Consider the following 72,089-nt stretch of genomic DNA (forward strand, 5'->3'; position numbering starts at 1 on the left):
GTGTAGTATTGGAGGAGCTAAGTTTAGTTCTTGGTACAATATTATCATATTTAGGCTGGAAGGTATAATCCCGATCCTGCCTATTATCTTTGTCATCCCTGAAAAATGTTCACATTTTCTCATTTTGATTTCATCCTGCTAGTCACGTAAAATCTCATGCATTTTCTCATAATTCTTTTCTTTAGTCGCTTCTGCGTTTGGCATGCCTCTAATCTCTTCCTTAATTACATTAATTTGTGTAATAACCCCTTTGTTCTCCCGTGTGGCATGTGTGATAAGTAATTCTAACATAATCTTGAGCTCTGATTGAGATTCTTTTCCCAATCCTCTGCCAAGTCAGAATCCTCGTTATTTTCAAAATTTGGGAACATTAATATCTGTAGACCCATGTATTGAGAGAAAGTGTTGGCGGTCAACAGATTGAGAATATTGGTGATACTTCTGACAGGTTGGTAGGTTATAGCAATTCTATATTCATTTGAATTTTCTGTAATTTAAGGAGTCTAAAAGTTTGAATTTGGTCTTTCTTATAGATGAATAAGACAAAGATTGATGAATCATAACACATTGATTGGGAAGCTCATTTGGGACATCTGTCAATCACTTTTCCAGAACGGGAAGAGTAACAAACAAGTGTGCGGGTAAGCCCAGTCAAAATAATCTCACATGTGCATTGCAGCACTTTCAACTTAATTGTGCACATTATATTCATTTAGGTGATTATTTCACAATGAGTACTAACAAACAGGAAATACCTAGTCACTAAATTGGGAAAGGCTAACTACAAAATTGGGATTATATCTCATAATCATTTGATTTGACCCTTAGACGATGGCTTCACACGCTACAGTCGCAATGGGTGAATAGAAAAATATTTTAGAGAAATTGAAAGATTTGAGTTTAGAATTATCTGAAGTATGAATAGAGAGAATATGCTAATATGTGGTTTTCTTTACATTTTTTGCAAATATTCTCTCCACTACCCTGGACCTACCACTCCGTCCTGACCTGATGTTTGACATAATATGGTATGGTCTTTTATTTGAATTTACTTGTGACAATCATACTCTTTGAAATTCTGTTGGAATGTACATATTATTTACATATATATTTTCTTTTACCTTTTGTGACTAATATATGTGATTAGTGTTAATGGTATTGATGGGTGAATATATAAACAGCCTTGAAAACGACCTATGGTCGAAACACGTGTCGGCTGTCTACGACATAAGAAATTAAAGAGACACTATTTCAATTTACATTTGGGGTCTGTAGCTAATGTTGTTGCGCTCACCGCAATGACATTAACATATGTAAATGCCCACACAGTGCTACTGAGTGGGCATTTACAGATTTTGAGTGGGCATTGCCTGCTCAGGCCCAATCCTGTCTACGCCTCTGCAGAGGTAGAGACTGCAGCAGGGTTGGCCAGCTCCGCAGAGATGCAGGCTTGGATGTGGGCTCTGTTCTTGGTGAGGACAGAGAGTCTGTACTGCCTTTGGAGCAGGCGGCAGGCCAGTGTCCCTTGCGTTTCAGGGAGACGAGGTCTGAGTCATACCAAGAGTTGCACTTGTATTTAGGCTTCAAGCAGATTCTCATGACAGGGGCAAGTACATCAAGAGTGTTAGAGATAGAAAAATGGAGGTTAGAGAGGGCTGTGTCAGGATGTGAGTCAGCCAAAGGTGCATAAGGAGGAGAGACAGTAACAGCGAAAGCCTCAACTGACACATGCTTCATGGGTCGAATGACCTTCAAGGTAGGTGACAGTGATGGGATCAGCTTGGACTGTGGGGTAGAGAGAGATGGGAGGAAAAGGGAAAGTGGTCACTCCAGGAGAGAGGAGTGGTGAGAGGGTTGGGGAGGGTTAGGTCTGAGGAGATGAGAACATCCAGAGAGTGCCCTGCAGAGTGAGTTGGGCCAGAGGGAAGAATAGAGAGACAGAGGGAGTCACAGAGGTTGCAAAAGAGTCCTGCAGAAGGATTCAAAGCATCCAGGTGGATGCTAAGGTCTTAGAGGAGGTGAAGCTGAGAGGTAGAGGCGAGGAGGAGAGATCCGCCCACTCAGATAGGAAGGTGGCTACCTGGCCGGGCGGCCGATGGATAGTGGGCAAAGTGAGGAAAAAGGCAAGGAGAGAGAGAGCCTGCGGACCAGGCATTCAAAGGAGGAGTAGTCCTGCATATGACTGATAGAAGCAGGGATCCACTCCGGAAAGATCAAGGATACACCCCCACCAGGAAGGTTCGTTCTGGGTGCAGAGAGGATCTCGTAGCCATCTGGAAGGAGAGTATCAAAGCTTGTGACAGCACTAGCTGTGAACTATGTCTTGTCAGACTGAGGACATACTGATCGAGCACTTCAGGAGACCGCAAATGTCAGAGGAGTGTTTGACAGCTGAACGAGAGTTGAGAGTGGCAATGTGGAGCAGATTGCCATCTTTGAAGGACTTCCATGGAGGGGTACATGTCAGAGGTACACCCTGAGGAAGTGTTGGAGGCGCCCGAGGGTGGGCAGAGGAGGACGCAGGAGAGAGCAAGGTAGCCAAGAGAGAGGAGGTGAGTGCCAGAGGGAAGAGGCAACAGGGTGGCCAGAGAAGTAGCAGGGGCAGCCGTAGAGGTCGCCAAGGAGGAGGGAGGCAGAGGAGCCAAGGAGGGGAGAGAAGGGGCAGTAGGAGAAGAAATGAAGTTGATATTGCGCGGGAAGCATCCATCGAAAAGGAGAAGGTTGGCCTGAGGGCCTTGGACCAAGACCGTACCATTTAGGTAAACATTAATGATGGTCTTGGTAGAGTGGAAGGGGGCCATGAATGCCTCCCATCAGGTGCCACCATTAATGGGTGAAGAAGAAAAAGGAGAAAGAACAGAGACCATATGAAGGGACCATAGGCACGGAGAGGGAACGACAAAGAGGATGTCGGTAAGGGTCTGTCTGGAGGAAGCGCGGGTGTAGGTATCAGCGATGGGGAGACCTGGGTTGGCGACCAGGATATCCCTCTTGAACTTCTTCCTACCAACACTTAGAGAAGATAGGAGAGACAGAGAGCACCATAGAGGGTGCAGAGTACAGAGTGGGGGAAAAAGGAGAGTGGAGAGAGGGGGGTGGGAGGTGGGCGCTGGATTAGGCGCCAGGTAGGAGAGGAGAGAAAAACTAGGATGGGGTAGAAACAATAGGTTGAGGGTAGGAAACAGAAGGTAGAAGGGGGGGCACAAGCAGACAGAACGATGACTGAGCTCAGATACAAATACAGACAAGCACATGAGAGTTAAACACCGCTAGAAAACAGAACAATCAAACAGGGAACCTGAAGGAAGGAAAGAAGAGCAAGATGTTGGCAATAAAATTACGCAACCACCGCAAACAACCAGGAGCTAAAGATGCACAAAGACAGCGCAATCAACCGGGGAGCCTAGAAAAAGAATGAGCAGCAGCGAAAGGGAGACACAAACAACCAGGAGCTACAGAATGCACAGAAAGAGCAGACGTAAAGCAGTGGAGCTGCCAGGGAAGAATGCTGAGGATCGGTGAGTACAGGGGAATGTCTCTCAAGACCGGTGCGCTCCTAGGGGCTATGTATAAATGCCGTAAGCACCAACTTGAATACCAAACTAAATGGAAACATTGAAAGCAAAGCTATGAAACTTCATGATATTGAATACCGAACTGAATGAAAATGTTGAAAGCAACACAACCAGGTAATGAAAGTTAAATGGGAATGTTCCCATTTAAAAGCAACATATGAAATACGAGTGCAAGTGTGAAAGAGCATGACAAAAAAGTGGGGAGTAAATAAGACCGCAGCGAAGTAAACTTTGTGAACAAATACAGTGCGGCAAGGCCTAAAACTGGCATAGGATGTGTGACACATCGTGGCAAAGCCAAGAGGCTAATCAGGGGAAGCCAGTAGAGTGTGAAACTGCACATAAATAAGTGAATGCAAAGTTTTATACAGGGGCAAATGCAGAAGAACCTATGTGGGCTGAAGAGCCCATGGCTCCTGGTTGCATGACCTGTGATAGGTGGGCCGTGTGGTCTGACAACTGCGCGCAGATGAGGGAACCCACCAGTGTGAAAACCAAAGATATTGTAAAACAAGCCAAGAAGGAGCACTGTGAGTGAACTGTTAATGCGATCTAGAAGAAGTGTCAAGTTGACCTGGAAGTATGTTGAATATTGAAATACTGAAATAAGTATAAGTTGCTGTGTTGAAGTCTTGGGGAAGTTAAGCTGGGCTTGCTGAACTGAAATATGATATGATATTATATGGCATTTATAACGTGCCTATACACAAGTGTTTTAAGGTACGACGTGGCAAGGGAGGGGGAACAGAGGGAAGACAGAGACAACGATTTTACTAGGCCAGGTGACATTGAGATTGCTCAAGTGAGGGGAGCGGGAGGGGAAAAGTGTGAGGGGAGGGGGCAGTGCAGTACATGGGATCAACAATAAACATAAATAAAAAACAATAAATAAAAAGTGCGACCAGCTGGTGACAAGTGCGAGGGTCAGTGCAGACATCAAGTGTCAAGTGCTGGTAGGGGACTGTAGGGATACAGAACAGCGACGAGTGCAAGGATTGCAAGGGGGGCAGTGCAGGTGTGCAACTGGTGGGGAGGGGACCTGGGCCCGAGATCAGAGGGTAGCCAGGTAACCAGTGCAGTTTCGGTTACAGCCAGGAGTTCAGCAGGGGAGACGAAGCGAGAAAGTAGAAGCAAAGAGGAAGGTTTTGAGGTGCCTCCGGAACCGGAGATGGTTCTCTTCAAGTTACAAAGAGGCAGGGAGGCTGTACCAGAGGGAGGCCCCAGCCGAAGAAAGAGATCTACCACCAACTTGTTGCTTGGAGAAGCGACTGACCCTGAGGGAGTTGAAGGTGGATGAGCGAAGAGCTCGAGAAGGAAAATATTCATGAATAGAGAGTTGAAGGTATTGAGGCCCCAGAAGGTCTTGTGGGCAATGCAGAGGGTTTTGAACTTAATCCTCGCAGCCACTGGGAGCCAGTCCAGGGATTTCAGTCCTGGAGAGATACGATCCCTGGGCTTGAGGCCAAGGACAAGTCTCACAGTCCTGTTGTGGATGAGTTACAGAGGGCGGAGAGTAGAGGCAGGCAGATTTAGAAAGAGGCTGTTGTAGTAGTCCAGCCTAGAGAGAACCAGAGCTCTGGAGACAGTGAGCTTCTGGGGCAAGGAGAGGAAAGCAAGAATACCTCTGAGGAGATGCAGCTGGTAGTATGACTTCTTAGAGACGTCAGAACTGTGAGGAGAGGAGAATGTGGAGTCGAAGATGACCCCAAGGTTTTTAGCCTCACAGGTCGGAGCAGGAAGAGGGCAAAGGAGATCTCAGTCTTACTGGCGGCACACCAATCCTGGATAGCAGACAGACAGTCAGAAATGAGAGAAGAAGAAGAGGTGGCAGAAGGGAGCCTGAACATTAGATGAGTGTCATCTGCATAGTACTGTATAGTGCCGGGTATTAGTTGAACAGCCAGGGAGAGAGGTTAGACCCCTGGGGAACACCACAGGTAGAGAGAGAGATAGAGGAGAGGAAGGACTCAGGTTGGACCTGGGAGGGTCGATCGGAGAGCAAAGAGCTCAGCCAAGCCAATGCCTGATCGGTGATACCCAGGTTATTTCGGAGACGGTTGAGCAGGATGGCATGGTTGACCATTGTTAGGCAGAATCATATGCAGTACCCTTTGGGAACACCACATACAATTAAGACTACAAGTGACAGTACAAATTCACCTTTGGTACAAGCCTGTACTATACAGTAAATTGGTAGCGATGGCTGAGCAGCCAGACTTATCTCAAGAGTAAAGTGAGCAGTATCAATATTTACACAAAGGACAGCAGTTGCTATGATTCAAATAAACACTGACTCAAGGTTTCTGAGTAAAATAATATACATTTATTTACACATCAGTTGGTAATGTTAATGTTAAAGGATATTTGTACCGCACACTATCACCACCGGAGTGGTCCCATGGCGCTCTGGCGGCTCTGAAAGAGGGAGAGGGGGTGAGTTAGTGGTAATAAGCTGAAAAAGTGCAAGAGAGCAGTGATTTGCTGTTGGCTGCCTCAGCCCGGTGGGTCCGTTGGCTGGGCTTGAGGTGTTTTACGGTCCATAGTCGTTGTGTGCTGTTGTGCAAGTCTATGTGCGGTTTGTTTTGTTGTTGCAGTGTAGTGAAGTTTGTGCGGATTGCTGCGTATTAGGGTTGTGGTTGTGTTTGGTTAGAGTTTGAGCGGTGTATGCAGAGAGATGAGATTGTTAGTGAATTGGTTAATTGGCCTTTCTGTCCTTGCAATTGTGTCTAGGTGTGATGCTTGCTATCATTCATTATTCCTTCTGTGTGTGTGGCGCTTGCTAATTTCAAAATTCTGTCTAGATGTGAGGAAGGCAAGTGATCATGATTCCATTCGGGTGTTGCACATGTCATCATTCACTGTTTCCTCTAAGTGTGGTGCATGCTAACATTCACTGTTTCATCTAAGTGTGGCGCATGCTAACATTCACATTTCTATCTAGTTGTAAAACAATTCCCTAAAGTAAAGCAGTAGAAAAATCACACCCTTAATATACTATACACCACCCAATAGATTCTGGACAAATTAAGCTCAAAATGAAGTGTGAGCAAAATGGCACTCCAGCAATTTCAAAGGGAGGGAAATACAAGGTTAGACAACAGTGGAGCAGCACCAACAAGTAAGTAAGCAGGGCAATCTAGAAAAGGCAACTACGGTGAGAAAATCAAATCAAGGGGCCTGGGCCAAAGTCAATGGACCAAAGTCTTTGCAGAGGATCACACAGTTCAGAGTAGTTCCCGGTTAAGTCTTTGCCAAGAGTTCAGAACGAAGTTGATCGGACAAAAAGTTACTTTTAAGAATAGAAAAGGACAAGCCCTCGGGTTGGCGAAAGATTTCAAACACTTTCACTGCGGTCGGACGGAACGAACAACCAGGTTTGAACTGTACCTTAAATGGAGAAGAAGGCTGTAGCTAAGGCAGACGTTCCTGGCAGGTCCTGCAGGCTCACGGTTCCTGAAGCGACTGTCGGACTGACACGAAGTAGGAAGACTGGAGGGTCCTGCACTGCGCAGAGAAGAAACCAGCAGCAGAGCAAAACAACGAATAAAAGGTGCACTCCTTAAAACCCAAGCAGGGTCCAGTCCTCCTGGCTATCCGGTTCACTGTAGCTGTTTACAGCAAATTCAATCAGAGGAGGGAGGCCTGGCTTGCAGTTTGGCGAACTGGTTGGTCCCACCAGCTCAAGGGGAGAAAATTCCTTGCAGATCTTCCCTGTCGTCGAAGTTTGGAGATTCGGACCCGCAGCAGAGCTTCACCGGGAGGTTCAGTCGTGGTAGAGGTCCTCTTCTGTCAGCTTCTCTTCGGTTCTCTCGATCCAGTGGCGACTCTGCCTTCTCAGTCCCAGAGACCTGCTTCTTATGCAGTTTTCCCCCATTCACCCAGCCTGGCTGTCGATCACACAGCAGGGTGACTGTCCCACCGGGACAGTCACCACAGCCAATCATACAGAGTGCGACATGGGTCTCCAAGGAGACCCTGTGCAAGGAGTCTCAAACCCCTCCAACACATCTTGTCCCCCTCAGACATTCAGGCGTCTAAGGAGGACGAACAAAGGAACCAAACCTGGTTTGGCACGCAAAGTAAAACACGAAAAAGACCTTTACAAAAAGAAATGGTGAAAAAACCCAGCCGGAACCAAATAAAAGTAAATGGGGTCCAGCGGATTTAAGTTTGAGGCTACTAACTTAGCCTAAAACAGTACCAAGGCTATTTAAATAGACCGCTGTAAGAAAAATAGGTTAGATACCACTGCCACCAGCCAAATCTTAAAATAATGTTCCATGAGAAACAGACAAAAAGGGATAACTATTAGCCCTTTCCAGAACTCTATGTAAGATAGTTTGTACTGGGTCTGTGAAATTAAAAAGACTAATAAAGTCAATGGCAACTTTACATGTTCTGGGAGACAGTAGTCAGTCCCAGAAAATGGAGTTTGATATGATATGATATCATATGATATGGCATTTATAATGCGCCTATACACAAATGTTTCAAAGGCGCGACGAGGCAAGGGAGGGGGAACAAAGGGAAGACGGACAACGATCCTACTAGACCAGGTGTCATTCAGATCACGCAAGTGCTGGGAAAGGGAAAAGTGCGTGGGGGAAGGGAGAGGGGAAAGTGCAGTACATGGGATAGTAGAATAAATAAGATAAATAAAAACGGCCAGCTGGTGGCAAGTGCAAGGTAAGTGCAGACATAAGTGCTTGTAGGGGGACTGTAGGGATACAGAAAACAGTCCCCAGGTGCAGGGGTTGCCAGGGAGGCAGTGCCAGTGGGCAACTTGCAGGGCCTGGGCCCGAGATCAGAAAGGGTGGCCAGGTAACCAGTGCAGTTTCTGCCAGGAATTCAGCAGGGGGGAGGGGGAGAGAAAGCAGAAGCAAAGAGGAAGGTTTTGAGGTGCTTCCGGAACCAGAGATGGTTCTCCTCAAGTATCAGGGAGGCAGGAAGGCTGTTCCAGAGGGAGTTTAAAGTGGGAAGTCTGAAAAAGATAACCCTGTGTCACTGCACAAAAGGTGCTGTGTAACACACAGTAAAAAGATGATGCCCATGGAGTAGGTGAGGCTCCACAGTCTATGAACACAAAAATGTTTAAACACCCACAGTAAAACACATGTAAGAGTGGGGAAAAAAGGCTCACACGCTTACCAGGTAACAAAAATTAATCCTAGAAATCCAGCAAAGCTGCTGAGGGACTCAGTAGGTAAGGGAAATTAGCTATTCTGGAAAATTCTCCCTAACAACCATGTCAAAGCAGAAGAGAGATCAAGTAAGATGAGGACACAGCGGGTATTGGAATCGAGGTTGGAGAGCAGGTCTTCTTTTCATTTTTATTTTTTATTTTTTTTTAAATTTTATTGGTTTGTTACAAACCTTTAAAAATGAGAAGAAAAAGGAGTTTGTACCACAACATGTTCCATTTCAAGTAAAGGAAAATAGAATAACACATACTAAAGTGAAAAGAAGTGAAGAAAGAAAAAATAAAAAATATATAAAATATAAGCAAGTGAGAAAGAAGAGAAAACGCATAAGACAAAACCAACATAACAGTCCTTGAACATCAGTCGCTAATTTCCTTATTTGCTCCATGTCTGGTACCAAGAGTCTTGGGACTTAAGTTTTAAGCTCTGCTTCTACATTTGACAATTTTTCCACCATTTTTTCTAGAAAGAGAGTTAATTCAATGGTTAGTTTTCGATCTGTATCTTGAAAGGACTCGCTCCACCAGTCGTCAACAGTCAATGATGGTTTTGCTAGAATAAACCTTCCCAGGTGATTAGTGCGTTCCTGTCTCAATTCTGGGCATTATAAGTTAAGTGTTTCAGAGTTTCATTGTTTTCCCTACACAGCTGACATGTTACTGGTGCAGATCCATCTTTTATCTGGATGCTCAAATTTTCTCTTGTGTGGAATTGATTTAAGCAGAGCTTCATAAAGAGGGACCTGCGCTCATTTCCTGGAACCTTTTCTAAATATGGCTGGATCTTGTTCTGTTCCCTGGCTTCAGGAGGGACTGTCTACATGATTCTGTGTTTGGCACGTGTGTCACTAGTGTCTATCTAGTCTTGTGACCATAACATGGATTTGACTTTGTTTGGATTGTTTTGCAGAAGGCTTCTGCTAGCACCCATGTCAATCAAAGTTTTTTTCGCAACGGTGGGCCTACTGTGTTAACACACTGTCATTGTTGCCACTGGATAGATCTTTGAAAATTGCGTATTGCGGCTCTACCTTCTCTGCAGTCTTTTTACGATACTCATTTAGGGCCTCATTACACGGTAGGCGGTAGGGATTTAACGTTACCGGTAATGGAATACCAGTAACGCTAAATCCCCATCCAAATTATGACCTTGCTCACCGCTATTTGCGGCACCGCTAAGTATGGTGCCACTAATAACTGCCAGTCCAAGGGCGCGCAACCCTTGAGACCGTAATTTACGCCATGCCGCTATTAGCACATCATCACAAGCCAGGCAGACGTGCCAATAGCGGCATGGAAAAGCACCCAAAACCCCTTACCGGCATGGCGCTAATACCGCCATCGTGAACCACCCGTTAAAAGAACTGTGCAGTGTTACCACCTGCCACAGGTGGCCACAATCAGCACAGGTGGAGGCTATGGAGACTGTGGCTGCTCAAAAGGAGCACACCACACCCCTTCCCACATTCCTACCCACACCAAGATGGTTCCAATACTAGCAGCATTACATGGCCTGGAGGACCTGATTGCAGCACAGCTGCAACAACAACAGGCAGCACAGAGGAGACGCAGGAGGAGGAGGAGGGCAAGACAGGCACAGCAAGTACCACCACGGCACCTAATCATACCACAGAGGCACCCACCAATTCCCAGGACCAGAGCCAGTCCATTTAACCTAACACCTGAGCAGATACACACCCTGTACCGTCTGGACCGGGATACCATCACCAGCATCGTGGACGTGATACACCACGACATTGTGAGCCGCATAGACATCCGAAGTGCCATCCCTTCTCTACTGAAGGTGGTGACTGTGCTCCACTTCCTGGCCACAGGCACCTACCAGCATACAGTGGGGCAGATGCATGGCATCTCCCAGGTATTCTCACGCACACTGAACCAGGTATTCAATGCCCTCCTGAAGCATGCACCCGAACACATATACATGCCACGGACTGCCCAGGAGATTGCAAACACCAAAGTCGGTTTCTATTCACTGGCAGGCATCCCAAGTTGCACCGGGCCATGGACTGTACACATGTGGAATTGGTCGTCCCACATCACAATGAAGTAGTGTACCGAAACAGGAAGCAATTCCACTCCATCAATGTCCAAATGGTATGTGACGCCAACAAGATAATCACACATTGCTGTGCCAGATTTCCCGGATCAACCCATGATTCCATGGTTCTGCGGAACTCAACTATCCCCCGCTACATGGAGCGACAAACGGGACAACGTTCGTGGCTACTTGGTGAGTAGCAGGCCAAGCACATGGCAGTGTGATTGGGGGGGGAGAGATAGATACTCCAACTGGGTGTGCTTGGGGGGGGGGGAGAGATAGATACTCCAACTGGGTGTAGCCTGTAGTCCTTCGGACAAATGCACATATAGATGTAAACCAATGTGCATCTGTGAGGGCCGCAACATACTTCAGATGAACGGACATGCAAGTATATGCTACACAACACAGATGACAATCCAAGCCTAGAAACATCAAACATCAAACCACATCCACACTGCACAACATTCCACGGCACAAAATACACAAATGTCATCCATGCCGTCAACATAGTCATGTTGAATTCGTACAGCACGACATCAATAATGCAATGTGCGTTTCAATGCATGCCAAGGGATACCCCCTAGCCATAGCAATGCACCACGAACCCATAGCACCACTGAAGTGATGCCTCTCAGCATGGCAACGTCAATTTTGGAAGGGCAGTACACCACCAGTGTGGTACCAAATCTGCCTGGGCACATGGACACCTAAGACCTGGCCTCACACAGGACATGTCATTTACTGTTGGAGACATTAATGGGGCATGTCTACTTTCAGGGTTGAGCCCACCTTTGCACATTGCAGTTACACAGACCATTTGCACGTATGCTGTTAATCGTGTACTTGAATCTCAATGCCAAGTCAATGTTTGTGAAATGAACAGACCACACTTGAGGTGAACAGTAACAGGACCCCATACCTTCCCCCATATAGGTGATGCCGGCAATCCCCTGAAGAGGTGGCTCCTCACACCTGTACGGAACCCACAGAACAGGCACGAAGAGGAATACAATCATGCACACACCCGTACCCGCATCGTGATCGAGCAGACTTTTGGACTTTTGAAGTCACGGTTTAGGTGCATTAGCAGGTCTGGTGGCGCTCTCCTGTATGGCCATGACAAGATGGCCAAGATCACCATGGCATGTGTCATGCTGCACAATATGTGTATCAGATGGAATGTGCCACTGCCCCCTGACGTTGAAATAGAAGCACCTGATGAGGATGATGATGGTGATGGAGGTGAAGGGGATGCAGGTCATGCAAGAGGGGATGGCCAGGAGGGACGTGCTGTGAGACTGCATCTGATCGACCAAATATTCTGAGTAACATGTTCTCGTACTGTCACCTGGATTTGACTAGTAATGCACTGGTGTCTGTTTGTGAGCTCACAATGGACCCTGGCGTCAATAAAGTACACATACACAATGAAGGAGTCCAGGCCTGTGTTTTGCTCAAACACCAGTGTATTTGTGAACTTAAACAGGAAAATGTGTATGTCCCCAAACATTGCACCACCCTTCCCACCCACCCCCCACAACAGTCCCATCACACCCTTCCCCCCACCCCCACAACAGTCCCATCACACCCTTCCCCCACCCCCCACAACAGTCCCATCACACCCTTCCCCCCAACCCCCACAACAGTCCCTCATGTGTCTTCCACAATCTATGCGTCCAGGCATGCACGCAGAAGCATGAACATTAACTCCCTATTGGTCATTGCCAAAACCAGCATTCGGAGGCTGCCTAGAGGTGCGCCTGGTGGTGCATGCGGATCGTCGGGGTGAGCTTGACTGCCGCGAACTGGCGGACGAAGAAGGGGCAGACTGTCCAGGTGGTGGTGATGGTGGGAATTAGCGGTCCATAGCATCCGAAATACGTGTGAGGACCTTGCGAACTCGGATGATCTCCCCACACAGCCTGTCTGTGCATGCCTCCATCCCCTCCCTGGACTGCCTGGATGTCTCCGCTATCTCCTCCCTGAGACGGGCAGCCTCCTCCACGTGCTGCCCAACCAGCACAGTGAGACCCTGTTGCCGCTGGCTGATGCTGGCCAGGTCAAGGGCAGTGTCGGGCTCTGGTGGTGTGGCTGGTGTGCATTGTGATGCCATCAGGTGACCAGATGGAGGCACCGGGGGGCTACTGAAAGCTCTGATGGTCTCATCACCAGTGACGTTGGAGCCAGGTGTGTGTGGTGGTGATGGCTGGGGGATTGCAGGGGGGCTTGGAGTGTGCGTGCCCAGGTCAAATTCTGTTGGGTCCTCCACATCAGATAATGGAGCAGTGGCTGCCGCGTCTCTTGCCGAACTGGCTGCAGCTGATGGTGGTCCCTCGGTGGCTGTGATCGGTGGTGGTGAGTGGACCTCCGGAAGTGGGGCAGTTGGCTTTGGTGTGGCCTTGGCAGTGGCGCTCGACCGATGTTTGAGACTCTGCAAATGGAGCCTTGTGCCTTTTCCCCTGTATGTTGTGGGGGTGTCCTCTGTGGGCTGTGGCCTTCTTTTCTTCTGCGCAGGGGGTGCCTGGGATGCATTCCCACCATCGCCACTGTCTGTATGTGACCCTGTCGGGGACAAGAAGGGGGATGGCATTGGTTACGGTTCGATGTACTTAATGCAGGATACATCATCAATGCAGTTGTGGGCATTTGGACTTCATTGTGAAGGATGCAGGTGATGTGCCAGTTCAGTGGCTCATCCATGCAGTGTTGTGTGTGGCACTTGGCTCTGTTGATGTGTGCATGTGTGTGTTTGAGTCTGGCACTGACATGGGCAGGGTGGGATGCATGTGTGGCTGTTTGGCCATCCATGAGGTGATTCTGGGCTGACATTTGCGGGGACCAGTAGATTCACATTGCATGCTTTCATTGGTACACTTACCTCCATCCGAAGTGCCTGCCACGCCATGCTCCATCCTCCCGACTCCCTCGATGCATTCAACTCCTATGAGGTTGGCACATGTCTCCTCCCATTCTTTTAGTTTAATTGGCGACCCCGAACCACCTGCTGTGGCAATGTTGTGATTTTCTGCCAAGATCATTCTGACCCCGAATCTAAGGTGATCCCATCTTTTCCGGCACTCCCGTACATTGCGGGTGCTGGTGCCCACAGCACTTACTTTCAGTGCCACCTCCTCCAAGATTGCTTTTTTTGGAGGAGTGTCTCCCGCCGCATGTCGTTTGCGAAGACCACTGCAGCATTTTCAGATAGGGTCTGTGTCAGCATTAGTAGCTCCTCAGTCGAAAACTTTTCTTTCTGCTCGCGGTCAGTTGTTTTTTTGAGAGCCTTGGGCATGGTAAGGGTGTTCCAGATATTTTCCAACAGCAAAGTACTACAAACAGGTCCAGGGGGCAGAGGATGGCAATGGATTGTGTTTTTAAAGATGGCCGCCGTGCTCTTTCCCGTTACTGTGAGATGACGCTATTTAACGGTCACCGCTATTAGCGGTGACCTCTATTTGCATGCTGCGTCAAGGCGGAGGTGCTATCTGCACTGTCGATGAAGCCGGTAAGGGACTATTGGGGGAGTTTAGCGGCATGGCAGTTGGGGCATTACCGGCATGGCGCGATGCTCGTGTCCGCGTACTCGTAATGGTACGCTATTAGCGCCCTCATGCGAGGGCGGACACGTTAAGGGCGCCATGCCGGTAATTTGCGATTTTTAGCGCGACGTGTAATGAGGCCCTTAGTGTGTTCCACATTATCCTTACATTAATGGATAGGAGGCTGAGCTCATATCTGATGCACGCAGTAGGAATGCCCAACGGGAGCCACAATGACCAAAATGAGTGTTCAAGTGAAGCCCAAAAATCTGCTGGACATCCAAGAGCACCGTCTGCTCCATGTATTACTGCTGGTGCAACCTTCAATTTATAGAAGTTGAGGACGGGCTTCAGTGAGTATTTGCCGTATTTTCTGTTCCTGATGCAAGCTTGGGCTCTCAGTTGCTTGCATTTGTCCTTTGTTTTTTGTACCCAAGGGGCATTGTTGAGGCTGGAACTGATGCACATGCCTAAGTACATTGTTTGTTTTACCAGTTCAATTGTTTCCTTGCCCATTTTCCAAACAAACTTTTGTTTCCCAATGATTTCTTTATTCTTTTGCAAGTTTTGTAGAATCAGGATCTTGGATTTTCTTGCGTTGACACATAGGCCATTTTGTTGGATGTATTGTTCGAGGATATTTAACTTGCACTGGAGACCTATTGGTGTCAGGTCCAAGAGGACCAGATCATCCGCATACAGTAGCCAATTAACTTCTCTTCCGTTGATCTTTGGAGGGAATACATTTGCCTCTGCAAATGCTTCACCCAGATACGAGATAAAGAGTTTGAAAATTATCGAGGCAAGAGGGCAGCCCTGTTCTACTCGCAGACAAGTTTTTATTGGTTCAGATAGTGAGCCCTTTTGGTCCAACCTTACCCTTATTTCAGTGTCAGTGTGCAATGCATTGATGGCCATAAGAAGGTTATTTGGCCAATTCCATGCAAGCATTTTCTTACATAGTAGCTCTCTGTCGATGCTGTTGAATGCTTGTGATAAGTCCACAAACACAAGATAGATCTTTTTATCCATTCTAATTGCATCCATTTTAAGCATGTTGAGGATCATTAAGTTTAATCCACACCCCACGCCTTTTACGAAGACAGTTTGCCGGCAGTCTAAGTGATTAGTTGTTTTGATCCACGTCAACAATTGTTTTTGTAATTGGGATGCAAAGATTTTACCAAGGACATCTGATAAAGCAATAGGTCTGTAATTCTTGGGCTCTGCTCTATTGCTCTTTTTAAAAATCTAAATTACTATTGCTATTTTCCAACTTATCGGAATTGCTCCTTCATTTGCTATCATAAAATCTGAATTACTATTGCTATTTTCCAACTTGTCGGAATTGCTCTTTCATTTGCTATCATTGCAAACAACTTCATTAAGAAAGTGGCCCAGTCATCTAGATTTTGTTTGATGATGAAGTTTGTTATACCATCAGATCCAGAGGCCCGTGATAGGGAATTCCATTGAATGCTCTGTAGGATGTCCTCTATCTCAAAATGCAGTTCCCATTTCGCCATTTGCGGTAGCTTTGGATCAGGAGTTTTACCTTTCTTCTCGTACACTGATTCAAAGTGTTTGACCCACTGGGTCTTCCATGGATGTTCAGGAGAGCATTTTCCATGCTTGTGGCAGCTCTGAAGCTGGACTGATGGTCATGGAGACAACCAACAGATTCAGTGTGAAGATTAAGCTGGGAGATGGCCAGTTTTTCCAAGTTTGCCCAGGAAAGGAGTGATGGAAATCGGGCGATAGTTAGCCGTGCAGGAGGGGTCGGCTGAGGGTTTCTTAAGAAGAGGGTGCACAAGGGAGTGCTTCAGGGGCGGAGGGAAGACTCCACTTGGCTTTGGGCTTCAAGCGGATCCTCATAACAGGGGCAAGTACATAAAGAGTATCAGATATAGCAGAGTGCAGCACAGAAAGGGCTGTGTCATGGTGTGAGTCCGCCGAAGGGGGAGGGGGCAGGTGAGAAAGTGGCGGCGAAAGTCTCAATTTACACATGCTTCATTGGTCGGATAAACGAGAAGGTAGGTGGCAGTGCTGGAGGTGGCTTGGCCTGAGGAGTAAAGAGGGTGAGATGGGAGGAAAGGAGAAAGTGATCACTCCAGGATAGAGGAGTGGTGAGAGGGATAGAAAGGGGGAGGTCTGAAGAGATCAGAACATCCAGAGTGTACCCTGCAGAGTGAGTTGGGCCAGACGGGAGGATAGAGAGTGCATGCGATGCTCGGTGTGTAGAAGTAGAAATGGCTTCTAACACACCAGGCCGACTGATTAGCCTCTCCGTTCGGAAACAGCATACTGTGCGGATATTAATGATAACAATCAGCTGATTCCGTCTGGTAATTTAAACCAGTCTAGGCCAGCTCTTCCCTCTTTTGGAAAAACCATACCAGCAGATACTGACCCTATTATTGAAAAGGAAGCTATTGTTATTGTAGCTAATCCAAGATTGTCACCAATTCCCACCACCAATATTAGATTTCCTTGGTTAAACACTAGATCGCTTGTGAAGCATGCCATAGAGGTTGCCACGCATATAAAAGATAATAACATAGATGTGTGGGCCATCTCCAAACCTGGGCACATGTGGCCGTTGGGCCCTCACTCAATCTGGCGATTCCTTCAGGATATGGGATGATTAGATGCGATAGGAAGGAGGGCAGGGGTGGTAGGGTTGCCCTTATCCATAGTCTGTGACTTACCATCTGGGAAACCAAGGGACATATCATGGAAGGGGTTAAATCTCTTTGCATCAAAATTTGGCTGAACACAGAAACCACATTGAATGTTCTATTCATATATAAACCCCCTACTGTTACTGAAGACTTTCTGGTAAATATCTCCAGCTTTCTTCTTTCTTCCTTGAAAACTAACTCGAGTTACTTGATTATGGGAGATATCAACCTATGGATAAACCATAAGGAAGATATTGTTGCGGCAGAGCTACAAACTGCTTTGGAGGAACTGGGCTTTGAGCAACTCATTCTTGAACCTACCCATACCCTGGGTCATACCTTGGACTGGGTAGCCTGTCATAAATTTAGGACCGGGGATGTATCTGTCCTACCTTGCCCTTGGTCTGACCATTTCTTTGTAGAATTCACTATACTAGCCGATTTCCCCAAGAAAATAAAACAGAATTGGTACAGAAATCTTATCATGAAACTTGAAAAACATCACTGTTGATAAAACTGAACCATTACGCTTCTCACTTATAAATCTCTCCAATGTGGACTGTTCTGAGGAGCTATCAAGGGCCATATAATCGAACCTTGAAAAAACTGCTAACACATTAGCCCCTATAAAGAAAAAAACGCCTAAGGCGGAGACTTAAGTGTAATGCATGGGTCACTCCTGAACTACAACGCCTGAAATCACTAACTCTCAAGCTTTTTTTATGCTTGGAAAACTCATAAAACGCAGGATTCTCTTGGAATTCATAAGAACGCTGCAAACAATTACAGACAAGCCATTATAGAGGCCAAGAAAAACTTCTTTAATAATAGAATAAAAAATTCTCAAATAGATACTAAGGAGCATTTTAACATTCTAAAGGAGCAGGAATCCACAAACCACACCATTCCTGAAAGGTCTATTAAAGACAATGATGTCTGGTGTGATTTCATTCAAAAGGCCATGAAAGACAAGCTGCATCAAATCACAGAAAATATCACTGAGAAAAATAACAATCTAGTGAGCAAGGAGACTGAGAAAACAGATTGGCCTTTTGAGAGATCTCCATCTATTCCCGTCTTTAATTTTACCGTGATCTCAGTAAATGAATTGGCCACAATAATTAAACAACTTAAAACCACCAAATGCAAAAATGATGTTCATACAGCAATGATTATTACAACTTGCTCCCCCACATTACTAATAGAAATTTGCAAGTTCATAAATGCCTCATTGAAAACTGGAATTGTGCCACAGGATCTAAAGAATGCTTGGGTTATGCCCATTTAAAAAAAAAACTGGTCTGTCAGTTGATTTGCCTAATAATTACAGGCCCATTATGAACACTGCCTTCTTATTGAAAATCTTAGACCGTGTGGCCTTCAAACAAATATCTGAATACTTAAAAAGCTCACGCTGTGTTAAATTACCATCAATCGGGATTTCGTGTGGGATTTGGAATCGAGACAGCTCTCTTGGAGCTTAAGTCCAAGTTACTGGCCTGCATGGATAGGAATGAAGCCTCCTTATTGATGTTGCTTGATCTTTCAGCTGCGTTCGGCCTGTTGGACCATTCCATCATGTCCACCAGGTTGAACAAGGTTGCTAACTTCTCTCCACTAGCTACCCAATGGGTTACCTCGTTCCTTTGCAATCGAAAAAGTAAGGTCTTCTTTAGAGAGGCCGAATCCGCACCTACTACTGTTAGGTGGGGTGCACCACAAGGGGCTTGCACGTCACCTTGTTTATACAATATTTTCACTGTCCCGTTATTTGCTATGTTAGTTCATGAGGGTGTGATATGTGCCAATTATGCAGATGACACGCAATGTGTCATCCCGTTGTCCGGCTCTCATGACCAGGATGAAGCAGTAATCAATAAAACCTTTGCCCTTATCGAAGCCTGGATGATTCGTAATAAGTTAGCTCTTAATAAAGATAAAACCGAGCTGCTGATAATAGGCTCGCCCCATATGTTACAGAAACCGGACCCCAGTTATGAAAGCTTTCACCTAGGGGTTGAAAAAATCATCCCTTTGAAGAAAGTTAAAACTTTGGGAGTAATATTGGACCAGTGTCTCACCATGAAACCTCACGTAAGCAGTATAGTATCATCTTGTGCTTATTATATAAAGTTGTTGGCGCACCTAAGACGTCTTATCTCAAAAGACAATGCAGAAACCATTGCTAGAGCGATCATAGAGGCTAAGATCAACTATTGGTCCATCCTACTAATTGGTGTTGATAAATCTACTTGCAATAAACTATAGGTTTGCCAAAATGTAGCTGTAAGAGTGGTAATGAGGCTCAAGTGCAGAGACCATATCACAGTAGCAAGACGTACTCTTCATTGGCTACCAGTTGAGTCCAGAAATCTCTTTAGAATTCTGACTATCATACAGAAGTGCAGACATGGTAAAATGTCCGGTTATTTACAGCATCTTCTGGCCACAAGAACTTGTGGCAGATCACTGAGATCGAATTACCGGAACGTTTTGTCTATCCCTGAATGACTTACCTATTTACTGAATCTACAACCTGATTATGATACTGGCTCTTAAATGCTAATTGTTGTTCACATCTTGTTGCGCCCTCAAGCCCCAGAGTCCATGGCTGCGCATAATAAATCTTTTAAAGTAAATGTAAAGTAAGGTAAAGAGAGTCGCAGAGGTCGCGAAAGAGTCCAGAGGAAGGACACGAAGCATCCAGGTGCATGGTAAAGTCTCCAAGAAGGAGAAGTTGAGTGGTCGAGACCAGGAGGGAGGAGGAGAGGTCCACCCACTCAGAGAGGAAGCAGGAGATCTGACCAGGTGGCTGATAGATGGTAGCCACAGTAAGGGAATGGCTAGGAGAGAGAGAGTCTGCAGACAAAGCATTCAAAAGAGGAGTAGGCCTGTGTGGGAATGACAGAAGCAGGAATCCATAACGGGAAGGTCAGGGCTATTACACCCTCCGGAACGGTTGTCTCTGGGTGCTGACAGGATCTTGTAGCCATCAGGGAGGAAAGTGTCAAAGCTTATGACAGAGGTGGCCGTGAACCATGTCTCAGTGAGACCGAGGGCATCGAGGTCAAGTTCTACCAGGAGGCGTCAGATGTCAGAGGAGTGTTTTGACAGCTGAGCGAGAGGACCCCTTTCCTTTGTACTGTGTTGTCTTAAACTTGGGGAAGAGAACCCTTTGGATTGTGGGGAACTGTGTTGCCTTGAACCTGGGGACGGGTACCTTGTGTATTGTGCAGAACTGCATTGCTTTGAACTAGGGGAAGGGAACCGAAAGGATTTGTAGAACTTTCTTGAACTTGGGAAAGGGGAGCTGAAGAGGAATCTAGGAGCTGAAAGAAGCTCAGAACTTTGTGTTGATCACCATTTCTTTTATTAGTGACATCCTAACACATTGTTTACCTTTAGTTGTGAGGGCAAGGATAGGTTTAGGACACAGACAAACCTTTAAGTTGACCTTTCCGACTCAGACATTCCTTAGTTTCGTTCAGTTTGTCACGAAACTCGCCCAAAACCCCCTCTGGCAAACCCATTGGCCAGGTGGAGTCAGGACTCGGGCCTCTAGAGCCTGGCATCCTCTTCAAAAGCCCTCCTGGGGCCAGTCCTGGCGCCTATGGCGCCAGGCTCATACGCCATGAAAATCAATGTGCTTGGGAACTACTTTATTGTATTGACAGCCAAAATGGAGGCATCCACACAGCTTGGTCCTAAGAACCAAGCTATGCGGTCTAGTGTTTTGGGTGTGGCAGCCTAGGGACTACTTTACCTGGACTATTTTGTTGGGGCTATTTAAAGCACACCTGAGCAAGACAACACACTTCGCGTTACTTTGCAGCTTGCAACGTGACACTCACTGTGTCCAGTTATTCCCTCGAACCTTGGAGAAGCAGAACCTGCAAGGAGACAAAAGGAACATCATTAGCAGCAGCATCTTACCTGCAGTCTTCATCTTTAAACACTCGCAGCTACTGAGAACAGCTTCCTCGAATCTGCCCGCCTCCTGGACAGAACGACCTGAAATAGGAAAATAGAGGCAACATTAAAGAAAGCAGTCGACACATTTACAAATAACGAACTGCTGAAAAGGCTTACCTGGCTGGTCGCCTCTCGGCTGGCACCACTCCAGACATTCCACTCGCGATGATGAACACCGCAACCTACAAGGGAGGAAAACACAGGTTAGCAAAGGCAAGACTTTGCAGCGCTGCGTATAGCGCTTACTGACCGCATCATAGCGCTCTTAATGCGCCATCATTTACCAGCGGGGCTCAACCAAGCCAGTTCGCCGCGCTGAAGCTTTGCATACCTAAGGGGAAAAAAAGAGACATTTTAAACAAAGAAAGGCATGCAGGATAGCAACAAAACTAAAGAACAGCAATAAGACCTACCTGAACAATATCAAACGGGCCGTCGTCAGTGAAGTAACTGGACCGCACTCGCCCATGAAAGACAACGCACCCCTGCAAAGAAGGCAGGACGGATAGCACGCCTAATTCTACCACAAGGGGAGGAGAGGGCGCCAGAGGGACTGAAATCATACGGAGGGGAGGGAGGATACTTACCCCAGTCGGTCAGTCTTGAACACAGTCCTCCTGTATTTTCAGGCAGAACCTTCCCCGCAGACCACATCAGGGCAAAGCTGAGAAGCATACCAGCGAGTAACCCGGCTGGGTGGTGTCCCTGTGGATACCAGGTGAGCGTAATAAGTTAAGGAAATCCCACCTTAGCATAGAGCAAGTTAGGCCTTCAAACATCAACTCTGTCTGTTGTCTGTGTCTTGCTTCATGATGCCATCACACAGTACTTTAAAAGTTATCCAAATTCACTCTTCCTTCACTCTTCCTAGTCATAGTGTTATTTGCCTGATAAACACAATTACTATGTATAAGGAAATGAGTGGAAACAAGGAAAAACAGACAATGGGGGTATCTGAGCCCTACATGTAGGGCTGAATGCCTCATGTTTAACAGCATGTAGGGCTGCATACCTCATGTTTAACAGCATGATGGTGTATATACTGCGTTCTCCCTCGCCAGCCCTCACTTCTCCCAGAGGGGGCGTCTCCACCCATGGGATCCTCCCACTGAATACCACACGCGGGGGGGCTTTTGCATAGTGGCCTCACCACCCTGGACCCATGGGAAGGGTCCCCCTCCCGGGGAGAAGTGATGAAATTGAGGGATTCGTCACATATTGCACTCTCTTTCTTGCACCCTATTAATTCAAAATGCATAGAACAGCAGTAAATGCAAACACTATTGGCTTAGTCAATGCTTGTTTAATAATGGGTTAAAATGGCATATACAGCACCCTTCCTGTGAAAAATTGGATAAGAAGCCAGTTTTCAATCGGTAATGTAGGGTCATTGATGACAAAACCAAATAGATGCAAGTCACCAATAGTGGGCAGGACTATATGTAATATTCAGTGAGAAAACTTTGTTAAAGGGACGTTATGGTTACAAGTAAAACCGAAACCCCCCAGAAATTCACCAGATATGGTGATCTAAGCAACCAGAAATCACGCCACAACCGTGCACTGCTAACACTAACACCCAGAACATCAAAGTTGACATCACATATTAAATTCATTGTGATAAAAATGTCCCATGCGCCAAGTCAGTCAGAAGCTGGGGTAAGTGCTGAGGTATGCAACTCTCATGGGTCATTGACCAAGTGCAGTGACAATGAGGCAAGTGCAAGGCCTGTAGGCAAGTGCGAGAGGACTGGCGAGGGTGCCGGGGACCTGTGAGACTCTGAGGTACAGCAGGTGGCCAGTCAGCAGGCTGCGCAGAAAAGGAGGGAGAGAGGGATAGAGCGGAGAGAAAGGTTAGCAGGAGAGAGGGAGAGAGAAGGAAGAGGAGAAGAGGAATGTCTTAAGGAGTTTCCGGAACTTAAGGAGATCAGGCTCGAGATGGAGTGCGGCAGGGAGGCTACTCCAGAGGGGAGGCTCCCTGCAGAGGATAAAGATCTCCCTTCGAATCTCTACCTGGAAAATCGGCTCACTCGCAGAAAGTTGGAGGTAGATGAGCGGAGGGCTCGGGAAGGACAGTATTTAAGTAGGCAACATTACAGATAGGTAGGTCCAAGGCCCCAGAAAGACCCTGAAAGTCTTGTGGACAATGCAGAGGGTGTTGAACTTGATCCTTGCAACTAAGGGGAGCCAGTGGATTTCAGAGCTGGAGAGATGCAGTCCCTGGGCTTGAGACCAAGGATGCGTCACCCGTTCTGTCCTGGATGAGTTGCAGAGGGTGCAGAGCAGAGGCAAGGAGGCTGAGAAAGAGGCTGTTGCAGTAGTCCAGCCTTGAGAGAACAAGGGCTCAGGAGACAGTAAGCCGCTGGGGGAAGGTGAGAAAAGTAAGATTATGTCTGAGGAGGTGTAGCTGGCAGTTGGACTTTTTAGAGATGTCCGTAATGTGAGTGGAGAAGGAGAGAGTGGAGTTGAAGATGACCCCAAGGTTTTTTGCCTCGCAAGTGGGTGCAGACGCAGGGCCAAGGGAGGCCGTCCAGAGTGAGAGTGGGAAAGCGGGAGCAGGAGTCCTAATGTGAATGATCTCAGTCTTACTGGCGTTGACCTGTCATTCCCAGGGTGTTATACAGACGTACGATCAGGATGTTGTGGTTTACCGTGTCAAAGAAAGCATCCAAAGTGTGGCCCGCTGTGTGCGTGGAGCCAGAGGGTAAGATAGAGAGGGAGAGAGAATCGCATAGGTTGCAGAAGGGTCCTGAGGAGTCAGGAGAGTCCAGTTGGATGTTGAGATAACCCAGCAGGAGGAGGAAAGTAGAGAGGAGGCCAGGTCAGCACATAGAAGCAGAGAGAAACAAGGTGGTGGAACCTTCATACAGCTGTAAAGCGCTAACTCTGTCCACACTAACACTGTCCCCTTTCCTTCTGAATAGAAAAAAGGCCCTTTAGTATGCAGCACCCTGGTTTGAGGCTACACCCTTTGTGAATGGGTATGCCCTTTGATTCCTGTTCCAAGGACAGCATCATGTGGAGTGGCTATTTCTCTGGGGAGGGTGCTACCGGCCCTCAAAAAGGAATACAAAGATGTGACTCCCAAGGGTACAGTCTTGCTAGCAGCAGCAAGGATAGCCTGTCTGGGGAGAAGACACATAACCCTTCCGCAGCTGGACTGGGTTCACAGGACTGACACATGTGTGATATCAAATTGATGTGGCTGGGATAAATAACTGTGAGAGATGCTTGCCACCATACCCCAAACTCAGGTATGATTTATATTTACAGATGAGTGTGCCACCAGGACAGCAGTCTCATAGTTATGTATTTTTATGGGTGTGAATATCTTAAATGCAGCCCCTGCACTGCAGAGACTTGGCTGTTACTGCAGCTGTGACCTCTGAACATGCTCTGTAGCACTGATGAACAGGCACTGCATTATCAGGCTACTATTATCAGGGTACTGATGCAGCATGGCACAGGCTTACACTAAGCTTTTGGCATGGAGTTTATGAAAGGGTAATCTGATTATCAGATTACCGCTTCAGATACGGAATTCACTGCATCATTTAATTAAATCATACAAATCAAAAAACCAAAGCTTCTACAACCTTGCCAGATGGTAATTTCTTACAGTGATCTTCACCCCACAGGTACACTCAGTGCTATCAACTATAGAAGTGCAAGCTTCCTCCAACACTGCCCCTGTGAGGGCAACAGAGAACCAGTAGTTAAAGCCCCCTCCACAAGTACCCTGGGATTTCCATATGATTGTAGAAATGCCTTGCTAGTCATGCATGGGCTCAGTAGGGGGAGGTTCCCCCAACATCCTGTCAGTGAAATAGGACCACAGCAGCAAGAGCCTCAATGACAAGTATATCTTGTGCAGCACCGCCAGTAACTAGAACCCTCCTGGGCTCTATCTCAAAACTCGGGCACATCTGGCCCTGCATTACCCGGCTCTCTCTCACACACACAAGCACTAACACATTTGGTTGTTCTCCTGCTCCCAAAATAAGTATTCGTCCAAGCCTCAAGCCTATGCACATTAGTGTTTCATGACAATACCCACATTACCTTTTTATTATAAGGTTTTTCCTTTCCCACCTTTCAACGACCACATTTTTTAAATTTTGACAACAGGTCTTTCACGAGTGGTATCTAGTGTAATTAGACAAATGGATATTGTCTCAGCAGTATTATGGTGTATTCACTTCTAAAAGTACAACATTGTCACAAAGTGATACTCGAGCAGCAAGGGCTCTCATTGTGGGCATCTGGGGCTTGCAATACATTGTCCTATCCGACCTTGAACCACATGTGTGCCTATTTTCTACTTTACATTCCCTACTTTACATGATTCCCTCTGGAAAGTATTGGGACTTCCCTATTGGATTGCACCTTTTCATAATTTGGAAAACCTGGCTATTAGTGTGAAAGAGCTTGAGAACTACAATCGCCAGTGGTCCAATGGTGATTCTTTGCTTTCACTTTCCAATGGGAGAGAAGAGAGCTTGGAGGCAAATTACTTTGAGGTGTGGTGCTCCTGGTTCAGGTATTTGTCATGAAATCCCACTACCGCCCACTTTGGACCTCCTGGTCCGTTCAACAACGTGCCAGAATGCTCCCCAAACCCTCTCAACATGTCGGACGCCGCTCCTTCATCAGCGGTATAGTTTCTAGCGCGCCTAGATAAGCGCCACGCCCCTGCGGTTCTGCGCGTATCAATGCGCTCACAATTCCTTGCTCGAGTGTTGTTCCTCGCGCTCGCTCCTAAGAATTTCCTTTGCCTCATTGTGCCTTCCTGGTCCTCCGTGACCATGTCCTCCGTGGCTACCCATCGTGGACTGCTCTTGCGATTGTCCTCGGACCGCCTTACCTCTACCCAGGATTTCCGGAATCTTCCGGACCTCGACTGTGGCTGCGACTCACCGCCTCCCGCGGCTCTTCATCCAGGACTGCTCTCGCGGTTGCCCTTGGACCGCCTTACCTCATACTCAGGATTCCCCGGAGCTTCCGGACCTCGACTGCAGCTGCGACCCACCACCTACCGCGACTCCCCATCCAGGACTGCTCTTGCGGTTGCCCTCGGAACGCCTTACCTCATACCCAGGATTCCCAGAGCCTTCCGGGTCTCGACTATGACTGTGACTCACCACCTTCCCCAGCTCTCCCTCCAGGACTTCTACAGTTGCCTTTGGACCGCCACATCGGCCCAGACAATTCATCAGTTGAACGCTGAACTCTAGGTTAACTGCCACAGACAGTGTGGCATCTGAAGAAGCTGTACTTACCTCCACGAGACCTGCACCTCCAGGAAACGCGGGCAGCCAGATCCAACAAGAAAGAAGCTTGCTAAGCCTAAACAGGTGAGCCCTCAAGCCAGCCCGGACAGTATTGACCATGGTTCAAGCTGTGGTGTTTTCAGTACTTAAGCTACTTCCTGGATGAGCACTTTTGTTTACATTGGGCATGTTTCCAGACCCTCTTGCTTTGAAATGTGATTCCTGCTTAGTCCTGTTTCTGATGTTTCAAGAGCCTGATTGAATCTCGTGTCTGTGCTCTCTGCCCTACAGTTGATTGGTTGTTTGATTTGTTATTTATTATGCGCCTCTACACAAGTGTTTCAAGGTTCAACCAGGCAAGGGAGCGGAACAAAGACAAAGGGCCTCATTACGACCCAGGCGGTAAGTTACCGCCTGGGCCGTGACTTTACCACCATGGCGTAAACTACGTTTACGCCATGGTGGTTGGCGGACTTACCGCCCCATTCCGAGGTTGGCGGGGCGGTAAGTCCCCAATCCCCATTTACCCTTCCCCATTCCCATTTTTGCCCCATAGGGCATAATGGGAGTGGGGAAGGCGTTAATTACGCCACCGTAAATTACGGTGGCGTAATTAACTCCATGGTCCCTTAGCGCCATGGATTTTAACACCTGCTAAAAGCAGGTGTTAAATCCGCCATGGCGCTAAGGGACCTCGTACTCAGGCGGTAAGGGTCGGCGCTGTTTACGGCGCCGTAAACCCCTTACCGCCTGAGTTGTAATGAGGCCCAAACAATCTTACTAGGCCCAGAGGCGTAGCCAGGATTGTCTAGCAAATGGGGCCTGATGCTAATGTAGTTGGGCCCACTGCACTGACAGAAATATCTGTAAATGACCACACAGCACTGCTGAGTGGGCATTTACAGATTTTGGGTGGGCCTTGCCCCTCAGGCCCTACCCTGCCTATGCCTCTGACTAGGCCTAGTGCCATTTAGATCATGCAAGTGCACAGCACGAAGTGCAGGGAAAAGGGTACAGGGAGAACTATACCCAGAGCAGCAGGGCCCTGAGTTAAGTGCAAGGAAGGCTGGCACTACAGGGGGCAATACCAGCCCGGTAGCACACAGTTAGCCAGGTAGCACTGCACAGTGTGCCAGACAGCAAGTGCATAGGGACTGGTCAGGTGGGTGCCTGCTGTTCTGTATGAGAGGACACCGAGCAGCCAGTCAGTAGACAGAGCAGGAGCAAGGGAGGTTTATCAGGTGAGAGGGAGTGAGAAAGAAGAGGAGAAAGGGAAGGTCTTGAGGAGCTTCTGGAACTTAAGGAGATCCGGCTCAAGGCAGAGAGAGGCACAGAGGCCATTCTAGAGGGAGGCACCTGCAGATCTATACCCCATTCTCTGCTTGGAGAAGCGACTCACCCCCATAAAATTAGAAGTAGACAAATGGAGGGCTCTAGGAGGAAGGTACTTAGAAAGAAAGAATTGAAAGTAGTGAGAGCCATGGCCCATAACGCATTGTGGATAATGCAGAGGTTTTTAAACTTGATCCTTGCAGCCACTGGGAGCCAGTGGAGGCATTTCAGGGCCAGAGAGATGTGGTCCCTGGGATTGAGGCCAAGGATAAGTCTTGCAGTCCTGTTCTGAATGAGTTGAGGATGGAAAGGGGTAGAGTTAGGCAGATAGAGAAAGAGCCTGTTGCAGAGTTCAGCCTAGAGAGAACCAGGGCTCTAGAGACAGTGAGCTTCTGGGGGAAGGTGAGAAAAGGGATGAAAACCTCTGAGGAGGGACAGCTGGAAATGGGCCTTCCTGGCAAGGTCTGTGATGTGTGGAGAGGAGAGATTAGAGTCAAATATAACCCCATGGTTTTTTGCCTCACAAGAGGGCAAGGGCAGACGGCCGAAGAGGGACGGCCAGATTGAGAGAGGAAAAGCAGGAGCACATGTCCCAATCAGAAGGATCTCAGTATTACTGGCATTAAGGCAGAGATCGTTATAGGCGCACCATGCCGTAATTGATGATAGACAGTCAGGGATGTGCGATGAAGCAGAGGAGGCCGAGGGTAGCCTGAAAGAGGGCTGCGTGTCATCCAAATAAGACTGAAAGTTAGAGGAAAAGGTAGAAATCAGGAGGGCCAAAGGAGCCAGATAGACATTGAAGAGTCAGGGGGAAAGGATAGAGCCCTGGGGAACACCACATGTGGAGAGGGAGGTGGTGGAGAGAAAGGACCTAAGCTGAACCTGTGATGGTTGTCCAGGAGGAAGGAAGTCACCCACGCCTGAGCATGATACGTGATGCCCAGGGTCTCACGGAGACGAGTAATCAGGATGTTGTTATTGACCGTGTCAAATACAGAGGAAAGATCGAGGAGAATGAGGACAGAGGGCGAGCTAGGATCAAGATTAGAGAGCAGATCTTTGCGAGTATTCAGGAGTGCAGTTTCTGTCCCACTGGATGCTCTGAAGCCAGACTGATGGTCATGCAGATAACCAACAGATTCAGTGTGGAGGGTTAGCTGGGAGATAGCCACCCTTTCCAGGAGTTTGCCCAAGAAATGATTGATAGAGATCAGGTGATAATTTGCTGGAATGGAGGGGTTGGCAGAAGGCTTTTTTAGTAGAGGGTGCACAAGGGAGTGCTTGAGAAGAGAGGGGAAAGATCCAGCGGTGAAGGAGTGATTACAGAAATCGGCCAAGGCTGGAGCGAGAGAACCAATATTGTCCTTAATGGTTCTGGAGGAGCAGGGGTCACCTGTTTGAATAAGACTTTCACAGACCGGACTTGTCTGGAAACATCATCAGGTGTTACAGGACAGAGGGAGAAGCGAAGGAGAGGAGAGGGGGCAGTCAAGGAGGTCCTGTGAGGTAGAAGGAATGAGAGGAGAAGAGGGGGAGAGCGTGGACAGGATGTCCTGTGTTTTAGTGGTGAAATGAGAAGCCAGAGCTGTGCAGAGGGTCTGGTAAGGTGTGGAAGAGGTAGATACTGCAGTAGGATTGGCCAGCTCCTCGCAGATTTTTAAAATGTCAGCCATGTTGTTAGAGGCTGCAGAGATGGGGGCTTGAATATAGACCCTCTTCTTAGAGAAGATGGAGAGTCTATTTTGCCTTTGGAGCAGGCGGAAGGACAGTTTGTCAGAGGGTGCACAAGAAGCTCCCCGCTTCCGTTCATCTGCTCTGCACTTGCGTTTCAGAGTGGCCAGATCGGAGTCATACCAAGAGTTGCACTTGGTGGCAGGCTTCAGGCGGATCCTCATGACAGGGGCAAGGATATCCAGAAAGTTAGAGATGGACAGGTGAAGGTTGGAAAGGGTTGTGTCAGGATGGGAGTCAGCTGCTGGCGTAGGTAGGGGAGAGGAAGTGGAGGCAAAGGAAGCAACTGACACTAACTTCATAGGTTGAATGACCGCAAAGGGAGGTGGCAGTGCTGGGTGGGCCTTTGCCAAGGGGACAGGAAGTTTCAAGTGAGAAGAAAGAAGAAAGTGGTCAGTCCAGGAGAGTGGAGTAGTGAGAGGATAAGAGAGGGAGATACCTGAAGAGATGAGAACATCCAAGGTGAATCTGGCAGAGTGAGTCGGACCAGCAGGTAGAATGGAGAGAGAAAGAGAATCGCATAGGTTGCGGAAAAGCCCACAGGAGTCTGGGGAATCCAGGTGGATGTTGAGATCCCCAAGGAGGGGAATTTGGGAGGTAGAGGAAAGGAGAGATGAAGTGAGGACAGCCCATTCAGAGAGAAAGAGGGTGGCCTGGCCAGGTGACCTGTAGATGGTGGCCAAGGATAGAGAGGGGCCAGGAAAGATAGATAGCATACAGACCAGGCATTCAAAGGAGGAATAGGTCTGAGTGATGATGATGGAAGCAGGGATCCACTCAGGAGAGATCAGTCCCACTCCACCTATGGGCCTGTTGGGCATGGGCTCAGAGAGGATCTTGTATCCCTCTGGGTGGAGTGTGTCAAAAATTGTGACAGAGCTGGCCTTGAACCATGTCTCAGTAAGATCAAGAACATCCACGTCCAGGAGTTCAAGGAGGTGGCAGATGTTAGAGGAAGTTTGACAGGAGAGCGAAAGTTGAGAGTCGCACATGAAGAAGGTTGCCACTTTTGAAAGACTGGGTACAGGGGAGAGTAGTACCCATAGAAAGCAGCAGAGGAGCCACAGAGGTGGAAGGTGGAGGTGGCAGAGAAGCCAGAGCGGTGGTGGATAGCAAGGGAGACAAGAGAGGTGGAGGACAAGGTGGCCGAGGAGCCAGAGAGGTGGTAGATGGCATAGGAGCTGAAGCAGTAGAAGAAGGAGGTGGCAGTGGAGCCAGAGAATGAGTAGAAGGAGTAGCAGGAGACAGAAGGAAGTTGATGAGGTGAGGGACCTCACACCATGAAGAGGTATTGGTGCTTCTTCCCTTTCTTCCCAGGTTTCCCTGAGCATGTCTTGGACATCTCTTGATTCTGTACCTTAAAAGAGTTTGCAGGGGGAGAAACAAGTAAACGCTTGAGGGGTCTTTCTTAACGGAAACAGGGCCCAGGGGATCATGCAATCCCAATCTTTCTCATCCTCGTCTACTAACTTTCTTAGAATCACCTTGAGAGCCTTATTAAATCTTTCTACCAATCCATCAGTTTGGGGATGGTACACCAAGGTCCTGCAGCCTCATGCTTTCTGCCTGCTGCCCTTTCACTGCTGCCTGCACTTTCTAATCATCTGTCTAAAGCCCTTTGTTCTCTGTCTGCAGTGTGAGGGGTCAGAGGTTCATAGTTCCTCAATAGCAACAATGATTGTCTCTGTCAGGGTGATTTGCCATTTTAACAACTCCCCAGGAATACAATATCTCTGTAACAGCCTTGATCCTTCTTATACTCCACAAATAACAGGAAGTACCAAGACCACCTTGTAGCACTCCTGCACTTGGCCTGCTTCCCTGCCAGGCCCAAAGGTTTACCATCCCGGTGTACTCCCCAGCCCGAACCAACCTTTCACTACTACAAGTGCTTTTGTGGTCAAAGTTCCTCTCACTCCATAAACAAAATAAAATATCAAGACCACTTTGTAGCACTCCCACACTTGGCCTGCTTCCTTGCCAGGCTTAAAGGTTGACAATCCGGATGTACTCCTCTGCCCAAACAGCCTTTCACTGCTCCATGTGCTTTTGTGGTCAATGTCAACTGATAGGAAATTATAACAGCTTCGCAGCATTCAACAAATTGCATCTTCAAAACTTTCAATACCTTTTCAGGCAAACCAAGATTCACATTGATGCTCTTCAATACTTTTCTGCAAATGATGCTCCTCTCCTTCTGGATCACTACTCCCAGAAGGGCAGCCCTTTTTCCTCTCTTGGTTCCCCACTGCATAAACAACCAAAGACTGATAGGGATAGAGTCTCTTCCTGCCTCCCCCCTGGGTTTCACAATGTCTGTGTATCCCAACTTCTACCAGATGTTGCATATAATATGGGAAACAAGTTCCAGAGTTTATAATACTTGGCATTAACCCCCCCTTCTGTTGATGGCAATATTGGTTGCACAGTATTTTTCTTGGTTTCAGTTTTTCTTGGCTAGGGCAATGCTAATTAACTCTTAACAAAGTCGCCTCCACGGGTTGTTGATTTCTCAACAGACTCACACTTTCAAAATTATATTAATTTGGCTTTGGGTTGATCAGGTTTTCCTGCTTTCCCCTGGTTTGGTGTTTGAAACCAACTTGGAAATCACTTTCACTCACAGGGGAATACTTCTGCTGCTGTTTTACAATAGTCTGATATGTATCAGTTTCGTGTGACTCACTTTCAGTCACACGCGAGTGCTGCTTCTGCTTCTATGCGAGTGCTGTTCACTCGCCGGGTGCTTGCTTTCACTACGTGAGTGGGACAGAGCATTCCGGGGTCACTGACAAGTGGTGAACTCACTGGATCAGACGCGTGCCTCTGTTTCCCTTGCTGATCACAGGACTTCAGCTGCTGTGGCTCCACTCAAACCGGCAAACCATTTCAGTAAGTCTGCCTTCGTCCACACCACTTCCAATTGGAGCACCTTCTGCTCCTGAAGCTCTCTGGTGCATGCCAGCTACCAGAGACAGCCTTGAGGCCTTCAGGTGCATGCCAGCCAACAGCCTCCTGCATGCTTCCAGCTGTGCCACCTTTACAGATCAGGTCATAAGGGGGAAAGCCGTCCTCTGATACGCCTTCCGCTGCACAAACACTGCATTTCAGATTTCTGGAGGCACAGATCCTCTCAGGACCGGTAGTTGATATCTGCCCAGCAAAGGTCCTGGAGTCTTCTCGCTCCTCCAGCTTTTGGCTGGGCTGCTAGCATGTTGCTTCTGCTGCTTACATCTTCTACTCTACACCAACAATGTTAAGCCTGTCAGTCTCCCTTAGATGCGGGTCATCTGCTCTAATGAACTGACCACTCCTGCAACACTGTGCCTCTTCAGTCCTCTTCTTCATCCCAATATTTAGGGAATTAAGGGACTTGAAGTCCCTAATAATAAAACCAGGTTTTCTAATTTCTTTTGTTTTACAATAAGCCATTAGAAGAGTGGGGCTTCAGGGAAAGTTGAACAATGGGGTTTCCCATTCCTCTTGACTGGCTTCTTCCCTCATGTGATCCTCCTACAGAACACCACTCCCAGGGTCAGGATCTCAAAGTGTCTGCCTTTCCTGGACCACATTAGAAGGGTCCCAGGACAGGTTTTCAGCGGGAATCATTGCTGATTCATCACAGCAGCCCCTGCTATGTGCCCCTTGCTCTGTTTCCTTGTTCTTTGCCTGCAGTCTATTGCTCTTAGCTGTGGGGGTCAGTAATGTGAGGCAGACAACTGTTTGACGATTTACCAAGACATGCTATTTTATTCTCAAATAAATGTAGTAAAATACCTCACTATCCCTACTCTGCTCAGGAGTTCCCTGCCTACCCAAAACTAAGGGAAAACACTCTAACAGAGGATAACACTAAGCAACAAATACACAAATAAACTGTATGACAATACAATATAACATAAACAACATTCACAGTTTCTGAATAACCTTCTGATGTCTGGGGTAAATTCCCTTCCCCAGGGTTAAAGGTCAACTCTGCTAATGTTCAACCAATGAAAGAAATGTCTCAAATCAGTTCTTAATGTTTCAAAGTCAAAGTAAGGCTTTTTAACCAAAGTTCCAATGATAGCAAATCTATTCTCCTTGGTGAAATATCCACTTTCCACTTCCACCAAATAGCCGCAATGGTAATTCCAACCACAATCATTTGTCACTTCTTCAAGACGACTTGCCACAGTTAAAAAGAAATGCAATATCCACAACTGTTAGTAATACACAGTTAACAGTAAGTGTTTATTTAGTTACAGTTTTAGACTTCACAATGGTGTATTGGTAAGGATGATTTCTCAGTGCTGCTTCTTCCACTTCAACAAATTTACTTCGACTTTATTCACTATGAGAACAGTCACCTTTGTCTCCCAGTACTCCACTTTGTATAAGCCACCACAATGTTGCATTTACTGACAACCAGATATACCATGACAGCTTCAGTACTTTGGACTACTACCAAAGCTTCAGTGATTTGTACTTCCTGGGTTTGCCTTTAAGACTTACGTTGCTCAGTTTTGCACAGTATTTGGCACTACAGGTTGTACCAACTTCAAAATAGTCTTTACCAGCAGCCAGTTTCCTTCCCCAACTTCATCCTCACCTTTCTGCCAGCTATCAGCCCAAGTAATTACCTGGAACCTTTGGTGCCACTCTCTTAGTGACAGGTAATGCATGCACACATGTATCTTAGGCCAGTTGAACTGTTATTAACTTCATAGCAAAAGTTAAGATTGCTTTTCAACTCTGAGAAAGGCTGGTTTCACTTTTAATATGGGGAAACTCTTGGCTTGGGCAATGCTTCTTCTCTTCTTCAATAGTAGATACACTTTAACTTCTTATATATGAAAAATTATGCTGCGTTAAAATAAATAATAGAGTTTAGTCTTTCTTTAGGAATCATAATTAGGCACACGCAACAACTTCTTAAAGTCATTTTCAAAGGTTAAAGACTTGCATTGAATTCTATTCCTGTGTGAAAGTAAAGGATAGAGTTCTGTCTTCCTTTGGGAATCACAATTAGGCACACACAACCACTCTTTGATATAGTTTTCGCAAGTTAAAGACTTAAATAATTGTTTTTATCAATTTTAGGTACCCGGTAATGGCCACAGCAACGTTCACTCTTCTTAATTAGTGACACGCAACCACTCTTTCAAGTAGATACAGTTTGTTAAGTGTTTAATGGGTTTAAGCAGCGTTTGCTCTTCACATGAATACAAATACTTTCCTCACATACGTGGGTGCTACTTTTCCATTGTATTATAACTTCAATTAACAACTTTAACCCGCTTTAAATTACACACAGGTGAATAGGAATAGGGAATTGGATACTGTTGCTGGCAATGCTCACACAGGGTATTATAATGCCATAATTCACTCACCGACTTCTTTAACACTTGCTCTGCAGATCGCACTGCTTCCTCAACTTCTGCCACAACTTCTACTGCTTCAGGATTCTTAGGGAACTATACCCTTCCTCTCTGAAGGTGTCTCTGGTCCGGCCACATGTTTATGGTGTCCCTCTCACTCCTGAGACCTATGGCTTGACAACTGCTTCTCGCCTCGGTCTCCAACATGTTCGCTGCACGGCAAGCACAGCAATCAGGCTCACATGGGAAAAGACAGCTGTGCTGCACACCTTTTGCTGTTCATGCCTCTTCACCTCAGAGTTTGGGGAAACAGGACCCTCTCAGAAAAAGCAGGAGAAATCTGCGGTCTCCATGTTCTTGCGTCCCTCTTGTTCTCCCACTTCTGCTTGGTTTGCCAGTCTTGTGCCTTCTTCTTTCTGCTACTACTGCTACAGCTCACAACTCCAGTCACAGTTCCAGCTCCTTGCAATTGACTACACCTGAGAGGGCCTTTTATGCCTCCCAGGTTCCTTCAGGTGTGGGCTGTTAGGCTTCATTGCCTGACTACTGCTACAGCATGTCTCTTCAGCCCTCTTCCTTGCCCCAGTACTCATGGGATTATGGGACATGCAGTCCACTTCAGAAAAGTTATTTCTTTTAACAATTGAGTTAATTTTAAGGGTAGATTTATTTCCCTTAAACTCATTAAAAGATGGACTGTTAGAATTGGTTGTTACAGAGAAAGACATTTGATTTAAGGCATTTTTGCCAGATCCTTTTACCTTATACCTTTGTCAGTAAAGATGGAGTTCATCCTGAAATGCCTTAAAAGATCTTTCTGTTAACAAGGCTTGCTCAGATTTAACAGAACTTGTACCCTGGGTCACAGATCGTATTTGTGGGTCAGGGACATTATAATGACAATATGCCACTACATGTTTTGGCAACACAGAAAGGCACTTCCTTTCAGAGGACAAATACAGCGTCTCATTGCACGGGATCTCCTCCCCACCCTGGGCCCTGTCTCCCGCCAAATGATCCAGTACACCACCCCCAAGGTCAGGATCAGGAAGTGTCTGCCTCTCCCTGTCCACCTGGGAGGAGACTTTATGCAGGGTTTCAGTGAGGGATCCACAGTATTCTTCACACAGCCCACAGCTTCCTTGATTCCAGTGCAGAGTTTCAGTTCAAAGTTTCCTTGATTCTAGACCATAGGTTCAGTCTAGTTTTTCTGTAGTTTCCCGGATCCTAGTCTGTAGAGCCATCCAAAATTCATTGATTCCAGTCCATAGTTTCTAGTCTGCATTTCCATGCCACAGTACCATTGAGCTTAGTTTTCAATCCTCTTGCTTATGCTCTTACTCCACGTTCTCTGTCATGGACCTATTTTACTTAGACTTCAGGCTCTTTCCCTGGATATTTCCTTGAAGGTTTGTGTTTCTGTTATTTTCCTAATTTGTGCTTATGTAATCCATATGTTGAAGGTTTGGCCACTGGGGTTTCTAGCAGGCAACATCTGGCCTTTCCTTTGTCACCTCTCTGTATAATCCATTGTGCCATAGCTGTTAACAATGTGCTGATTCCTGTTTCAGAAGGCAGTCACTCACACATGCTTCTGTTTTGTAAGTATCATTTCCTTATTCGTGCCCTAGGGCCCAGGCAGAAAATCCTACCGAATCTCCTCCATTCTATGAGCATTCAGAGTGAGGCACTGTAATAGCAATTTACTCATAAGGATAGTTTGCCCTGACATCGTGGGAAACCCTGCAACTAATCTTCACACCCCACGTATGGACTAAATGTGTTTGTCTTAGATTCATGTCTTTCTCTTTTCTGTTTGCTGTTTTTGTTGCTAGTCAATACTTATAGCCTGCCCTTCATGACTATAGGACTCTTTTCGTAACTTTTATAGCCTGCCCTTCATGACTATAGGACTCTTTTCGTAACTGTCTCCTGTCTATGATTCTCTCTTCAGCTTTGGAGTACCAGTACCTCCTTGTGCCCCTAACACCCATCAATATTCATAAACTACTTAATCTCATTATCTTGCTTCCCCTACCAAGAGGCGGCAGCACTGGTCTTTTAATATAGCCAGTTTAGCATGACCATTCACTAAATACTGCCTATTTTCTGTCTGATAAGAAACTTGTTTTATTCATCAGCCTTGGCCCCGTCTCTATTATTACTGCAGGGGTTCTTCACAGGAACCTTCCCTTTAAGGACACTTCAAATGGTGAGGTTTTGACTTGTCAATCACCTGCTTGTGTCAGAGATATCTGAAGAACACTGACAAGATCCCCCTACAACAGCCCAAGCTAATCGGTTCTCATTTAAGGTGAGTGCTTTGACCAAGTGGGCATAACCTGTTGACTTTGAATATGCCATATGCTCGTTGTGGTTCAGTTAACGATCCACAGGCGATCTCTGTCGCAGTATGGATGAGAACCTATTTCCACTTCCCTGTCAGCTTATGGGTAAGACAAGCTCTTATTATTTGTACTCTCTGTGCATACTGCCTACATTGTCAACTTCCTCTAAAGGGCGTACTGTTTCAGTTTTGATTTCTGCAACTCCACGATTTTTATTTCTTTACTCTCTTCTCCTTTTCTCCATGTAAGTGCTCACTGCTGTTGTGTTCATCTGTGATACATGTCTTTGTCGGTGTCCATTGTCTTTTTTGTCTGTGTTAGGGAGAATTCTCTCTTTAGGCTGAATTTCCTAACCTAGTGAGTCCCCCAGCAGCTTTGCTGGATTTCTGGAGTTTGTTTTTTTCTCCTGCTAAGAGTGAGACTCTTTTTCTCCCACTCTTGGACATGATTTATGGTGTTCCTTTGGCTGTTTATGTGTTCTATGGGCTATGGGGTCCTTTACTCCATAGGGCCTCATGTGTTTTTACTATGTGTGTTACACAGCACCCTCCGTGCAGTGACACAGGGGTGTCATAGTGACACCCTACCATAGACTCCATACTGGGACTGACTACTGTCTCCCAGGGCATGTAAAGTCACCATTGGCTTTACTAGTCCCAAATTATTAACAGAAACCGGTACAAACCATCATATTGTGGACGTACTGGTCGGGGCAATTCCGTCCCCCCTAATCAAGGTTTGGCTGGTGGCAGTGGATACTACTTTTTATATTCGACCGCAAATATATCCCTATGGGATTCTTCCATTGTTCGAGGCTACCAACTTTAATTATTTAATTCTCGTAGCCTCGAACATACCCCCGGTTTATTTATTTAATATTAATTCGCCGGTTGGTATTTTTTGTCAGGACTCGATTCTAAAATGGCGTTTGTGTTCTCTTCTGTGACTCCAAACCAAGTCGAGCCCTTTGTTCCACTTTTTGGTGGGTTCTCCACAGAAGCCTCCAAAAGTGGTGCCTCTCTGTCTGGGTACCACAGGGGGTGTGGGAGCGGGTTTAGGCACCCTGGACTGAGTTACTTTGGTACTTTGGTAAGAGTCGCACTCTTGTGTGATTGCCCCAGGTGGTGAGCCGGCCGGCTCACCACTTAGCAGGTTTGATTGACAGCTAGGCTGAGTGAATGGGGGTGTGCTGCATAAAAGCAGGGCTTTGGGGACTGGAACTTCAGAAGTCGCACAGGACCTGAGAATCCGACGAGGGAGAAGCTGAGCCGACCTACCACGATGACACCACTAATGGAGCCCTGCGGAACCGACTCACCACTTCCCGACGACAGAGAAGATCTCCCGGCTGGAGAGGCTTCTTCCCCTGACTGGTGGGCACAACCAGTTTACCTTCGTTTCCTCGCATCCCAGGACATCTTGTGGTCAAATTGCCCGTGCCAAGCACCCCGGCAACCGGATAGCCACTTACCACTGGACCGCGAATAAAAGGACCGGTCCTTTTACCTGAGAACTCCACGGCTGGTTTCTTCCCTGGCAGTGCAACGGACTCCTGTCTTCCTCCCCAACGAGATCCTCTCTTCCCTTGGACGAAGCACCGACTTGCATCCGCTGCCAGGAACAACTGCCACCGCTGGAGTGTTCTCACCACTTTAAGGTACCGTGTCCGCCAGGCCTCCCTTTCTAAAGATTGCTACAAGGTAATAATAATCCCTTAACCTTCTGGACTGGGCTGGCCGCCTTGACCATCTAACTGGTCCCTTTCTTTGGTCCAACTCTTTCTGAACCTTTTCAAGACTTTTGTGCACTTCAACCGTGTGACCTTGGACACATTTCGTTCTGATCCTCTTAAAGTGGGTCCGGCCTTCTGAACTCTAACTTGACGGTTTTACTTTGCCTTCCTCTCTTGTTATGTTCTTGTGAAAGTGTTGGGATCTGTTACAAATTATACTCTGCTTTTCTCTCCCTTTTTAAAACGAATTATTAGAGTGCCATCTGCGTTAAGCGCTCATCGCTGTCTGAAAATAAGTGGGGCTTTACTTAAGACTTGTCTAATATTCTTTTAAGGGAGGGTATATCTTTTAGTGACCGTGTTTTTGAACTGCTTAACATTAGTGCTTGTGTGTTTTACTAGATGTGGTTTTAAATAAATAATTATATCTCTTTTACACCAAGCTCTGGTCAGTGTTTTCTTGTTCTACTGTGTTCTTTTGACCTATTGTGAATACTCTGTATACTGCCTAACTCTTCTTGAGGGAAGTCTGACTGCTCAGCCACAGCTACCAAGTGAATCTGTGTGGTACAGACTGCTACCAAGTGGGTTTACTTTCAAACATCTGTAGTCTTAAATCTTTTGCAGTGGTCCCAGAGGGAACTGCACAGGTTTCTGCCTAACAGTCTGTGTGGTAATTCTTATGATAATTGTAATATGTTGGGTATCTGGGTTACAGTGTAGAGATTGATTTTAGATAGGGTGCCCAGAACTAAATCAGTGCCAGAGGCTTCTCCTGTCCGTAACCGGCCTGAAAATGTTGCCACATTTCACAGATCCCTGGGATGCTGAGTAGAGGCAAAATGCTTTGGCGCAAAAGTTAGACAGTATTATTCACTGTTTTAATTAAACCGTGTTATACTGCATCTCTTTTGGTGCAACTTCTCATCCAAGACCCATCAGATACATTGCCTGCATCTTTTCCACACTCATTTGAGCAGGAACAAAGCCCTGCCCATGTCTTCGTAGAGGGACTTGTGGCAGGGACTTTCACTGCCCGTCTTCGGAGAAGGTTTCCTGAGGCTGTCTGCACACAGCCAGCCTCTTACCACGACTTTTTCATTTTCGTGACTTGAACTTGTGGCTGCTTCCAATGGGCTTTCACCAGTGTCGTCGCCAGGAATCAAATTTAGGAGGGGCAGAGAGGGGGCCAAAGACAAAAGTAGGGGGGCACAGACGAAAGTAGGGGGAGAACATGGTCACTGCTCGTCTTAGGTAGGGGGGGCACAGGGTTTCACAGGGGGGGGGGCCTGGACCCTGCAGCCCCCCCCCCCTAGCAATGCCACTGGCTTTCACGCCTAAAGCTTGTACACTGTTAATTGTCAGGGAGGCATGGTATCACAAGTAGATAATGACACAAAAGCTGCAAGTTTTAGAACCTTTATTGATGGCTTAAAAGGGGTTGGAAAAATCGTATGTTGCCCTATGACTAAGATGCAAGTATTCTCGTCCATCAAAAGGAAAGAAAATACAGTCCTTAGTCAAAATAAAATGGCCTATACTAATAAACCTAATGCCTGCCCTCTTTCTAATACAATAAATCTGCAAAGGGAATGTGTAATGCAAAAAGGAAAAACAGTATGGCCGAGTAAACTTCCTTCCCCACGTTTTGTATCATGGGTAAGGTGGCACACTTGTACCTTGCGACACACTCTGGCTTCGGACACAAGGATGCAGTTCATTTCATGGAACAGAGCACACTTGGCCTTGCACAAAAGTCATTAGTGGACCTCTCGGCTTTCTCTCACTCCAGCACAGGTCACTCCAGCACAGGTCACTTTTCAGAGTATCATACAGTTCAAGGATGTTTGTTTACTTCTGGTTTGCAAAATTCAGCAGAGGTTTCCCTCTGCCGGGCTCAAACCTTTCAATCACAATTTGTGGGGGTTACCTTTCCCAAGTTTCAATCACACCTTCATAGGTTTCCCTCCATCGGGCTCAAGCTTCCTTTCACTTTCCTTCCACAGTCGAAGACTTTCGGAACTGTGAGGCTTTTGCTCTTACATCGGCATGACCACTTCAAAGTTCTTTCCTCAAACGTTACCTTTTCTCTCCTACACCAAGGCCTCTTGGTAAATGTAATTTCGAGCATGATACATATTTAAAAGATCAAATATATCTCTTATATTCAGGTTTCCCTCCATCGGGATCAAACCTTACGGTCCAAAGACATTTCTCACACACAGGTTTCCTTCTGCAGGGATCAAACCTAACAGTTCCAAGACATTTCTCACATCCAGGTTTCCCTCTGCCGTGATCAAACCTAACAGTTCCAAGACAGTTCTCACATCTAGGTTTCCCTCTGCCGGGATCAAACCTAATAGTCAAAGACAGTTCTCACATCCAGGTTTCCCTCTGCCGGGATCAAACTAAACAACAGCTTTAATCTTGTATCTCAGTTTCTTTGTCTTCCTGCAGCTTCTACAGCATCAGACATTTCACAGAGACTTTTGATTGGGCAATCTTCTTTCACCAGACAACTCTGTATTTTTGTATCTTCAATTTACAGTCCTTTACACTGCTTTGCTTTCTCTTGCATTTTATAGGCATATGCGCTACCTTCATTCATCGAATTAACCTTAATTTCATTTAACACAGGCCAGAGTTTCATTGCTTTCATCAACTCACTGGCTGTGTTAATTCATTTTCTTCTTTTGCACCTTTGATCCTGAAGTCAAGGCTGATACTATAACTGTTGCTGCACCCCCCCCCCCCCCAACTCTGCTGTTTACCCAGGAGGATGGCAGGTATCCTTGAAACAAAAAAGAAGTGTGTCTGTTCTCTCCAGCTGGGCTTCCTTGCGCAACCTTTAAGGCCCTTCGGAGGTAACAATCTCTCACAGGGGTGTCCAAGGTTTCTCTGAACCTTGGTTCCGTCCCTTGGCCTGTCGCTCTGCTCCACCTGGTCCGCCGTGCCCTGAACGAACGGCTCCTTCTTGTGCATCACCTGGCTCAGAGCGTGTCTCAGTATCCTCTTCCTCGACTCGGGAAGTTGGAATGCCCTATAAAATAGGATTGGACAGGGGTATTTGGAAAGGTGGAATACCATGTCTCACCATAGGGCCACCCACCCCCACTTCCTGAGGACCCCTCACCCAGATCCTTCTGCACTTGTCCATACCCAGGGTCTGGATCCAAAGGCGATGGCCGTGCCCTGGCCACCTGAGTAAGGGATCCCCGGATCTAGGCTGTGAAACACCCTCCGGCCTTTCACACATCCTTCCCCTATGCAGTATGGATGGATTTGTTTTGCAGGGGCACTGGGAAAGTAAGTCAACGTTCCCCTGGTCTTTAACCTTTCAATGTTCCACCGTGAAACAGTATGGTTGCAAGTCCAGGAACCAACGCATAACTCGAGGGTTAGATTCTTTGCTCTGACTTATCCAAACTAAGAAGGAATGATCAGCGCTAACAGCAAATGTCCTTCCCAATAGGTAGTACCTGAGATGGACGATCGCCCATTTGAAGGGAAGGGCTTCTAGTTCCAACACAGAGTCATTTTTTCTCTCTGGGAAATAGTTTGCGACTGGTAAATAATATAGTATGTTCCAAGCCATCATGGATTTGAGACAGTACGGCTCCTAATCCAGTAGGGAGGCATCAGTCTGTAAAACAAATAGGGTTCTGACATAATGTTTGTTTGAGGTTGTTATAACAAACATCATCCTCATCGGTTCAACACATTTTCTGGGTTTTTGCATTACGTAATTTATCTGTGAACCGTGATGTTATGTCTGAACATTATGGCATAAACCTGCGATAATACTTAATCAAGCCCAAGAATGCTCTAAGATATCCTTTTTGGTCTTGGGTCTGGGGGCATGTAAAATGGCTTTCACCTTTTCTTGCTGAGGCTGTACCCTACCATTCCCTACGGAGAAGCCCAGATATTTCACAGCTGATTTAGCCAGCTTACACTTCCTAGGGTTGGCAGTCAATCCGGCCTCTCAGAGAGCTCTCATAATACTGTAAAGATGGGAAAGATGCTCCTCCCACATTTTACTATAGATAACTATATCATAAATGTAGGCCCCACAGAAATCGGAGTAGGGTTGTGGTATTCTGTCCATAGGTTGTTGAAAGTCGCTGGTGCCCCATGCAGACCAAAAGGGAGAACTTTACATTGGAATAGCCCTATGGTTGTCAAGAAGGATGTTTTTTCCTTATCCGGTCCATGTACCTTTAGTTCAATCTAGAGTAGACAAGAACACTGAATTTTACAGTTTATCGAGCAAGTCATTGATGCATTGCATGGGATATGCATCAAAGGCGGAGATGGCGTTGACTTGCCTAAAGACTATGCAAAATCTCCAAGACTGGTCTGGTTTAGTTACCAACATTATAGGGGAGGACCATGGGCTTGAAGATGGCTCGATAGTATTCGCCTTCAGCATATTCTCAACCTCATTAACGACTATTTTCTTTCGCGCCTCTGGGAGTCTGTATGGTTTTAGATGAACCACTTTTCCTTTTGGGGTTCTGATGTAATGATAAGTTCCATGTACCCTCCCTGGTTTTTCACAAAATACATCAGGGAAAGCGGTAACAAGGTACTTTACATTTTTTTGTTTGTCTTTAGGTAGTTCATGGGAATTGAGTTCTGGGTTATCACTCTTCTGGAGTACCAAACAGGATAACATGGAAGAGTTGGAGGCAAAAGGATTATCTTTCCATTCTTTCAGGAGATTTACGTGGTAGTGTTGGTTCTTTTGTCTTCTAGCAGGTTGGCCTTCCCTATAAGTATGTGTTCCAGTTTGCTCTAGTATTTCATCGGGCCCATGCCATTTTGAAACAAGCTTATTTTCAGAGTTAGGTAAAAGAACCAGAACTTTCTGATCTACTGAAAATGATTTAAAAGTTACATTTTCATCATAGAAAAGCTTCTGTTGTTTTTGAGCTTTTACCATACGAGTATGAACTAGAGTTCTTACTAGAGTCATGTGTTCTCACAAACGGGTGGCTGTCCATGAAGAGGTATTGGTGCTTCTTCCCTTTCTTCCCAGGTTTCCCTGAGCATGTCTTGGACATCTCTTGATTCTGTACCTTAAAAGAGTTTGCAGGGGGAGAAACAAGTAAACGCTTGAGGGGTCTTTCTTAACGGAAACAGGGCCCAGGGGATCATGCAATCCCAATCTTTCTCATCCTCGTCTACTAACTTTCTTAGAATCACCTTGAGAGCCTTATTAAATCTTTCTACCAATCCATCAGGTTGGGGATGGTACACCAAGGTCCTTAAGGTTGTAATATGTAGCAATTCCTTTATTTCACCCATAAGCTTACTCATGAAATTTGTCCCCTCGTCAGTTAGAATTTCTTTGGGGAATACAACTCTAGAGAAGAATGGTAGCAAATGCTTTAGGATTTGCTGGGTGGTGTTATTTCTCATGGGAAAGGCTTCTGGGTACCTGGTGGCATAGTCAGTGATCACAAGAACAAATGTGTTGCCAACTTAGAAGTTTCTAATGGTCCGATAATATCCATCCTGATTTGGGAGAAGGGAACTTCGATTATCAGTAGTGGATTTAAAGGGGCAGGTAGAGGAATATGTAAGCTGGTCTTTTTACATATATCACATGTCTGAACAAAGTTTTTTTTATATCGGCATGTATCCCCGGCCAAAAGAATTTTCCACTAATGTGAGCATGGGTCTGTCAAGTGAGAGTGTGCAATTTCAAACACAATCTTCCCAGGGGTTTTAGGTATTGCCAATTGGGTTTTATTTATGCGTTCCCCTGAGGTGTCTCTATGATATAGGGTATCAGGTAATATTTTCCCCACCAAAAATATCGCTGTATATATGGTTTCGGGAACGGCCATAGGCGATATTTTTAGTGGGGATAATATCAGGTTTTTTGGGGTGTCACAGGTTCCATGCCTTAATATCGCTGCAAAAATATGGCGTTATTTTTGTATGGTGATATTTTTGCGGGGATATTAAGACATGGAACCTGATCTAGTAGTCTCTGTTCCATAAAGAAAAAGGGGTTCTTTTTTCTTGGCCTTCTCCCTCAGGAATTATTTGCAAAAAAGCCTCTGCCAGCATTGGGTCGTTTCGTTGGGTGATGGCTACATCTGAAAGGATGGTGGGTTCATTTTCATGAAGCTTTCTGAAGAATTCCCTGTCCAATCTTGTCCCCAGGACGTATCTCAAAAGGGGGTTCTCCATGATTTTGCTTTTTTGACTCCCGTAATGTCTGGATCTATAACTCCTGCAAGTACATCCAGACCAAACTTCCAGGTTAAACCAGATTGCGGTATCAGTCTAACGTAACAACCAAAGGGGGGTATTAGAGCTACGTCAGTGGGAATCAGTCCTCTTTTGCCTGGAGGGATGGTAGCCTCTTTTAACGCTGCCTGTATCAAAGCTGATATATTCTTTTGTGTCGGTAGTGGGATATGAGGCTCGCTTACTAAGTTTCTGAAATGTTAGGGTTCCCCAACTTGTTTCAATTGAGAAGTATCCCACGCCTGACACCATACATGAGGGAGGCATGGTATCACGTGTAGACACTGACACAAGAGTTGCAAGTTTAAACAATATTTTTTATGGTTTAAAAGGAGTTGGAAAACTCCTATCTTGCCCTATAACTAAGATGAAAGTATTCTTGACCCTCAAACAAAATGAAAAGATAGTCCTAGTCAGTCCTTAGTCAAAATAAAATGGCCCATACTAATAAACCTAGTATCTGCCCTCTTTCTAATATGATAAATGTGTAAAGGGAATGTGTAATGCACAAATGACAAATCAGTGTTCAAAAGAAATGTTAATATGGCTGAGTAAACTCCCTTCCCCACGTTTTGAAGCATGGGGTAAGGTGGTACACTTGGACCTTGCAACATACTCTGGCTCTGGACACAAGGATGCAGTTCTTTCTATGGACCAGGGCCCACTCGGCCTTCCAGGAAAATTCACTAGTTTATCCGCTGGACCTCTCTGCTTTCTCTCACTCAAGCCCAGGTCACTTTTCAGCGAATCATACAGTTCAACAAAGTTTGTTTAATTCTGGTAAGGACAATTCAGTACAGGTTTTCCTCTGCCGGGCTCAAACCTTTCAATCACAATTTGTGGGGGTTCCCTTCCCAAAGTTTCAATCACACCTTCATAGGCTTCCCTCTGTCGGGCTCAAGCCTCCTTTCACTTTCCGTCCGCTGTCGGAGACCTTTAAAACTGTGAGGCTTTTGCTCTTACCTCGGCATGATCACTTTGCCCTTCTTTCCTCAAATGCTACTTTTTCTCTCCTACACCAAGGCCTCTTGGTAACTATAGTTTCGAGTACAGTACTTATCTCAAGGTTCAAAGATATCTCTTATATCCAGGTGTCCCTCCATCAGGATCAAACCTAACGGTTCCAAGACATTTATCACATCCAGGTTTCCGTCTGCCGGGATCAAACCTAACAGTTCCAAGACAGTTCTCGCATCTAGGTTTCCCTCTGCCGGGATGAAATCTAATAGTTCAAAGACAGTTTTCACATCCAAGTTTCCCTCTGCTAGGATCAAACCTAACAAGAGTTTAAATCTTGTATCTCAGTTTCTTTCTCTTCCCGCCGCTTCTACAGCATCAGACATTTCACAAAGACTTTCAATTGGGCAACCTTCTTTCGCCGGACTACTCTGTTACTTTGTATCTTTAATTTACAGTTCTTTACACTGCTTTGCATTCTCTCACATTTTATCGGCACACACGCAACCTTCATTCATCGGATACCGTTGCTGTCAAGTTTCATTTAACACAGGCTGGACTTTTATTGCTTTCATCAACTCCCCAGCTGTGTTAATTGATTTTCGTCTTTCGCGGCTTTGATCCTGTAGTCAAGGCTGATACCACAACTGCTGCTGCACGTTCCCAACTCTGCCATTCACCCAGCAGGGTGGATGGTATCCTTGAAACACAAAATAGGTTTGTCTCTTCTCTCCAGCTGGGTTTCCTTGTGCAACCTTCAAGGCCCTTCAGAGGTAAAGATCTCTTGCTGGGCTGCCCAAGGTTTCTCCGTACCTCAGTTCTATCCCTCAGCCTGTTTCTCTGCTCCGCCTGGTTCGCCGCCACCCTGGAAGAACTGCTCCATCTCATGCATTGCCTTGCTCAGAGGGTGTCACAGTGTTCCACCTTTTATCCATGTGGGGAGAGTTAATAGGTACCAGGTGTTTGTAATGAAGAACAAGTGCCTGAACCTGCCTGATCTTATTAGTGGGACATGTCCAATGTATTGCATGGGTGGTACTCCTTTCAGCCTCAGATCTCCCCTTCCCTGGCTTCATGTTTGTGTAGAAAAGGGGGGGATCTGGGAAGTTGGAATATCCTATAAAATAGGATGGGACAAGGGTATTTTGAAAAGGGGGATACCATGCCTCGCCATCAGGCGCTCCACCACCACTCCCCGAGGACCTTTCACCCAGGTGATTCTCCTGCACTTGTCCACTCCCAGGGTCTGGATCCAAAGGCAATGGCCGTGCCCTGGCCACCTGAGTAAGGGATCCCTGGGGTCTAGGCAGTGAAACACCCTCTTGTTCTTCCCATAATTTAGATGTGACTATTTTTTTTGTGAGTTATTGCCACTGTTCTTGTGATTCTCTTTTGCTGACTGATTGTCTGTGTGTGCCGCCACACCGACCACAGTCGGATGTTTGTCTTATTGTAAGAGGGTCCATGTGTTCTGTCACATCGACCTTTCGGTTGTAACTAGGTTGGGGGCATTCCTATTATTATTATCATTATTTATTTATTTGTTTAGTTTCATAAAATCTTTACAAAATTAAAGCATTATATTTTATACATGAACTTAAACTTACATAGGTAATATTTGCAATTAAAATTGAAATTAAATTACATATATTAAATTACACGTTACACTGCATCATTACAATTGCAACACATATCTCACATCTAGCTCACATGTAACTCAATGAAACAAGCTAAAACTATGTAATACTTAGCATACTTTGAGTAGTCAGTGAGTTGAAATATTTGTCTCACTATTTAAAATAGTTTAACAGTTTACAGTTTTCCATTAAAACATTCAAATATTAAAACATTAAAACCATTTGAACCACGGCTGTTCCATCTTGCTTCTAGTATCACCAGTTTGTATAAGACTGTATAGTAGGAGCCCTATATTTATCATCTAGGTATCTGTGGGTAGAAATTCCAATGTCTCTCGATTTTGCATGTTGGTTTCTCTTCAATTTTCAACCTGAGCGCAACTTCGTTCTATTTCTGTGCATTTTGTGAGGCTTGCATTCTGCTGGTCGCTGCTTATCTTTGCAGGTTTTCATTCATTGCATGTTGTCATATATATATATATATATATATATATATATATATATATATATATATATATATATATATATATATATATATATATATATATATATATATATACATTGCAACATTGTTGTATCCATGGTTTGCCCTTGCCACATATTCATTATTGTTTCTGTGGTATGCCCTTGCCACACATTCAGTTTATTCTCTGTTGACGGGTACCCGTGCTGCCTGCAGACCTATGTTATCTTGGAATTTCCATATTCTCTCGGATTGCCATAACGGTTGTCCTCCTCATTTTATTGCCATTGCGATATTTTGACTTTTGTTGTGCATTGCTTTATTGTCACTGAAGTGTTTTATCTGACATATAAACACATATACACTCGTACCCACATATAGACACAAGCTTCACTAGCATGCTCGACTGGTTGAATCTGATTGACTACAAAATAAAACACCAAAACAAAATCTAGTTTGCGTTCTTTTCAAACCCATCACTATTGTGCCACTCCCAACAACCAGAGCCTCGCAGTCTATGGACATGTCCATCTCTTTTAAAGCTGTAGGGGTGAAGCAAGCAAAAAAGACTTGGCCTGGAATTAGTTAAGTGATTTCAGTTTTAACCTTGGTGATCGCAAGCTGTTCCCCTTGTCCCATTTCGTTTAGTATCTTTACTTTATATTCCGCATCCACTATCACTACTTGCTTGCTTCTATCGCCATGTATGTACCCACCCTACTTGTTGGTCTTTTCCCACTATACCTGACAGTGAATACCAATCATCCATCGGGTGTGTGTTACACCAACTCTTGGGTTTGCATCCTCTGCGGCCCCACCTCCCTTTTTGTGTCTCCCTGCTCTATTTTAATGGACTTCAGCATGGGCTCTGCTTCCTCCAAGACAGACACAACCACACCCGCCATAGGAACAAATGCCTTCTTTATGTAGTCTACGTATGGTGCATTCACATTTCGTCATATTGCTGATTGGCAATTTTAGACACAGTTTCAAAAGTCCTGTCAATGGCAAATCAATGTTTTGTTTGACCTAGACCACCTTGTGGTCCTGCGTGGGGCATTAGAATAGAGAAAGTCTAAGGTTACTCAAGCCCAATGGGGTGCGTACTTTGCGTGGTACCAGGAAGATAGCAAACGCCTTAGAGATTCGCAGACCATATCACTAAAGAATACGCAAGCTAAATTAGAGAAAGTATTAGAACAATAAAAGCAGTCACCTAAGGTCGGCCAAAACCAAAATCCACCACACAGACAGGCCTCTAACCAAGCTTGCCTACAGACAACACCAAAGACACTGGACAAGAAGCCCCTAATGCACCGGCACCGCCTGTAGATTTTCTAGATTATCTACCACCTTACCACCACTAGGGGTTGCCACACCCCCAACCACTGTCTCCCCCTATGCATACTCCCCTTAGTACACCACCCCCACCCACTCAAGGCAACATATTGGCCTCCTCACCACCTGCTCCACCGCCACTACCTCAACCTACTCCCCACCTTGGACTCGCTCCGCAACCAGTACGTTCCAAATTTACCTCCACCTTCCTACTGTATGCCGACAGCATTTCCACCCCACAAGCCTACAGGCGCATGTCTTACTCCATTTGCCAGAAATATATTACTGAACTCATGGAAATGTCGAAATCTTTAACATCTACCCCCAAGCCAAATATTAGGTCTGACCTCACTAAGCAAGATATACAACCATCACACTTCACCATGTCTAAGCCCATTTCTCTGCAAACTATGTACGCCTCTGTGGCTACCACGGCAGACACCGCCCTCATGCCCTTTCGCACCTACCCCATCACTGATCACAACATAGCACCTATGAGAATACACACTCCATGGAGCTCCTCGGACTTATTCCATATGGTACAACAGTTCCCCTCCTTGCAGAAAAACCCCACTGCATTCATGGAACATTTAAACAGTGATTACCTATTACAGCCCTACTATTGCCGATCTAAAGCAACTCCTACCTGCCATCTTGAAACAAAGAAATCATGGACATTCTCCAATGGCCATACACTCTGCTGGACGGCGTTGTGATTACTGCCAGCGTCACTGCATTAACCACTCTCATTCAGCAGAAATACCCTGTCAAGTCAGATTGGACCAAAATTGCAGCATGTAAACAGAACTAGCCTGAATCACCCTTTGTCTATCTGTCTATGCTTACTGACTGTTTGACTAAATATTCTGATATTGCAAACGCTGGTGAACAAGCGAATCCTGCCCTGGTCTCACATTTTGTTATTGGTCTCCTCCCTGAAATCTCAAATAACATTCAAAACATTCAGATAGGCTGGCAGGCTGAAATATATTGAGAAAGTGATGCAAGCTGCACAACACTTCTATGACAAAATGAAAAGACAGGAGCAAGATGGTGTCACCCACCTCATAGCTTTACAAATACAGTATGCTCAACAAAAACTACTTCAGGGAACCAGGGACACCTGGGACCTTTGCATCAGCCTCAGGCACTAGCCTCCTCCTTTTGCCCAGGGCCAGAAAACCTTTGTGCACCTATCTCGGCCCCCTCAACAACCACAGCCCTTTTGCAGATATTGTAAGCAGACTGGACACCTCATCAAACAATGCCCTACTAAGACACCTAGACCAAAGCAATCTAGTCCCTCTTCTGCTCGACATGACTTCATTTACTCAGGCAATTCTAGTTTCCAACCTCCTCATCTGCCACCGTCCCCTACACCTCTGTCGCCCCACTGTGGCTACCAAGACATGAATATCTCGTATGATCAAGAATAGGATTGCCAGAGCACTTCTGCTGTGATATCTGCTGCTTTGCTCCCACTGGACCAGTCTGGCCCCTAACATTCATGGAAAAGGTGTAAATTGTCTGATAGATATAGGGGCTGGGCGCCCCATGCTGCAGAATTTCAAAATGTGTCTATTTCTAATGAAATAGTCAACGCTATTGGTATCTCTGGAACAACCATTCCACATCCTGTGTCAAATGAGTTATCTGTCTCCATTGGTCCCATAATGGACCAACATGCTTTCCTATTTAGCCCTTATTCACCTGCAAACTTGTTGGTTATTGATCTTTTTTGCAAAATGTACTGTACCCTGTTCACCTGATGGTATTTACTTAGAGGTTCCACAATCTAGGGAAGCTGAATGTGTGTTTATGCTGCAGCACTGCACACCTCCAGACCCTCCCTCACTCCTCACACCCACACAAGCCTCACAGGTACAACACCTCATGGACTCATTACCTGTTGCCCTATGGGCGTCTCATGATAACGACGTGGGTCACATTCACTCTGCTAAACCCGTTTCCATCACTCCAAATCCTGAGGTTCCTTTGCCACAGATACTTCAGTATAGGTTCCCCTCACAAACTAAGAAATGTATCAAACCTGCCATGACTTCCCTCATTGACCAAGGCATTCTCTACTACACCACTAGAGCATGTAATACTTTTATTCTTCTGCTAGCCAAAAAGGGTATGGACACATTTCCCTTTGATCACGACTTGAGAGCCCTTAACAAGGCTGAGACCTTTTCCTCAGTGCCCATCCACCCTGACTCGCAATACCTCTTTGCCTTCACTTACAAGGGACGTTAGCTCACCTACAGATCCCTCCCCATTGGATTTGTGGACTCACCTTCTCTATTCTCTCAGATAAGACCTCACTTTCCCTGGTGACTCGATGATAATCCAATACATTGATGACCTCCTGATAGCATCTCCTTCCTTTGATGGCTCACTCTCAGATTCCAGGGTCCTCCTCACCAACCTAGCAGCCAAACGTCACAAAGTGAACTCCAGCTCTGCCTACCCAGAGTTCGCCATCTAGGCAACAACATTTCTTAAGGCTCTAGGCACCTAACCGCCTCCAAGGTCTCCTGAATCCTGCAATGCCCCATCCCTGCCACTAAAAGACACCTCTGCTCGTTTTTAGGGATGATCAATTTTTGTTGCTCATGGATCCTTGATTAAGCCTCCACTAGAGGTCCTACGCAGAAAATGCTCTTGGATTCCCAACCTGACAAACTCTGTCAACTCTGGATGCTAATATGGTCTTCTCTAAAATCAAGACTGCCCCCTCCTTTGCCCCTGATGATTATTTCAAATGTGTCACCCTGTTCTGTGATGAGAAAGAGGGGTATGCCTTAGGTGTCCTCACACAGAAACATGGCGACCTACAAAGTCCTGTGGTGCACTTCAGTTCACAGTTAGACTCTGTAGCTTCCACCTTCCCCTGATGTCTCAGAGCAGTAGCTGCTGCTGCTCTTCTTCTTACCAAGACAGACAACATCGCGCTTGCCCACCACATAAACGTGGCAGTGCCTCACTCTGTATTAGCACTCCTCCTTAGGGGAAAACCACAACATCTATCTGCTGCCTGTGTCACCAAGTATGATAAACTGCTCCTCTCTGCCACCAACATCACTCTTATTAGATGTGCTGCACTTAAACCAGCTTCCCTTCTACCCACTTCTGATAAAAGTCACCTGCATGACTGCCTTGTTGCTATTGACATAGTGTCATCTCCACGAGCCGCCCTCAAAGATATCCACCTCCCCAATGCTGACCAAGTCCTCTTTGTGGATGGCTTGTGTCTTAGGGATTCCTTAGGGATTCTCCAGGCAGGTTTTGCTGTCTGTACTTCCTTTGAGGTGTTAGAAGCCTTCCAACTCCCATCAGTACAATCAGCACAGGTTACTCATCGCCTTCACTCAGGGTTGCACGATCGCACACAACGCACAGCCGCTATATACACTGATTCCTGTTTCGCTTTTGGCATCTCACATGACTACGGGACCCTCTGGAAACAGAGCGGTATGCTGACTGTCCATGGTACTCCCATTCCTAATGCTCCTTATGTTGAAGCACTGCTTAACGCCATTTTGCTACACTCCAAGTTGGGACATTGTGAAGGCTCACACTCATTTTCCTGACGGCATCCCGCAGCGAAATGCATTGGCAGACTACTATGCACAAATGTAGTCCTAGGGCTTCTGTTTATTTGCCGCTGTTTCTCTTCTCTTTTGAGGATCCGCTAGCATCCCTTTCCATCACGGCGGACCTCCAAGATGCTGCCACCCAGCCTGAGAAACAGAGCTGGGAAAGTAAATGATGTGTTTGTTGCTCTGATCACCTATGGTGTGATGGCTCGGGGCGGTTAGTAGCCCTAATGTCTTTGTTACCATATTTAGCATGTATTGCACACTCTGTGTCTCATTTACGGAAGGGAAAGATGACAGCAGAAGAAGAGAAGTACTGGTATGCCCCAAGGTTTCCCTCCATCGCCCACATATTCTGTGATCACTGTCCCACATGTCTTACATTCAACCCGGGAAAAATTGTGAAAACAAAAGCCGGGACACACAAACAGCCCCATGGGCCCTTTGTGAATCTGCAAACTGATTTTATTTCCATGCAAAAGTGTGCCTCCTTTGAGTATGTTCTTGTGATCGTTGCTAGGTTTTCAGGATGGACTGAGGCCTACCCCTGTAAGCATGCAGATTCTATTACAGTAGCAAAGAAACTGCTTCAGGAATTAATCCCATGTTTTGGCCTCTCAGTATCAAGGCACTCGGGGGGCGTGGCTTGATGGCTACATGAGAGGACGTCCCCTGGAGGGGCTCCCGATGATCCGATCCTGATCCTGGGGAAAAAAGTGATGGTTTTTGGCGGACTTTCGAGCCCACGGCGCATCTAAAGGCGTATGAAAGTGGGGGGCACACGGTGCGTGCCCTCCCCAACGGCGGGACTGCATATTCACAGAACTAGACCCCGAAGAAGTTGGCGGTCGCGCAAAGGAAGGGGAGCACCCAAGATGGCTGCCTGTGGACAAAGGGCCATAAAAGGTCCGACGCGCTGAGGAAGACAAGGTTGGTCGGAACGTGGGTGAGCCCAACTAGATAGACGGGTCGCATGCGCCTCGGGCCGAAAGCAAGCACATAAGGACGAGCCCCTGCTGCAGCGACCATGGGTTGTGGCGGACTAGCAGATTGAACCCGCTGGATACAGCTGGGCGTGTGGGCCCAATCGACGCAACAAGATGTCTTCCAAGGTGGTGCAACCCCGGATCAAGCAGCCTACGATGGAGACCTATGCTCGGTCGCCATCGGGTGCGGAAGGGGTCAAGAGCAAAGAAACCCCAGCGGCGGCGACGGACCCACCGGGCACCATCCAGGAGATGCTGGCAGCAATTGCTGACCTGAAGGTGGCCTGGGAGACGAAGCTGGGCCTGGCCATGAAAGAGTTGCAAGAGGGCCTAAACCTTAAGATAGGAGCGGTCCAGGAAGAAGTGAATCTGTTGCGCCAGGATGTGCGAACGATCGCGGAGCGTACTGGGGAACTGGAGCAGGAGTTGGCCCCCACTGTGGAGGGGTGCAATACACACGCCAAGGAACTTCATGCCCTCGTGCAGCGAGTGGGCAATTTGGAGGACAGAGCAGAGCAGGCGGAGGGGCGCGCCAGGCGCAACAACATTTGCATAGTGGGGGTACCGGAGGGAATGGAAGGATCGAACCCCACGGATTTCGTTGAAACCATGCTTTTGCAGGAGATCACAGGCGGAGAGCTGACCCAGGGGTTCACGGTCGAAAGGGCACACAGGGCCCTGACCAGGAGACCGGCCCCAGGAGCCCCCCCGCAGCCGTTGATTGCTAAGATCTTGAACTAACGTGACCGCGAGAAGATTCTCGAATTTTTCCAGAAAGGGGGCACGATAGAAAGAGGGTCAGCGAATATAACAGCGTAACCGGATTACACGCTGCTTATACAACGGAGTCGAATGAACTTTGGAACGGTGAAGAGGAGGCTCAGAGAGGCAGGCCACCGCTACATGTCGCTTTACCCCGCCAGGTTAAAGGTGATCCATAAGAACAGATCCCTCTTCTTTGAGACGCAGAGCGACGCGATGGAATGGCTCGATATGCAAGGTCGACCACAGGAATCGGATGCCCAGACAGAAGCGGATGGAGATAAGTAGCACGCTGCAGAGGCACCCGTGGGGCCATGGCTATGACATTGGGACTAGAATATAGTTTGATATTGTGCCTGTGAGGGGGAAGTCATGGCATCTGCCGACGGGTCCCGTTGAATTCACTTCTTCTAAACAGATGACTGGGAGCTCCTGGGGAGCAACCTCTGTACCCGATAGTAGTATACTTAGTTAGGTCACTGTTAGATCGGTGACACCCCGCGGGGTCCTTGTTCTTGGTTACGAGACCGGTCCAGACGTGGGTAGGCCTGAGATCCAGGGAAGGAGCTGGGCTATTGTTGGGGGTTGGTGGGGAGGGGGGGAGTTGTGTGCAGTGGTGTGAGGTTGGAGAAGGGGTCAGGGGGGCACGGTTTGTTAATAGTAGGGAAGTGTCACGCTCACCTGATTCCCACGGAGGCGCAGGTCTGGCTTCGAGTGCTGATGCTTCTTCAATGGTGAAGCGCAGGACTCTGAAGATGGACAGGTAGGGCCCCTCTACTCTGGCTTCTCTGGCTCGCAGGAATATTCCCCTGTGCGTGAAAAGGGAGTATTACCTATTGACGGAATAATGCTCAAGCCTCCCACTTCCTTCCAACCCTCCACGATACCCTTCCACGATTCCCCGTGAAGTCTCACCTTAGGGTCTGGAAGGATGAGTTCTCCATCCTGCTTCTGATGCAGTGGCGCGTTGAAACCCAGTTACTTTACTGGATTGAGGTTTGATGGAAGTTCAAATAAGCTTGACTATTCAGGTAAGGCGATGTAAGAGTTCTGTTGCAAGTTCAAAAGTTCAAGCTTAATAATAATGTTCATTGTCTTATTGCAGCAAGCGCTAACGCTTATGTCTTTTTCCCCTTAGGGGCCGGGGTTCGGAATGCCGGAGATATGGCGCCGACCCGAAGTGAAACGTGCAGTTCCAATAAATGACAGGTAAGTTCTGGATGAGCGTTCAGGTAATGTCTTTGCATTCACTCATTCAATGTCTTTGTCTTTTTTCCCCATAGGGGCCGGGGTCCGGAATGCCAGGAAGCGGCAGGACCCGAAATGAAATGGCAATGACCCAACAGGTAAGTCTTAGAAGGAAACTGAGCTTTTCCTATTCCCTTCCTTCTCTCACCTTGTGTTCTTGTCTTTTTCTCTCTAGGCTCTGGCAAGTGGCTGCGTATCCGGATGATCGCTGCTGAAGATGGAGGCGCCCAGGAAAGGTGAGTGAAATGCAGCGCTGCAGCGATCGAAGCCAAATGCTTTTAAAAATGATGTCTTCCCTTTCAGGATCGTCAGTGTGATGTCTCCGTGATACAGCTTTAGCAGGTAAGGTCTTCTTTCTCACCAATTCTCTCTTATCTCCCTTTGCAGGTGACCCAGGATGCTGACAGGCGTGGCTGAAGTCCAGATGCAGGAGCTGACACGGTGAGCGTCCAGCTGCGAGGAGCAGAACAACGCGAAGCGTGAGTTGCTGAACGGGCGTGGTTTAAATAGCTTTCGAAGAAGTTCCAGGTATGTATCCTTCCACCGATCAGGTATGTATCCTTCCCCGACCACACCCAGGTGGAAAGTAGTCCCATTCAGGCCTCAAGAGGGCCTGGATGTAGCAGCATGGTCTGCATCAGGTAAGTGCACATTAAAACACTTGAACACATGTCTAGCTTTATGAGCCTGGCGCCTAAGGCGCCAGGACAGAGGTCCAATATGAACCTGGCGCCTAAGGCGCCAGGACTGTGTCCAAAGGGCCCCAGCTTGGGCCCGCTGGCACTTCCCTGGGGGGAATGATGCCTGCCTCTGGGGTTGCTGGGTCGGACCTGGCTCCTTGGAGGTAGGCATCATGACAGGAAGAAGCCAGGAAATGACCCTATATGGGGAATATTATGGGGAGAGATGGGACGGAGATAGACCGACTAGATGGCATCGGGTAATCTTAGAATTGTGACCTGGAATGTACGGGGCCTCAACAGCTACCTTAAACGCAACAAAGTGATGATGTATTTAAAGAGGATGCACGTAGACATAGCCCTGTTGCAAGAGACCCACCTCACTAGGGAAAGGCTGGAGGTGGTCGGGAGGAAATGGAAGGGCACCGTTGTGGGGGCGGCGTACTCAGCGTATGCCAGAGGGGTCGTCACTTGGGTGGCGCCCGACGTGCCGTTTCGAGTGCTTGCTTCTTCGGTGGACCCGGAGGGTAGAATGGTGGTGGTAACGGGTCTCTTGGAAAACAGAGAAATACACATCATAAATTTGTACGCCCCCAATAACGATACAGCAGCTTACTTTAGGACCCTCTACGGTAAACTTGGCCCCCTGGCGGGGGGTACGGTAGTGTGGGGGGGGACTTTAACTGTACCGCAGACCCCAGTATGGATAGGTCCAAGGAGAGGGCAGGGAAAATGGCACCGGAGGCTAAAGCGCTGAATACCCTACTGAAAGACCTAGGCCCGGAGGATGCGTGGAGGAGGCTGCATCCCACGGATAGACAGTACTCACACTACACAGCACCACACGATCTGTACACAAGGTTAGACTACATGTTTGTAACAGCCAGGATAGTGAGAGAAATAGAAGGAGCAGAATACAAGGCCCGAGTGCTGTCGGACCACTCGCCCTTGGTGGTAGACTGGAGACACCAGCCCCCACGCCCGCAAATCCCTACGTGGAGACTTAGGACCGAGGCTCTGCAGGATGAGGGGTTTCGGGAGGGCCTGAGAGACGCTATTGAAGAATATTTTGACAAAAACACGGGAAGCGTAAGCTCTGTGGGCACACTGTGGGAAGCGTTTAAGGTGGTGGTGCGTGGGGTAGCTATTTCCCAAGTCAAAGGGCTACAGGGGGGGAGGGTTGAAAGAGAGCTCCGGGAGGCAGAAAGAGAGCTAGAGGAGCTCACGCGTTGCGTGAGCTCCGCTCATGATAACAGAACTAAAGTAGAGGAGCTACAGTTGTCCTGTGGTGCACTCTGGGATAGACTGTGCAGACTCAGCTACAGGAAATATATGGAGCGGATACACGTGGGGGGCGATAAGCCGGGCAGATTTCTCGCTTGGTTGTACAAGAGGGAGACCCCCCGCTCGGTGATTAGCGAGATTCAGGGCGAAGATGGTAGCATATGCAACACCCAGAAAGAGGTAAATGAGGAATTTCTTAAGTTCTACAGACACTTGTATGAGGACACGGGGGAGGATATGAGTCAAGACATACTAGACACATTGGAGGACATTGAGCTGCCCACCTTAGATAATCTAGAGCGCTCTGAGTTGGACGCACCCGTCACCTCGGATGAGCTGGAGGTAGTGATTCGGAACTTGCCCACTTGCAAGGCGCCGGGTTCGGATGGGCTGCCCAGCGAGTTCTACAAAACATACCAGCAAGAGTTGCTCCAGCCACTGCTTGCCACTTTCAATGAGGCCTATGAGAAGGGGGAACTCCCGTTGTCTCTCCGTGAGGCCGTAATCATCCCACTCTTGAAACCAGGCAAGCCGGCCGTGGAGTGCGGGTTTTACAGACCGTTGTCCATGCTCAACCAGGACAGCAAAATACTCACGGCGGTGCTGGCTAATAGACTGAAAAGGGTGATTAACCACCGGAGGCTACATCATGTCATGGACCAAACTGAGGAGGACACGGGCGAGCTGGCCATAGTGTCGTTAGACGCGGTCAAGGCCTTCGACTCGGTACGATGGCCCTGGCTGAAGGTGGTCCTGAAGGGGTATGGAGTGGGACCCGGATACCTCAGATGGGTACAGTTGTTTTGCAGCACCCCGATGGCGAGGGTCAAGACAGGGTCCACGGTCTCAGATTCTTGGCAACTGGGCAGGGGGACCAGACAGGGATGTCCCTGGTCACCAATGCTATATATACTGGCGTTAGAGCCGCTGGCAATATGCCTGCGCCAACAATATGGGGAGGTGGGCATAAACACGGCCAGTGGAGAGCATTTGATATCATTATATGCGGATGATATGCTCCTTTATTTACGCTATCCAGAAGAAAACCTACAGTATATCCTAGAGGTGATAGAACAGTACGCCATCCTCTACGGTATATCGGTGAACCCTGGAAAGTGAAGCCTGTTCCCTTTGGGTAGATATAGGAACATCCCGGTGCAGAGGCTGCCTATTCTGCCAATACCATGACAGCCCGTAACATTTAGGTATCTGGGAATAAACATTTACCACAAGATTGAGACAGAACACAAGCACAACACGGAAAAGGCAATAGAGGGGATTAGGAACAGTATGGTATTTTGGTCCAGACTGCCCCTGACCATGATGGGGAGGGCGGCCTTGCTCAAGATGGTGGTCCTGCCTAGACTCTTGCACTTTTTTACAAATGTCCTATTTCTGATACCCCGAAGCCTATTTGCGAAACTTCACAGCATGTGTAGGGGTTTTGTGTGGGCAGCTCTAGGAATAGGGTGGCTCTGTGGAAGCTCCAGAACCCGTGCGACAGGGGGGATAGGCCTGCCTAACTTAGAACTCTATTACCTGGCAGGGCAGCTGCAGTACGTGGCCAGGTGGCTCTCGACTGAAGATTCGGCAGAAGCCAGGCTCCTGCGCGAAGATACAGCCCCATACTTTCTGATGGAAGTGGTGTGGTTGAGTAGAGATACACTGGTGGGCAAGGGGCGGTTACTGAGGTTGGGCTGGGAGATCTGGCACAGGACATGGAAGATGGGGGGGATTCGGATCCATACTCCCAGCAAGCCCCTTTGGCGGCTCTGTGTGGGAGCGACTCCCAACTACTTGAATCGGTCCGCAGATACTGGGAACAGGTAGGCCTAGCCACCCTCGGGGACATATGGCAGGAAGGGGAGGCGATGGACTTTCAGCAGCTGCAGGAAGAGACGGGAGTACATGGAGGCCAATATATAACCTACACTAGGCTGGTGAAAAAGACTAGAGAAAGATGGCCGGAGACAGTGCTCGCAGAGGATCCAGATGCCTCCCTGGAAACCATGTACGATGTATCGGAGGGCGGGCACGAAATATCGAGGATATATGAGCTCCTGTGGGCAAGGGCAGGGAAGGAGTTGCTCCAATTGAGACAAGATTGGGAGGAGGAGGTGGGAGGACCCATGACGGATGGGCAGTGGGAGCGGGCCCAGAGGTACCATAAAAAGGTGTCCCGCAATGCGAGATTCCAACAGCTTCAGTTGTATGTTACCCACAGGGCTTATTTAACCCCCGGGAAGATTGCAAAGTTTGGGGGATCAGCTATGCAGCAATGCCCCAGGTGTGGGGAGGTGAACGCGGGATTGCTACACATGTTTTGGGCTTGCCCGGAGGTGCATAGATTTTGGAATGAGGTCAAGACGAAACTGGCTGGCGGGGGGGGGGGGTAGTGCTGGATGTGGAATCGGCCTGGTCATGCTTGCTTGGACTATTCCCTAGACCCGGGCATTTGAAACACATAAGCAAGATGAAGGACCTGGCCTATGTCTTGGCCAAACATAGGATCGCCATGGGCTGGAAGGCGGCCCATAGACCCAGGGTGGAGTTGTGGTGGAAAGACCTCTTGAGATGGGCGGAAGCTGAATCCGTAGTCTGGTTTGAAGCGGTCACCAGTGGGGGCGAAGAAGAAGTAGGGCCCTTGTTGGCCTGGCGACAATTGGTGGCCTCATTGGCAAACCCTCACCAGGGTGACAACGAGACAGAGGACCCGGTTGATGGCAGTCTAGGTAGTGTACCACCCAGTGATGTTCCCGTAAATAATATGTGAGAACTGGCTCTAGTTTAAAGGGGGAGGGGAGAGTTGGGGAGTTTGGACATGTGTTGAAATATGATGCTTTCTATGTTTTGAAACGGTTGTAGTGTGTTTGTTTGACCTTAAAATAAAATAAAAATATATTCAAAAAAAGAAAACTCCTATAAGGCACTCACTTCACAGGACAAATTGTACAGAACATTTGTAATGCCTTAAAAATCTTCCAGAACTTTCATTGTAGTTTTCATCCCCAGAGCTCCTATTCTGGAGACACAGAATTTGGAACTGAAAAACCACCTTGCAAAGGTGTGCCATGAGACTGGCCTGAGCTGGTCCGATGCCCTCCATCTTGTACCTAAGGACATAGGAAACACTGTCAATATGGTACATTGCCTTTCACTACATGAAATACTTATGAGAAGGCCCATGCGAATGCCAGTACCTCCCCCACCATCTCCAGAACTTTGTGATTTACTACCGAATGATGAGCTTGTTGTATCCTATTGCAAAAGACTAATGCTCATTGTCAGTTATCCCTTCCAGCAAATATAAGAAGCGCTTCCACTACCACCAGAAACACTGTGATTCGGTAGTCGTGAAGGTTCATCAGTGGAAATCCTCACTTCATCCTCACTGGAAAGGACCCCTCATGGATTCTCTTCTTAGGTGGCCAGGGAAAGTCCATCACTCTTGGATCCCGACCCTGGGGTTGGGATGAGAGAGGATCACCTGGGTGGAGTGTTCTTGGGGATTGGGAGTGGGGTGCCCACAGGCGAGCCATGGTATCCCACTTTCCCTATTGGACGCCAACCTAACGCTCCCCTGCCCTTTATGGGCTATTGTAGAACCTTTCCTCTCATTTCCCCACATTTCACCTTTGATATTACTGAGATGAGGAAGAGGCAACTAAGAGTAATTAAAACTAAGACCTCTTTTGACGACTCTAGTACTGGGACGAGGAAAATGCCTGCAGATTATTTGAAAGGTCAGGCATGTCCCTTTAATGATAGTCAGGCAAACCCAATTGGGAATTTACACCTGCAACTTGTCAAATGGTTGTAAGTGTATAAAGGGAGACCAGTGGAACAGAAAGGAGAGTCACAGGGAGGCATGTGTGGGAGAAACCAGGGGACCCTTTCTGCAAGGAGGCAGCCCTGGTGGGACCTGAGGAGGAGCAGGACACCAGCCGACATACCTGAGAACCTGTGAAGCCCAAGGTGAGTTGGGCCATTGTGCTGACAGAGGTGTGTGAGCCTCGGTGGTGGAGATTGAGTAGCTAAGGCTGAGGGCAAGCAGGACAGAAGGAGGACACCGTCAGCGTCCTTGCAGAAGCAACAAAGTTTCTGGCGTGTACGAGATTCCATCCAGGAGGTCGGAGCACCTGCATGAAATGCAGGAAGGAAGCCGCAGGAGTCACCGGAGAGGGACGCCGAAGACTGATGCTTGTTTTGAGAAGCCACTCAAAAGCCGGGGCGCTCCGGGCAGGCTACACATGAATAATGAAGTGCCGTATGAATGAACGCTTCAACCCTAGCTGAACTATGCATATTGAATGGCGAACTCAATGAAAGTTTGAAACAACAATAAACTGTGCATATACCGAATTGTCTGAAAACTTGAAATTAAACATATTGAATAGTTAGCTGAAATACAACTTTAAGAGCAAAGCAAATAGCTAATGAAAGTAAGAGTGCCCATGTAAAAGTAACCTATGGGAAAAAGAGCAAGTGTGAAAGAGTGCAACAAAAAGGTTGGGCATGAGCAGGACCACCACAAAGTGAATCTTGTGAATAGTACAGTGTGGCAAGGCCAAAGACTGGCAAGAGGTGTGTAATACGTTATGGCAAAGGCGCAGGCCTAACTAGGAGAAGCCAGAAGAGTATACAACTGCACATAAAGTCCAAGAGGCTGACAAAGGGGGCCTAAATGAATGGGAATCTGTACACAGGGGCAAATTCAGAAGAATCTGTGTGGGGTGTAGAGCCTACGGGTCATGGTTGCGCAACCATTGATGGGTGGACCGTGTGGTCTCACAAATGCGCCTTGCTTTGTGAAAGCCAAAGACATTGTGAAACAGTCCGAGAAAGAACACTGTAAGTGAGCTGGTGACGCAAACCAGAAGGAGGGTCAGGTTGACCTAGAGTTTAGTTAAACTTTGAAAGACCGAAACAAAATTTGTTGATACGCTGAAGTTTTGGGGAAGGGAACCCTGAGACCTGGTGAACTGCAAAATGCTGTCTTGAGGACGGAGCCTCATGACCCCTTTTACTTTGAACTCTGTTGCTTTGAACATGGGGAAGGGAACCCCAAGGATTGTGTGAAACTGTCTGAACTTGAGCATGGCAACCTTGAGACCTTTGTGGAACTTTCTTGAACTTTGGGAAGGGGATCTGAAGAAGAAGCTAAGAGCTGGAAGAAGCTCAGAACTTTGTGTTGATCACCATTTCTTTTATTGATATCCCTACACATTCTTTAGCTTTAGTTGTGAAGGCAAGGATAGGTTTTGGACACAGACAGACCTTTAAGTTGAACTGTTTGAGTCAGATTTTCCTTAGTTTCGTTCAGGTAGGGAAAGTTAGGCCTTCTACCATCCTGATATTTGATTTCATAAAACATTTTATTTTGAACTTTGAATCTGTTGTCTGTGTCTTGCTTCATGATACCTTCACACTACCCACACTGCCATCCGCTACAAAGGACATGACTCCTGGGTTCACGCCAGACAGTGTGTAAAACCTGTGCTGCCGGCCGATGATGTCCAGCAGAAAGGGGTCCAGGACAAATACACCCCACTGTATACCAGCACGAAAGACTCAGAAAATCTTACATCTCCGGGATCCAGGATAATCAAACCCCTCTGCAGCTACCTACTGTGGACCAATGAAACGCATCCCAAGTAGCACCGCATCCAGCTCTCCTTGATGACGGAACTCTGCTACCCTTCACAAGGTATAACCTGCAGAGTGCTGCACCAAGCTACCTGCCACATAAAAGCACGTTACTGCTATACCTGTCACCTACGGGTGGCCCAACGCCCTCAATACTTTTTGCCCTAAAGCTGCTACAGTAACGCTGCACACTTGAAATAGGTGCATAAGTTCATCCAGCCCAAGGGGTTCGGTGGCCAGCTAAGAGAGCCCAGCATATCAGCTGCGTGACTCATTGTTTCCGTTCTTCATTTCTTCATATGACACCGACACCAGACCCATGTGAGATCTCTGGGTCCCCTTCTCGCTGGTGTGTCTACCTGATCTGAGAATTCTGCCTTCTTCATCTGGCAGGAACAGTCTTGTGTACCCATCTGTTCTTTCTAATTGCGGCCCACCAAACATTCAAAGACCTTACTTCATCCAGCTCTACGCCAGCATCATCGTCATTCCTGCCTGGATCCTGAATTTTATCATCATTTACTCTCCAATCTACCAGGACCTCTAACAGCCGGTACTCTTTAGGACTTTTGCTCACAAGGCCCCAATCTCCATATGGTTGGACTGCACAAGCTAGGAATAATGCTGCTGTATCACATAACTTTTGCATTAGCCATAATTGTTCATTTTCCGACATATGATTTGTGCCTACTCTGTAATTCTAATGATTACCGCTCCCTTCTACTGCTCGGAAGCTACCCAAGCTGATATTCCATGGAGAAGAATTGCCGAAATTGGTGGGCCCATCTTCTCATCCTCATCAGTTTCCATAATCTAGTTACCTCTTGTATTACTCCATTTATTCTGTGATGCTGAACTGTACTTTTCCTCTCTCTCTTCTGCGAGAAACCAAAAGGTGTCTCACCCGCTAGTCCCCGGGGATCTGTCATCCAGGTGGCCAGGACACGGCCATCACTTTTGAATCCAGCTCCTGGGGGTAGACCAGTGCAGGAGGATCACCTGGCGGAGGGGTCTTCGGGAAGTGGGAATGGGACACCGGATGGGGAGATGTGGTATCCTCTTCCCTGTAACACCTTTACCACATCCTACCTGGTAGGATATTTAGGAACTGTACCCCTCTCCCCTTTTACAACACAAACATTTCTCACTGACAGCCCTCTTTAAGGGAAAGCAGACTAAGATCCAAGCTGTGTACCTGACATGCCCCAATACTATGGTCAGGCAATTATCAGCAATCGCTCACACCTGTCTTCCATTACACTTTCCCACACAGATAAAAGGAGGAGCATGAGAGCACACTCTGAGCGAGGCAAAGCAGATGAGGAAACAGCTGTCCCAAGATGGTATTTTAACGAGAGGAGAAAGACGGCGAAATAGAAGGGGTCGCAAGGAGGGAAGTTTCCTTGGCCTCTTCGACAAGGACCAGTTACTCCACGAAATCTTGAGAGAATGTGTAAGACCAGGAAATCAGGCTGAAGAATCCTGCATTGTGTGTCGGAGGTACCCGGGGCCCTCCTGCATCAGTAACCAAGGCGGGAAGAAGCACCAGCTGGCGTGGTACTGTCATTGGCTCCAAGAACAAAGCAGTGTCAGTGAAATCAACAAACCCGGTGAGTTGGGGAGACCGATACAAGACCGATCTCTGGGTGTCCAGTCATTTCGTCGAAAATAAAAGATCGAATGACCATTTGGTTGAATACCAATTGGTCGAAAAAAAAAGGTCGAATTTTTTTATTTATTTTTTTTACATTTGTTTTTCGTTTCGGCTGGTAAAAAAAAAATAATAATAAAGAAAAAGCGGGGTTGGGGGGGAACACCCCATAAAAAATAAATAAATAAATAATCAACCATTTTTTCGACCATTTGGCATTCGACCAAATGGCATTCGATCATTTGGTTTTCGACCAAATGACTGGTAACCCGATCTGTGTTGAAGCTGAGGTTGCTAACGGCAACATTGTATGGCGAGCGCTGGAACAAACATTGTTAAAACGCAGACATGAATAAAGTTAAACTGCTGATGAGAGATTGAACTTTAAAGCAAGAAACAATACCTTTGACAGAGTGGGACGCCACCGTATGGGTGCTCAGTGAAATGTCTCTGTAAGGTACCAAGCTGAGAAGTGATAAAAGTAGATGGATTTGGCCCAAGCCTGACAGAGGGAGATCAAACAAATAAATGCAAATCAAAGTGGTCCTGCGACGGGTCAAGTCAAATCCTGCGCATAGTCGAAAGTCTTCAATTTCGATGAAGTAAAGAAAGTTTGGAAAACTATACTAATTTGGTCCGAGCCCGACGGAGGGAGATCAATTGAAAGCTTTGTTTTAAAGTGGGTCTGAGCCCAGTGGAGGGAGGCCTGGGGTGAATTGAAAATCACCCAGGAAGTTGTACGTGAGAATACTGGGGAGTAAGGAATTATTGAATTTGTGTTTGTCACGATTTGATCTGAGCCCGACAGAGGGAGATAAATTAAGAGCTTTGTGTTAAAGTGGGTCTGAGCCCGGTGGAGCGGGCCTGGGGTGAAACAAAATTTACCCAAGAAGTTATACATGAGAATCCTGGGGAGTAAGGAACTTTTGAATGTTTGTTTGTCGCATCAGGCCCTCTGAAGTAAGAGATTTTGAATGGCAAAGAGGCTTTGACATAGAAGGCCCTGATACTGAGATTTGAACTGCAGAGAAGCCAAAGACTGGTAAGCTCGAGTGTGCTGACTTGTCCCGTGCTGAAAAACGTGGGGAAGTGAGGGCAATGGCTTGAATATCCTGACATCATTTCTTGAACACTTTTCTTTTGTATAACATGGTTTCCCACACTATTTGTATTTAGAAGTAAGGATTGGCAATAGGTTTATTAGTATAGGCCCCTTTATTTTGACAATACACCACTAGGACTGCGTCATTATTATTTGATGGTCGTACGTTGCGACCATCGTGAGATTTACCATGCCTTCCTTACACCTCTCAGCTCTCTACACTTTTCTCTCTATGCACACAACGATAATATATGCAGATCCAAAAGGAGATTTACTGAACTAAGCTCACCACACTCCTAAGGACTATAATCATATTGCAAAAGGCAATCAGGACCCAAATAAAGCTGAAACAGTGAAAAAGGGAAAGATGGACCCGCACAAATAAATAAATATAGACAAGACACAAATAAAAAAGTCAAAAAATATCCTGTTAAAAATACGAACAATGGAGCAACAAAGTTATTCTTTCTGAATCTTTCAATTAGAGATGCTGTGGGCAATATGGGACAGATCTCTAAGAAGATCACAATGAAATTCCCCCCATCCTCCGGCTATTGATCTATGTAAGGAGGTTATTGGGAATATTTTTTCGGAGGGAAATGAACCTTTAGAACAAGTCCCCTCTCATAGTCTTCTAGCTAAGGCTACTGCACAGAGGGGGATTCAACAGAGCACACAACGAGTAGGAGAACACGTGAAACTGCAACTTCCTTGATGAGGAACAAGAATTGGAGTAGGAGAGTGGCACGTTCACCATGTTCCTTAACAATCATGGATGCCCAAGAGAAGAAGGTTCCCAACATAGATGAGAGGATATAGCAAACTTCTTCTGAAGGTACCCGGGAATTGAGATGCAATAAGAGTGAAATGGCCCCTTTGCCCATGCCCTGTGAACCCTTTTACCGGCCACAAATTATCAGCATGCAATGTCTCTCTGGGGCCGGTACCAAGGTTACAAAAAGCTTGAACTCCACCATATTTACTACATACAAGCCAGATCTTGTTGATTACACCAACTGTGCCGTCCCGTCAGGTTTTTACTCAGAGACAGCGAGGGTTGAACCAAGTGGACTGTCCCTGACAAGAACTGTTAATAAACGCAGACCTTGGGCAACATCACCCAAAAGGGACATTTTGATAGACCAAAATGCTGATTGCTTCTCTTTATTCAGCTCGGCATCCCAAATGGCAAACTCACGACCCTGGACCAATTCTTCTGACGTACCGATGTATCCTGTCTGGATAGAGACCGGCAAAAGAGCGATCACTTAAATACGAGGAATGAAGTATTTCCTGACTCCCTTGGCCATCATAAAAGCTAGGGATCAGGTGCTATCAGAAAACATGGTTACTATAGATCCAAGCGCTTATCTCATTCATGAGAAACTGAGGGCACAGTCCTCAAGTCCCCTTTCTAAGCATTGCTTAAGGGAAAACACATCCTTATCTCATGCTTACAGTGTTTTGGGGAGTGCCGATAGTAAAGCTGTCATCCATGAAACTATACATTGAGAAAAGAAGGATTGGATGTCTTTCAGGACGCACAAAAAGCATGCACAATTTTCACAGAAGGACATATCAAACATATTTATTATAGAGAGTGTATTTAAGGATTTATGGACGATATCTATTATGCTCTCAATCGGTCAAAAATATCCGCTGTTTTCTGGGAACTTTCTGATCTGTCAGTTTTATGGTCTCAACACAGCTGAGAGAGGCCCCAAATAATGTCGTGGAATTCTAGAAGGTAACGTTCACTATTTATTTATTTTGACCTGAATGAATTTGCCCGTGCCCACGACATTATTTGTGTTCAAGAACATTGGCTTATGACAGCGCCTAGTCTGGACGGTTATCAAACCTGCTTTCTGAGCGCAAAAAAGGGCGAAAGAGGGCAACCATCTGGTGGAGTTATGAGTCTCTTCAGACTGGGGAACAGTCTGGACATGTTCCAGGCCATAGAGACATTTTATTGTTACCTGGCAGTTCAATTCAGGATATTAGCTGGGGGAAAAGAAATGAACATATTGATGGTAAATATATACTGGCATGAGGGTGTAGTACCATTGATACTATAACACACAGGATCACCTCCTGTGTGGCATGGTGGTTAGAACACATGATTCACAGCCATTTCATAGTTTTAGGTGCTAAATGGATGAGTAGTCTGGGTTCACTAGGTTTACTTAAACTAAATGGGTCTGTTAACAGAGATATCCCAGGAAAATCGACATGGTCGAGAGGGAAATATACCTCGATTATGGATTATATTTTTGTTGACACAATTCTCTTTGAGGAATGCAGTAATCTGCGTGTACTTTCAACCCCTTTAAGTGACTATTGCTTTCTTAGCTGTGACTTAGACTGTCGATTGGAGCAGGATACATCACAATATGCGCAGGAGTTGTCAAGTAATCTCAGGGGTAATAGATTGTCTTGGAATAAAGGAAACATCTCAAGATAAAATCACAAAAGTAATGCCTATTTACAGCAAACAGGATTAGAACATAAAATTGGCTGTTTCACAGTCGATAACTTTGATCACACTATAACAACCAATGTTGAAAATGTAGATAATGAGGTCAGACTGGCAAGAGTGTGAAAAGTTGGATTTACAGGATCTCATGAATATGATTCGACATTAGCAGGTGAAAAGAAAGAAATGAGATCTAGTATTAGGGCCATAAAAAAAGACCCTTCCATTAAATCAGGAATAAAAATTGGTCTCTAAGATAAGATTGAAATATAAAAACTGGGGTAGTCATTATCATGCCAGTCTTCTACAACATGATGCAGAGATCATGTTGTCTATTTTAAAATTAAAATAAAAATAATTGACTTTTGGCAGCTAGTGAATGTGTCGAATCATGTATACCAATGTTCTCAAACTAATAATGTGCCTGAATCCCAGTGGATATTATACTTTTTACAAGTATACAGGGATGAGCAGGCATTTACCATTGCTTTAACCGTAGAACAAAGTTTGGTAGAACCCACCAGCAATTTTTTCGTAGATTGCTCTCCAAAAGCAGTGCGCAAAGTCATTTTGAAAGCTAGTAACTCTAAAGCCCCAGGGCCAAATAACCTCTCCAACAGACTGTTTAAGGGTAACCCGGCCGGGTGGGCTGTCATTTTTTCATTCTAATTTAATAATATAATAAAGGTGGGCCAATTTCCAGTTACATGGAAACTATCTTACAAAATACCAACTTATAAATCTGGGTCCCGTAGCGACCCAAAGAACTATCAGCACATCTCTGTAATTGATTCCGACAGCAACATTTTTGCTGCTATATTATTACAGCATTTAGAGTCTTGGGCTACTCAAGTGGGGAGGTTGAAAAAATGACAGGTAGGCTTTAGGGAATTGCACGGGACAACTTTAAATGGATTTCTCACTGACAGACAGTAACTATAAAAACATCCATGTTTCTTCAACAGATCTAAGCGAGCATTCAATTTAGTGAGCCGTAATCAGCTCTGGTGGAAGTGGGGTATTCCGCCCAGCTGTTGACACTCAATATGAAAATTCATCAATCTAATTTGGTCCAAGTTCGACTGAATAATGTAGGAACCCTGTCTAAAGAAATACCAGTACCAGTTAAAATGGGCTGAGACAGGGCTGTACCTTAGCTCTCACCTTATTTAACCTGTACGTCTCCGAAATGGGGGATGAAATTGAAAGCACAGCATTGGCTAACGCAAAGGTTGGACATTTGAAACCATCATGGGTCGCTTATGCTGACGACTTTCTTTTGTTTGACACCACGGTGGTGGGCCTGCAAAAATTGCCCAATGCCTTTGAGGGATATGCACAAAAGCATTGTTTGAAAATGCTAAAAAAAACTAAAATTCTTGCCTTTAGGCGAAAAAAGTTGTGTGATTAAAAACAACTGCTATATGAGAAGTTGTAAATTAGGAAAGTTAAGGAGTTAGTGTATTTAGGTTTCTACATATCTGATGTTCTTAACGAGAAGGCCTGACAAGCTTTCTCAGTCGTCGTGCTATTTTACTGACCAGCCAAATTAAATTAATAAAACATAAATTCTGTAAATAATCCCTAATTCATTACTGAAATATTATACTTCTCCTGCCATTCCCAAGCTAATTTATGGAGTAGAGGTTTATCCTGTTTGGGTATTGCCAATGTTAGAGAAAATTGAAAGCAACATTTGGAGAAAGGTACTGGGAATTCCGAATTCTATTCCCATGAGTGCTATATTATTTGAATTGGTGACATGTTGTATTCGTACCATGGAAAGGTGGACATTTTTGCATAGACTTGCATAATATAACTGAAATTGGGTATACAGTAGATGATCTAAAGAGGACCCCGAGAAAAAATAAAACATACCCTGAAAAACTTTGACCGGGGCATATTAACCAATGCCTTCCATGCTCAGAAGAGCATGAGACATCTCAGCCATGAGCATAAGACTGTAGATACTTTGGCTGCCCATTAGAGGTTGTTTCCTTGTCCGAAGGTTAGAAAAGATTTTACGAGATTCATTCAGATTGAACATTTATGAGACTCGAGAAACACTATTGCGTTTTAAATTGATCAATTCAGACTGTGCTCCTTGGTGATTCTGTGGTGATTTTTATTCGATTGAAACATTGGAACATTTGATTATTCATTGTAATAATTTGGGCACCAAGGGTCGGATGTTTTTCTCTAGCCATGTAGATAAAATGAAATCTTTGAACTCTGATTATATATGGAAATTACATTTGAGTGGCAAAATAGATCACTGTCTATCATAATAGTGTGCTTTTTAAACTCCTTGGAATGAAAATAGGAGATATATGAAATACAGTAGATAACTGATTTTATTAGCTTTATAGGTACAATTATTTAGTTTTTGGTTTTAGATAATGCCTATTTTATTATGTATAATTTGATTGATATGTATTGTTACGGTTGAACTGTTGTTTAGCCAATAAACAATCAAAAAAACTACAAAAAATTATAATATTGCACCATGTTGACTATGATAATGCTACTTTGCCTGGGGGGACCTCCTACCACTGCACTTATCCCCCCTCCCGTTAGCAACACCTTCTTGATTTGGTCCTGGACCAAAGTAGTAATGGCCTCAGACTGCTACGTCTACGCGCACAACCCCTTCATGTCCGGGGCGAGGGGGATATCCCACTGATTCCAATTCTGTTCATGTTGGATGATTGGCGTTACCTTTACAATCTTAGTAATCCCTCCTGCCACAGGTCTAGCTGCACATTCAGACATGACTGGTTAATTCCCTCCAATAACTCAGCAAATTCCCTGAGATTGGACACTGTGTTTACACCCCTGGGGCTCATTTCATATGCAAAGAACGGAACAATAGCTGTTGATGTTATGCCTTCCACCAAACTCCACTACACCAACACCTCCACCAACCTGACCCAATTTAATTTTACCTTAGCCAAAGGCAGATTTAGCATGGGGCCAACACCAACTTTTCCAGGATATTCATCACTGTCCGGGCACTTATTTCCTGTGCGGCCCATTTCCCTACCAGTGGCTCCCAGAAGTACCATGGAGCCTGTACCATTGGGTTCATTATGCCTGTGCTCCAGCATACCCCCAGTTTCCCATCTACCGGCTTGGGGGCGGCTAGGTAGACCTTTGGTTGCAGAATGGTTTAAAAGGCTAGTAGG

The sequence above is a fragment of the Ambystoma mexicanum genome, chromosome 2q (assembly GCF_040938575.1).
Source record: "Ambystoma mexicanum isolate Mex_15411 chromosome 2q, UKY_AmexF1_1, whole genome shotgun sequence".
Lineage (NCBI taxonomy): Eukaryota > Metazoa > Chordata > Amphibia > Caudata > Ambystomatidae > Ambystoma > Ambystoma mexicanum.